Source organism: Lontra canadensis, unplaced genomic scaffold (assembly GCF_010015895.1).
Source record: "Lontra canadensis isolate GAN:19392208 unplaced genomic scaffold, GSC_riverotter_1.0 scaffold98, whole genome shotgun sequence".
NCBI lineage: Eukaryota > Metazoa > Chordata > Mammalia > Carnivora > Mustelidae > Lontra > Lontra canadensis.
In genome coordinates this window covers 2449302-2518258 of record NW_022631092.1, presented here as the reverse complement: position 1 = coordinate 2518258, position 68957 = coordinate 2449302, and the positions used below count along the sequence as shown (strand labels likewise).

Sequence of the window (68957 nt, the reverse complement as noted above, 5' to 3'; positions counted from 1 at the left end):
ACAGAGGAGACGCTGAGCCACTCCCAGGGCGCCCTCTGGTGGCCATTTGGGGCCAAGGCTGAGTGCTCAGAGGACAATTCTGCCTTTTCCTCAGAGCCGAGGGTACGTGTGACAAGAAAAGGTGGGACCCGTGGTCTCCGGGTCAGGATTTTTGTTCTGACTGGACCACTAACTCACCAGTTTGCTTGGGCAACCTCAGCCTCAGTTTCTTCATTTGAGAATAAGGGAATCCGTGAAATGAATGGCGCCCACAAATGGAAATGCTGACCACAGGTGAGTGTGTGATCTGGGGAGCAGGAAGTACTCCTGTGTGTTACCTCGACATCCTCTAAGGATTTGGCAGGTGGGTGCTGCCTGACATGGGAGGAAACGGAAGCCCAGAGAGGGTAAGCAACCTGTCCTTGCTCACTCAGCTGATAAGTGTCAGCAGTGGGACCTGAAGCCAGGTCTGTAACCCCAAAGTGTGTCCCCTCCTCCGACTCCCTGTTGTTTCTCAGGGTCTCCAAGATGCCCCCAACCTCTGCTGTGGTTCAGGGGGCCTGCTGGAGAGAAGCGAGCCATTAAGGTCCCTGCAGATGGCCAAGACTGGAAGGAAAGAGGCAGCTGACTGGGCATCCAGGCCGAGAGTGACCCCATACACAAAATGCAGCCTTTGCAGGGGAAACAATTAGGCCACCACTCAATTAGCCATCACAACAACGTTCTCTGGGCCAACTGCTGAAGCAGGAGCAGGAGGCTGGCCCCAGGGCTCAGCTCTTATCCAGGGCTGCATGCTACCTCAGTTTACCTGATATATCTACCTCTCAGTCTGGCTGAGGTGATGGGGCCTTTGTGGGATGATTTGGACATGTCTGAGAGGCTCATATATGACTCTGTCCCTTGTTCCTTGGGCTGGCACATCTCTGTAGGACTAGTCCTCAGGAAGAAACCAATGAGAAGAGGGAAGGAGACTCCCAACTCAGACAGCTCTGGGTTCAGATCTCAGGTGTGCCGGTTCCTAGCCGAGTGAACCTGGGCAAATCGTCGTGTGACTCAGTTCCCTCCTCTGTGAAACAGGGTCATTCAGAGGAGCCCCATGGGACAGTTGGAGGATTTGGAGAAGAGCCTGGAGCTCCTGTGTGTCTCTCTGCAGCACGTAAGGCCCTGGCCACTACTTACTGGTCTCAGAGAGCAGCAGCACCCCCTGTGGGGTGTTGGGCAGGAGCTCCTAGGAGCTGGCTGGGGCAGGGCCTGGTGGGAGCGGGGAGGGGAGGATGAGGCTATGTCAGATGCTTTCCTGCCCTCCTCCAGGATACTCTCTCTGGGAGTTAGAAGCCTGCCCCTCTCTTGAAGTTTTGTACTCTTTTCTTCTTTTGGACCAGATTTTGGATGTTCCATCCAAGTGAGATGATAATTTGACAGAATTGAAGGGGGAGGGGGAAATAGTGACTCTCCGATGTTCACTTGGGTCCTCCTGGGTTTTATTCATTCAAATTTATTTATTTATTCTTAAAGATTCTATTTATTTCTTTATTTTAGAAAGAGAGCAAGAGTGTGCAAGCAGGGGGGAGGGACAGGGGGAGAGAGAGTGAGAGTCTCCAGCAGACTCTGCACGGAGCATGAAGCCTGCTGCGGGGCTCGATCTCACAACCCTGAGATCATGACCTGAGCTGAAATCAAGAGTTGGATGCTTGGGGCGCCTGGGTGGCTCAGTGGGTTAAAGCCTCTGCCTTTGGCTCAAGTCATGACCCCAGGGTCCTGGGATCGAGCCCCACATCAGGCTCTCAGCTCAGCAGGGAGCCTGCTTCCTTCCTTCTCTCTCTCTGCCTGCCTTTCTGCCTACTTGTGATCTGTCTGTCAAATAAATAAATAAAATTTAAAAAAAAAAAAGAGTTGGATGCTTAACTGACTAAACCATCCAAGTGCCCCTGTTAATTAATATATAAATTAACATTATATGGGCACCTGGGTGGCTCAGTGGGTTAAGCCTCTGCCTGCGGCTCAGGTCATGATCTCAGGGTCCTGGGATCGAGTCCCTAATCGGGCTCTCTGCTCAGCAGGGAGCCTGCTTCCCCCTCTCTCTCTGCCTGCCTCTCTGCCTACTTGTGATCTCTGTCTGTCAAATAAAAAAATAAAATCTTAAAAGAGAATTAACATTATATTCAGGACAAATATCTAGGGCAAATATTGGCAAAACTTTTCTGTGTGTGGGGAGGGGGACAAAGAGCCCAGTTAGGAGGCCCTGAAACCATGCAAGTAAGGTGAGAGATGGTGGGTGATGGGCCCATGGTAGAGCAGGGGAGCTGGGGAGAAGTGGTCGGATTCTGGAGGTCGTTTGCAGGCAGAGTCCGGAGGGTGAGCTGATGAAGGAGGATGAGAGCGGGGTCAGGGATGACTCTGAGGTCTGGCCTGAGCGCCAGGAAGGATAGAGCCACCATTACTTGAGATGGAAAAGCCGTGGGAGGAGCAGACTTGGAGAGAAATCCCAGAGCTCAGTTTGGGACATGAAAGCTGGAGAATCTTGAAGGTCCTTGGAGAAATGGCAAGGGAGCTACCGGGTAGGACCCTGGAGTTGAGGGGAGAGGTCTGGGCTGGAGATTGAAACTGGGAATGATCATGATGGACTAGAAGTTCATGTGATCCATGGGATTTTTTGGGCAGCGGGTGCAGGAGAGGAGAGAAGGGCCCCCCCCACCCCCGATCCCAGAGCTGTGGCCAAGGACCCAACTCCAGCCTTCACTGGACGCATGCTGAGCCCACATCCACTGCCTGGCTTCCTGCTCTGGACAGGATGAGCGGGGACCTGCCCGAAAGCCCACGTCTGATCCTTCTTCCCTGCCTCCTCCACCTACACTTTCCCTCCCTAGAGTCCCCTCACTCCATCTCAGCAGAGCTAGAGCCACATCCCTCATCCTTTAGCCTGTGGAACTGGGGCCCTCCTTCCATCCCCTTTATCATCCAGAACCACTGGTCCTCAATCAGACTCTGATGGGAGCGGTCATTGCCAGCCCCTCACAGACAGACGTCTTTGAACTTGGAACTACATGTGGTCAAGCCTTTAGGTACGACGGGTGTTTCTCTCTCCCCCTCCACCACCCCTTGGTACTTCTTACAGTCTGGTCAGACCCAAGTCTTTCTCCACGGTCCCAGCAAGCCGGCAGAGGAAGTTGAATCGCCCCCGTCTTACAGATGAGAAAAACGAGGTCCAGAGAAGTGAAATTATTTGCCCAGATTAACAGAGGCAGGACCGGAATGCTGTGGCCTGACTCTTAAGATATATTCATTGCCTCTGTTTCCAGGGTCCATGCGTGCTCCAAGGAGTATATACCACGTGCCACGCACTGGAAGGCCGTCCACGGGGGTGATGTTTGATGACCCTGGCCCGTGGAGCTCAGTCTCTCCACTTAGGTGGAGGGGAGGGGGCTGCTGACTTCACTGTGGTAACTCTTCTTACCTGAGCAGGACAATGTGGGGGAGCCTGGGAGCTGCTGATTGTACAGACGTCCCTCTCCCTCGGCAAGACTTTATTCAGAGAATTTTTAAAATGTGTGTTTTGGACTGGATTTGGGCTACAGACCACAGTTGTGATCACAAGTCAGGAAATAAAAAGATGATAAAAGGGAGCCCCCCGTATCTTACTGAACTGGGACAGGTGACCCAGGGAGTGGGTAGAGGGGACACACCAGAAGGGACCATGTGTCCCCTGCCTTCTCTGAGGGGTGCTGTGGTGTAGGCACAGACTGAGTCCAAACCCCTGGTCCTCTACCACCTCGCTCAGTGGTCAAGGGAGAGCTTTTCTACCTTCCCTGGCCTCAGTTTCTTAATCCGTCAAAGGAGAAGGATGACACCCCCCTCAGAAAGTTTTATGTATTCAGTCATTGATTTATTACCAATGAGGAAATGAGATAGCAGATCTAAAGCGCTAGGCATATCATGATATTCAAGGGGACCCTGCCCCATCACCTTTCTCTTATGAAATCCAGGCTTGGGGAGGCGAGGCCTCCTCTCCTCCCTGACGATCCAGCATGTCGTGTATGCAGAGGGACGGCAGTGGCCAGGAGGGCCGAGAAGCATCTGCTGTCCCCAGGACGCTGCGTGACTGGGTATAGGAGCCCCATGGTGGTCCAGAAACCAGCCAGTCATTTTGTTCCCTGTTATGTTTGGTTCCTTCCTCTGTTCAACAGCATTTATTATGTGCCTCCTGCATGCAAAAATCCAAAGGGTATTCAGCCTTTCTTCCTAACTTTATCTGGCCCCTCCCCAAGGCGATGTCTCTCCCCGGTTGTCCTAAACTTCTTACTGCCTCCATTCTCCAAAACTCTCCATTCTCTGGTCTTGGTTCATTGAACTGAGTCCAGGATCTCTGGTCCAGGAAATAGGAGCCCTGAAGGACTTGGAGGAGTCACGTCCTCTTCTAGGACTCTGTTCCCTTGATTAAAATTCCAGGGCTTGGGTTACCAGAACGCTGAACTTTGCACCCTGGCTTTACAGCCTGTGACTGGGAACTGGGTGCAGGCCCCTGGCCATTCTCCATCCATGTCCGTGTCCACGGAAGACATGACTAGCTGATCAGGGCATTCTAACTGTTGAGTCCTGTCAGCGTGGGTGGGAGGGGGGAGGCTCGGAATCTTCCCACCAGGCACCTGCCAGCCATCACCAGTCAAATCCGAGTTGGCAGTTGAGATTAAACGGACTTTTCATTCCGCCTGTGCCCTGGGTGGGGTCAAGAGACACACCAGAGAGGCTCCCGGAGATACAGTCCAGGTGATGGACGCATGGCACGGTAGTGGGGATCAGTGGGAGAGGGTGGTGGTCCCTGGGGGTCGCCCAACAGGGACACAGAGGCACAACTGCCGCATCATTCCTGTCATATCAGCCCCTCTTTATGGGTGAGACGCACCCAGGCTGGGCTGCCCTGGGCGGCTGTGGCCCCGGCGCAGAGGGGACGAGCTGGGGGAAGGGCATCAACTCTGAGCCAGGCTGTACTAGTCTTTGTCACAGACGCTCTCTCTTAATCCTCATGGTCCACTCTGCCAGCAAGACTTCAAGATAGTCACACTGACACTTGTCACTGTGGTTGGGTGCAGGGACTGGCGAGCTGAGCTGTGACTTCTTCAGGAGCATCCTGAGGTCTCCGGCTGCCCTGAGGGTCCCACCGGGCTGGTGCTCAGCCTGGGCAGTGAGGGGAGGTCGCCAGGGCAGCAAGCCCCTGGCCAGGAAGCCCCAAAGGGGCTTATTTCAACCCGATGCCTTCCATTCTGAGACAGTGGAAAGCCTGTCCTGATTATGGTTGACAGCTTCCCTCCGGCCACTCTTTGATAGAAATGCTCCTGTTATGTAAGGGGGTTACATAAATCACCTTGTGATGTCTGTCACACGTCCAGGAGGCGCTGGCCCCACCACTGGGCCTCTGAGGTGGCATTTGTATGTTTTCTGGGTTGAGGGGATCAGACCTAACTCTGCAGGGTCGGGAGGGGCACGTCTGGGTCTCTGGGTTAGCGAAGCCCCTAGGCCATTAGGGAGCCGTACCGTACAACAGTCACCATCAAGCGTCTGGACCTAGATGCCTGCATCCCAGTCCCTGCTCTGCTGTTTACTGACCAGAGGATTTCAGACTAGTCTCCTTATCTCCTGAGCAAGTGGCTTAGTAGTTGTTACCTCCCGTGATGGAGTGGTGAGTGCTGGCTAGGGCTGGGCTCTGACCGGGTGGCGGGCTGCGGGACAGAGCTGCCATCTTCGTCCTGCTCCTACCCAGCTCAGCGGTCTTGGGTGAACAATGTCCCCAGCCTGGGCCTTGTTGAATCTGCTGCCAAAATGAGAAGATGGCCCATCTTCTGGAACCGAGCTCTTCTACCGAGGTGTGGAAAAGTAAAGTTTCCTTTCAAAGTTATTTTTGGCAACTTAAAATACCATATTCTAAACACTGTACTAATAAACACATACTCAAATGAGTTCTAGCTCACAGGCTAACACACGAGGCTGGCGACTGGTAAACCCGGGCAGTTAACCGGTTAATGACGCCTCGGGGGACTAGATGATGAAGTTTCCTGGGTGAGCGGTTTTTGCTGGATGACGATCCTGAGATCGCAAGGTAGACCGAACAAGTTTCCATTCCAGCTGCTTATCTAAGTCAAGATGTCTATGGGTTCTGCAACCAAAGCCAAAGATGGTGGATACCAGACCCGTAAGCCACAACCCCTGATGCCAAAGTCGTAGGTCATTAAAACCTCCTTCTCATCGGAAGCCACTGTTTGCAAAATAAGCAGAAGTATGCATTCCCCGTGTGTGAAATAGATCTGAACTAGCCCATCCGCGTCGCTGTTCTAGGTATTGGGTTTCTCTTCGTAAACGCAGCTTGAGAGCCCACTGCCTCAAATGACGGCCCGGGTCCCCTCCAGGTCAGTACATGTCATTGTCAACTGTCCCCTCTCTCTTTCAGTTACCATCTGCAGCTGTGTTGGCTAAATTCTAGAAGTGGGTTATGTCAGATGACATCCAGACATTCTGGATGGTGGTTCCCAGCCGGTTGAGAAACCAGGGAAAGTTAGGGTGTGCCTCTCACTGATGGGGAGACGGAAGATGGCTGTTGTGTTGTCACAACAGAGTTGATCTCCCCTCCAGGGAGCTTCATTGGGGACAGGAGCAAGCCGCACCCTCTGGTCCCCAAGCACGCAATAGGTGCTGAATGGAGTTGCTCGAAGCTGGGGATCCCTGACCCTGAATCATGTAAATAATCTTGAGGAGGGGTCTGCACAGCCGGGAGGTCAGAGACCGGTAAATATGACAGTAGAGGATCAGGAGGGACTCTCAAGGTCAGCCAGCACCCCTCACTTGACTTTAACGGATACTTGGGAGTCCCTCTCTGGTGCAGGGAGATGCGGTGGTGAACTGAGTCTTCCTGCTTTCAAGTCACCCACAGTCCCAAAGAACACAGAGGATTCGTGGTTAAGTTCAACCACAGCGATCACAAGTGTCTTTGAATGAGTCCTGATCTGTGCCACGGCCATTCTAGTCCATGGACATACAGAGATGGATCAGCTGTTGTGCCCTGCTCTCATGGAGCTCACCCAGGTGGAGGTGGAGGGGTGGAGGTGGGGCAAACAGTAAACAAACAGTTGCAGGAAGCTGTGTTTCCAGTCCGCAGGATAAATTCTATTCAGTGGAATGGGCAAAATATTTAACTCATGAAACATTTAGTGAGAAACTACTCTGTGCCAGGCTCTGTTTGACGGTCAGATTACTGAGTTAAACCAAGATTACCGTGTTAACCAAGGAGGTTAGAATTCATTTTGAATCTATGCACATAGGGATGGGAGAGGGTGTCACTGGTAATGCTAGGAGTTGATGGAAGGCTTCCTGGAGGAGAGGATGTTTGAGCTGGGCCTTGAAGAATGCCGAGAGGACAGGGTTGACTAAGTCAGTCTTGAGCTGGGCAGCTTATCTCTGGGTGTGTCACCAAATGTACACAAGGAAAACAGTCTCTTCCTGTCCAGATGTAGGACCATATGGGAGAAGCATTGTGAAAGGAAGTCTTTCTAGAATAAGGCAGAGTCGGTATTATGGATGTCTCCCACCTGCCAGTATGACCTATGGACAGAAAAACTCAGAGGAGCCTTCTGCAGCCTGGGTGGCAGGCACCCAGAGCTCGGGTCTGGCCAGGTCACTGTAGGGCCATGGATCTGTCTCAGGCCATAGTTCTTCACGGCTGTTGCCTGTCACCCTGACTGATGTCCCCGAGCTGCAGCTTCCATACACCCAAAGAGTCTCATTCTGACAGATGGACGGAAGACATGAAGGACTGACATGAAATCTGGTTTCCTATGCTTTCAAGCCCAAGAGCCCTTCATCAGTGTCTAGTGCTGGGTCGGCGCTCAGGGAAGCAATGCACGGTGGGACCAACCCAGGCTTTGCATGCAGACTGGCCTGGCTTCAAGTTCAGTGTTGCCACTTCCGGACTGTGAGGCCTTGGGAAAGCAGTTCAACCTCACACTCCTCGTGCGTAAGTGGCAGCCACAGTCCCTGTACTGAGCTGTCACGGGGTCCGGTGGGATCTTCCTTGTGTGATCCATGATTGCAGTTCGTGGCATGTATGGGACTTAAGGGCTTCCTACCCTCCCTTCTTCCTTCCTTCCTTCCTTCCTTCCTTAATACATGGGAAGAACATCTGAGAAGAACAGCCCATATCAAGAGCTATGGAATGATTTTTTACAATATGGACTTGGAGCGCACGGAGCTCACCTACCTTTGCCATTGTCTGAGCCGCGAGGGAATGATGTCAGCAGCAAGCAAGGCCCTGTGGCCACAGCGCGTGAGCAGACACAGAGCATGCAGGAGGCTGAGGTGGGAATGGGTGGGGATGAGGCCGGTGCCCCAGCAGAGAATGATGCAGAACAGGGTTGAGTGGGCCGGCGCTGGGTTATGGAGGGATTCGAACCCTGGCCAAGCTGTGCCCCCAGCCCCCCAGGTCGTAGACAGCAGGGAGCCCAAGCCGGTGACCTCGGGTCACAGCCTTGTGTAAAGGCTGGTTTGAAGCAAAAAGGATGTTTCCCAACCCTCCCGGTCAGCTGGGCTAGGTCCCGCCGCAGAGACAACCCCCAGATCTCAGGGGCTGAAAATCACCGTGATTTAGGGGTCCACTGCTCAGCAGATGGGGGTCACTCTCCAGGGCCTGGGATGGCCCTTGGTCCAGGGTGCTCCAGCCTGAGGACACCTCTGTGTCAGCCACGCTCCCCTAGCTCCCTCAATGGAGAATATCGCACTGGATCCTAAGTGCTGCAGCTGAGTTAACAGCTGGTGGGCGCAGGGCCTTCTCCTCCAAACCCTTGTGCCTATAGGGACCCTCAGGCCAGAGAGGGAGGCGACTTGAAGCCCGGCCCGAGGTGTGCCAGGGGCAGTTGCCGCTATTGGCCGGCTGGAGGGGGTGGGACCATCCTCCTGGGTGAGTCCCCGGCGCGCCCCGCCCCCGCTACTGCTCCCTTATGGGCGGGCGACCTGGAGAGGAGTCCTTGGCATTTCAGGTTGTCATGCAAAGGTGTGGTTGGGTATAGGCCACCGGTGGTCAGGAGAAGGTGGCAGAGCAAGTGGGGGCAGGAAGAATGGAAGAGAAAGGAGAGGACCAGAAAGCGGAGGCTGAGCAGAGCATGGGGGGAGAAAGGCAGGAGGTGCGGGCCACCACGGAGGCCGCGCCCATCAGCATTCCCCAGACACCCTCCGTGCACTGCACCGAGGCCTCACCTTCCCTCTGCCAGTCAGTGGGCAGGGCCAGCGGCCGGCTCAGGGCTTCCTTGCTCGATGCGGCCCGCTTGCAACCCCGCCGGCGTTGGCACGGTGACAGTAGCCAAGTGTGCAAACTTGTGCCATTGTCCCCAGGCCAGGGGGAGCCATGGAGACTGGCTAATATGACACAGGAAAATGTTTGCTGATGGCAATTCTATGGGCTTTGTCCACCTCTTTCTCCATCATGACGACTCGATTTAAGTCCCTAACTGTTTGACTACAAATGCGAGGGGACCGTGCAACGCCAGCCTTTTGTCCGGCCTCGCTGAATGGGCAATTCAGGCTTTGTGCAGCTCAATTGAGGAAGCAAACATAAAGACAAGATTCCTGAGAGCTCCGGCTCCCTTCCCATGGATATCCCGGCACCTCGTTACAGAGTCCTTCCCCGGCTACCTTTCCCGGCATAAGTACGCTGCTGGCCCTCCCAGGCTGGCCCGGGCTTGGTGCCTCGGGGCGGGGGGGAGCGGGGGCTGGGAAGAGGGAGAGACAGACAGAGACAGAGAGAGGGGCAGAGAGGGGGAGAGAGAGGGAGAGACACTCAACACTCAAGGACAGAGGGGGAAGCAGCCCACCCCGGCTTACCCCGTCGGATTGTCTGTCCGCACTGGAGCATGGCAGCTGGAGGCTGGAGGCCTGGAGCCTTTGGGGGAGGTATGCAAGCCCATCTCTTCTGGGTCCAGCCCCTCCTCGATCCTGGACTTTTTAAACACACACACACACACACACACACACACACACTCTGCCCCCTCAAGAAACCAGGGAACCGAGGTCAAGGGGAGGAGGGGCTGAAGGGTAGAAATTTACCGGGAAATGATTGCATTTGGGAGCTGTCTTTTTTGTGATGGTCCCCATGGTGACAATTTGTGACGGCAAAGAATGTGGGAACGGGGCGCTGCCGCCTGATTGGGATGCTTTGTATCTGGAGAGGAGCTCCTGATTGGCCTGAGGGGCCCCCCAGCTCCGGAGACTCGTCCTCCATCCAGCCCACTCGAGGGCTGCACGACTGTTTCCAGCCGGACGCACGGAGCTCGCCGGCCACGCTGGGCCTGGCCCAGGTCTGCGGTGGGGAACCTGCCAGGCCACGTCGGCGGCGGGGAGCTGGGCCGGCCCGCACCCTTGGTCAGTGTGGAGGCTCCGGCGGCTCCAGCCGACCGGGTGGGGGCGTGGGGCTGGCCGGGGCCTGGGGGAGGGGCGAGGTGCCTCGGGTGGTGGCCCAGGAGGCATGAAATTGCTGCAGATGCTTCTACGGGGGCGTCCTGCTGCCTGCAGTCTGAGATCAGCCTGCCAGGCAGGCCGAGGCTCGAGTGCCAGACAGGGGTCCTGCGTGAGCGCTGTGGGTGGAGCGTGGGGACCCGGTGAGGGGGGCTGGTGTGAGCCGGGCTGGGGGCGGGGGGTGGGAGTAGGAGGGCACCACCAGGGAGAGAGGGGGCTTGGCCTTGCTTGAAAGTGGAGCAGTTGCCTGAGCTCAGAAAATAAAAACCTTGCTGGCAAGTTTGTACACGTTGGCAGCGTGGTGTGTGGGAGACATGGTGGGCTGGGCCCGTGGAGACTCGCGCTCGGTCCCCAGCAATGCCACCTGTAGCTGGGTCCCCTTGGGCGAGTCGCCCAACCTCTGAGCCTCAGCGGCATGCAGAGGGCCACAGACTTGGGCAGACTGCCTGTTAGCCTGTGCCCTCACCGACACAGAGGAAACCCTCAGTGGCCTGAATGGGTGGCCCACGGACCCAGGACTTTGTTTCCCTTGGAGGGGTCCTGGGGCCTTTGGGGAGGGCTGGGCTCCGGGGCTTGGAGAGACTGCCAACAACCGGCGTGTCCCCTGCACCCTAGGTCAGCTCTGTGCCAGCCCCTGGAGCTGCCGGCCATCAGCAGAGCCCACGCTCTTCATGGAAAGCCCCATGCCGTGGTCCCCTGGTGATGGCATCCGACAGTGACGTGAAGATGCTCCTGAACTTTGTGAACCTGGCGTCCAGTGACATCAAGGCGGCCCTGGACAAGTCCGCGCCGTGCCGCCGCTCCGTGGACCATCGCAAGTACCTGCAGAAGCAGCTCAAACGCTTTTCCCAGAAGTATTCCCGGCTTCCTCGGGGCCTCCCCGGCAGAGGCACCGAGCCTCACCTGAAAAGGGGACCCGAGGACCGGCCTGGGAGGCTGCTCCTCGATCCCGGCCATGATTCCAGTCCTGGCGTTGGGGGGGGCTGCAAGGAGAAGGCTCTGGGGAACCCCTACAGGGAGGAATGTCTCTCTAAGGAGCAGACCTTACAGAGGCAGAATCCAGAAGCTGCCGGGCCTGGCCAGGTGCCCATGAGGAAAAGACAGCTGCCCGCTTCCTTCTGGGAAGAGCCTCGGCCCACCCACAGCTATTCCCTGGGGCTGGAGGGAGAGTTGGGTCCCAGGGAGGGATCTCCCTATGAGGGTAAGAAACACTGTAAAGGCTTGGAGCCCTTGGATCCTGAGATGGCCCCCGTGCCTGCATCCCCAAGGGCACCAGCTGGCAAGGAGCCACTCAAGATGTCTGGGGTCTCCCTGGTGGGCCGTGTCAATGCCTGGGGCTGCTGCCCCTTCCAGTACCATGGACAGCCCATCTACGCTGGCCCCCCAGGGGCCTTGCCTCAGAGCCCTGTCCCCAGCCTGGGCCTGTGGAGGAAAAGCCCAGCGTCCCCTGGGGAGCTGGCCCACTTCTGCAAGGATGTGGACGGGCCGGGGCAAAAAGTGTACAGACCCGTGGTTCTGAAGCCCATCCCTACCAAGCCGGCTGTGCCCCCGCCCATCTTCAATGTTTTTGGCTACCTCTAGCGGGGCTGGGAGGGCCTTGGCTCCCCCCTCTGGCCGGCAGAGATGTTGGGGGCCCCTCCCGAGAGCACTTCTTGTGCAGAGTGAGCTGGGCAGTGGGAGCCTTCCTTTTGTGTATGTCCAGGAGAGGGGGAGGATGGGTTTGGGGCAGGGACCTCGCAGGCAGTCTCCAAGTCAGCTCCTGCAGCCTTGGGAGCTGGAGGGCTGGGCTCAGCCAGCCCCTCTCCAGCCAGACCAGAGACCGACCGATCATCGCACTGTCCTTGGGCCGGTCTTGGGTGGTGGGGCTCTGCCCTGGCCTTCCTGCCACTCTGTTCACGTGCTGCCCACCGTGTAAGCCAATCTCAGTTCTGTTCGTTTTGGTTTTTGTAAATATTAAGAAGGTTAAAAGAATAAAGACATTTCTTTTGCAGTTTCCACATCTTGGAATGTCATGGAGTCATGGATGTCATGGAGTTGAATGGTCCTCAGGCTATGAAATGCTGGCAGGGTCCAGGCAGAGGGCAGCTCACAGAAGCTGTGGGGGAGTCCAGGAGTGGCCCAGAGAGCTCTGTGACATCTGACGATGGACACTGTGAGCCAGCAGCTCAATGCAAAGGAAGGAGGGGCAGGGAGGAGCGGCCAGGGAGAGATGCTCTGCTTGCTCGTGTCCAAGAGCAGAGTGTGGGGGAGGCCTGGATCTCCAGACAGTCCAAAGTGCTCTGGAGAACAGGGAGGCCAGTACCAGGGTGCACCCGTCCCGGTTCTGCAATGGGATGTGGGGCTTGACCCTTCCTCCTGAAGCTTCCTTGTCCCACCTGCAGCTCAAGGGGCAGGGCAAGAATGGTCCCCCTCTGCTGTGCCTTCCATTCTGCCTATGGCCTCAGAGCAGAGGCTGGGCCAAGGCAGTCCCTCCTGAGCCTGGTCAGAGGGAAAATCAGGACAAACTGGATCTTGGCTCCTTGTGGACAAGCCAGGGGGGAAAAATCTGACTAACTCCGATTCCTGGGTGACCTGCTGATGGCCTGATTCTTGGGCCTGGTACAGTGCCTGGCACCCATCAGGGGCCCCATTGATGGAATGATGTGGGCCTCTGTCTGCGACAATGCCCATAGGGGGGTGCTGGTGGCACGGGGTGGCCCTAGGGTTTACCCTCATCCTGCCCAATCGGCCCAGCCATGGGAGAGACATGCACCGCCATAATGACCCCGGATTTGCCTTACTGTGCGCAGATGTGGCTCCGTGGCTGAGAGCGCACTGACCTGCAGGGGGCGCCAAGCTGCTCATTCCGTCAGAGCCCGGTTCTCAAAGTTGCAACGGGTGCAGGGCCAGCCCCGGCTGGTGGCTATGGTGCCCTAATTAGCAGCACTATGTTGGAAAATTAATCTCCCTCTGTGCCTTGGTTCCCCCCTCCATGAAACAGGGACTAGGCCAGCAATGGCAAACAGAGGTGCCCACCAGTTCTTCTTCTAGTCTCCTTTGGGGCCAGATATGCCCTCAGAATCCTTCCTAACCCAAAGCTCCAGGATTAGTGCTTGTTAAGGGTCCTTCTCCTTCCTGCCTGCTTTTCCTCTAGGATTCCTGTAGAGTGGGGCATCTCCATGGGAGGGCAGCTTGCTCACTGGGAAGCCGGTGGATTTCTGCAGTTTATATCTTCCGGTTTGGGGGGACTTGAGAGCTCCGGAAGCCACGTGACACCAGCAGGGTTGTTTGGAGTAATTAGGTAGCACCCAGAATAGGGCCTGAGGACTGACCCTCACGTCAGGCTGCTCTCATCTGCTCTGCATGTGCCTTCTCTCCTCCGGCACATCAGGAAGCCCTTCCAGATCCATTCCAACGAGGCTCAGCCCCTCTGTGCTGTACAGAGGGGTGTTAAAAGCTCCAATCCAGGCTTTGCCCCCTACCAGCTGTGTGATCTTGGGCAAGTTACTCAACCTCTCTGTGACAAAATGTCTTCATCAGAAGAATGTGGTTGAAAATAGAACTTCACAGGTTGTTGTGAGGATGATATGAGTGCCCAGCACTGAGTGCGACACACTCGAGGGAGAGTGCGCCGACCTAAAGTCACCTCTCTAGGTCATCTTGGCCACCTGGATCCCTGGGGGAGCAGAGCTCCCGGGGCATGTTTTCTCCAAGTGCTGCCCCAGCGCACCATGCCAGGGGCCCCATAGCCCCTCTTAGGCTCCTTTCCCAGGGGGACACCTAATGATGCATGAATTCAAACACAAGGAGGCTTCTTCTGGAAGCCGAAACATTTGCTAGGAAGTGGCTGGACAGAAGCCCAGGACACCGTAACTCCCCATGCAGAAACAAGTTGGGGGAAAAACACCTCTAAGAAAGCTGTGGTTTAAGGGGGGCAGGGAAGCAGCCGCAGTAGCAGCAGGTGACCCCCTGACCAACAAATCTGTCATGAGTGGGGCTGGCCCAGAGGGAAACACGGGATCTCACCTCCTAGCCTCGGGTCTCCAGCACTAGCTCACACGTGGTCTTGCCCACGAAATGGAAGCACTTTCAGGATTTTGAATGTTTGGTGATGCTGTTGAGACATCTCTGAGGCCAAAGTCTGGGGGTAGGGAGGGGTTTTCTGCAGAGAGTCCTGTCTCTAAAGTCCTCTGGGGAGCAGTGGTGGTCAAGAAATGTCACCAGCAGCCCAGCCTGAGCACTGACCAATCGAACAGACCCCTGGGAACAGCATCTGCCCCCCTCCCGCTGGCCAGGCATTAACCATTAACCCTGCAGCTTCTGGGTTGGGAAGAAGTGGGGGTCCCCCACCCCCAGGACCTGAGAATGCCCATGTAGGGAAAGATGCGTGGGGAGGAGGGGCCCTGACCAGTGCCTGTGGCCCAGTGTGGACGAGCATCAGTATTTTGAGGATGCAGTGTGGCACCGGTGCTTCCCAGCCCCAGGTACCCGGTATCCCACAGTCGGTGGTGCCAATGCTGACTCCAGAGGCGAAGCACTCCTGCCTCTCCCACCTATCTTCTCAACCTCCCCTCCTCCAGGAGACACCGCCCTCAGATCGGAGTCCCCACCTGGCCTGGTGCCTGCAGTCACTGCCTGTTAGGACTCAGGGTGTACAGGGGACCTGAGAGATGCAGGAGTTTGCCTGATACCCAGCCCCAGCCCAATGAACCCACACATCTTTCTGCTCCGACTCATTAGGGACTGCCGAGCCCCTAGCCAGGATTAAAGGCTTTCCCTCTGGCTGCCCGAAGGGCAAAGGCAATTTTTGGTCAATTTTTGATGATGCACTGAGTCCTCTCTGGCCACTGCCCCTGGACCCCTGAGTGGAACATCTCCAGTGTGAGAGGATGCGGGTTTCCATGGGGATTTTCTTAGGATCCCTTGGAATAAGCCTGCATGACTCTTTTGGGTTAAAACCTCAGGGACTTGCTGTGTGTGCCTGGGCAAGTCCCCTTTCCTCTTTGGTCCTGTTTCCCTATCAGGACCAGGAAGGAATGGGTGAGACGCAGCTGGGTCCCCTCTGGTCTGTGGTTGGAAAGTGTTGCTTGGCAGACTTTTCCTCTGTGGAAAGACACTGGGTCTTACTGGTTCGGTGGAGAACCAGTATGGAGGAGTTGGCAAGGATGCCAGGGACCAGGACGATGGGGACCCTGAGGCCCCAGAGGAACAAGCCAAGGGCTGAGCTGGACCTCTAGCTGTGCTCCCCCACTGGCCAGCTTCTCACTTTGCCAAGGCCAGAAGTGACATCTGACTGCATTTAAGAGGCTTCCAGAATCTGGGCGGGGCAGGTGCGGGCTCCCCACGAGGTCACCTGCTCTGGTGTCCCCACAGACTGGCCTTGACTCCTGTGGCTTTCATCATGCGGCAGGTCGTCCAGCAGGGAATGTTGGTGGGTGCCTGCAGCTTCGTGGAAACAGGGCAAGCTGGTTTCAGTGCCGGAGCCTCAGAGCCCAAGAAGGTGCTATGACCATGCCTGCCTGAACACAGGCTGGCGGCTCCAGAAAATGACTGGGCACACCCCAGAGCCACACAAGGGCCCACGAAGGCAGCGGAGGGGCAGGGTTTCATGGCCCCATGACGGCAGCCACTGCTCCAGTGCCGTGGCTCACGTGGCCAGCATTCACATTTCTTCTCCTCCCAAGTATCTTAACTTCTATAGCAAAACAGGGGCGGGCAGGACGTGAAGACGGAGTGCCAGAAAACAAGTGTGTGTGAGGCAATCCCAGGTGTCAGGAGACTTGTAGACACCAATCCCTGTTTGTGACGGAGCTCCCGTTTCCATGGTGATTGAAGCAGGAGAATGAAACCAACCCCAACTGCTGGGCTCACAGGACAGGAAGCCGCCCCTCTCCTTGGGCCACCAGTTCCACTCAGGCCTCCAGAAGACCAAAGGGAGAACACATCTAGGGGTCTGTGCGCCCTGTCCTCACACCTGCCCCACTCCCACTCCTGTAGGGAGCAGCGCTGAGGACCCCAGGCCCTGGGGTGGGGTGGGGGGGTCTGGTGAGAGGGACTTCGCTGGGCTGGGTGTCATCTGTGCAACATTTATTGTACTGAAGGTGGGCCTCCCACCCCCCCCACCACCAGACCACAGCTCCAGGAAGAAAGCTCAGAAGTCAAGTGGAGAGTTCGGTGGAGCACAGTGGGGAGGGGACAGGGACAGCCCCATAGCGAGGTTGTCTTGGAAAGGCAGACTCATCCCTGAAAGTGCTCCAGCCACAGCCCAGTGTTGGGGCCAGGCTGCCCTCACCCCAAGTTCTGCCCTGCCGCCCTGCCACCCCCCAGCCCCAGGAATGGAGGTTCCGCCATTCCCAATGGCCCAGAGGGTCCGGGGTCTACTCAGCAGTTTTTGAAAATGAAGACGGTTTTTCTCCTACTTGACACATTCTGTTCTCTGGTCTGGGCAAAGCTCTGGCCCAGAGACCTGGCGAGGTCACAGAGGTGGTCCCAGCTGGCCGGGAGACCGCCCACAGCCTCAGTCCATTGCTGGGTCCCTTCCGCCAGGATCCAGGGCCGCCGCCGCCCTGAGGCTTTAGTGAAACGCTCCACGGCCTCGGCTACTGGGTGATCTCGTACTTCAGGTACCTGATCAGCCGGCCAGGGAGCGGCAGGTCATCCAGCAGCTTTATCCGGTGTTTCCCCACCGCCTTCCGCACGCGCAGCCGGCACAGGTGAGCCAGGGGTCTGGGAAGCTCTGGGCCGAGGAGAGAAAAGAGAAATGCTGATGTCAGCAACCAGCAAGGAATTTGCATCTGTGACCGCTGGCAGGTAGGAGACACCGGGTCAATGTGACCGGAGAAGAGGCAGGTGCTGGAAGGGAACCTGGGTGGCTCAGGGGGTTAAGTGTGCGACTTCCCCCCAACAAAGATTATTTATTTATTTATTTTGGGGGGGCAACATGAGCAGAGGATAGCAACAGAGGCAGAGGGAAAAGAAGAAGCTCCCTGTGGAGCAGGGAGCCCGATTCAGGACCCGATCCCAGGACCCCGAGATCAGGACCTGAGCCAAAGGCAGATGCTTAATGACTGAGCCACCCAGGCACTCCAAGAGGCTGACCCTTGATCTCAGCTCAGGTCTCGATCTCAGGATTGTGAGTTCAAGACCCACGCTGGGCTCCACGCTGAGCATGTAGCGTATTTAAAAACCAGAGGCAGTGCTCTATAACCCCAGCTCCTGCCAACTCAAAAGATCTGGCAAAGGAGCTTCCCTCTTGTCACTCCTCATTGATCTGTGTAGCCCAAGGAAGTATATGAGGCAGGTATAAACCCACTTCACAGGTAAGGATGTAGCAAGGACCGCACCTGGAACCGGAGCTGCCATCCCTCTCGCCCTGTGATCCTTCATCTATATACACAGCCCGGACCCCCAACACAGCCTTAGCCATCCCATGAATGGTCACCCAGCAAGCCCCGGGCTCCAGAGGCCGGCTTCCCCGACAAGCACCGCTCCCTGTGTGTGGTTTGCGGGCCAGCAGCATGGGCCGTATCTGGGAGCATGCTGAAATGCACTCTCAGGCCCTGCCCCAAGCCTGCTGAGTCAAGAGTCTGTATTTTTAACAAAATGCCCAGGTGCTTTGTACGCACTTTGCAGTTTGAACTGTCCAAGACCACCATCTCTCCTCTACCCTGCCACACTACCTCTCAGTGACCCACAAACATGGGCAACATACTCCAAAAGTCCCCATAACCCTCAGCAAGCTGAAACCAGTTAAAACATCCTGGAAAGATTTGGAGGAGAGACTCAGGTTGGCCAAACCTATGTCTGAATCCCTGCTCTGCCACTAACTAGCCATGAGACCTTAGCTCAGGTGACATCACCTCTCAGAGGGTCCATCTTCTCCTTTATAGGAGAGAGTCACAGAGACACCGAATGCGACATGTGGCACAGAGCTCTGCCCCCAGTAGGTGCTCATCAAATGTTAGAAGCAGTCCCATCCCCCGAGTCCTAGGCCTGAATCAGACAGGGTGGCCGGCCAGTAGCCGCAGCGACAGCCCCTACCTGCCTTCTCCTTGATGACGGCCCAGTCCTCGAAGCTCTCGATGTGTTCCTTCAGCCGTGAGCAGAGCTGCACGTTGCCTACGTAATCCAGGAGGATGTCGATGATGGGCCCTGCCCAGCGGCTCACCTCTGGGGCAGACAGGATCTCACAGAACTGAAAGAGATCACGCACTGGGGCTCAGGCTCCCAGGACCAGAAGCGGTGCATCAGTGAGAATGTCTATCAGGGAAGCCAGGGCTGGGAAGGGCAGGGCAGGGATCCGAGGACGGACACTGGGCGCACTCGTGGCATGATCTACTTGAACAGATCCCCTCCCCCCTCATCAACACAGCCTCTGCTCCCAAAAGTGGGAGGGGGGGCAGCTTGGCCATCACCTCTCTAAGCCTCAACTTCCTGATCTAGAAAATGGGAATATGACAACTGGAGGGTTTTTTTTTTTTTTAATGAGAATTAAGGTAATATATGAATAAAAACTTCTTGGCACACAGCAGGTGGCCATAAATGATTCCCATTAGCCATTAGAGTTGTCACTTGTGAAGCCAAAACCGCGGTCAGGTCCTGCCTCTGGGCTACCCTGCTCTTCATCTTACCTTAGCTTCACATCCATCCCCACCCTGATCATGCGACATCATATTCCGGGTTTGCTGCCAGTGACGGACCCTTCAGTTTTACACACTCCCCAGCAATCCCCTGCTCCCTTGTCGTTCCTTACACTCTCCCAAGAACGAGGAGCAAAAAAAAAAAAAAAGATGTAACGGTTCCCGTGAACCGAGTTCTGCAGCCTCTAAGGCAGGCTCGCCGCGGGCTTCCACGGCCTCCAGAGTGCGCCCCCTACGAGGCCGCTCGGCCGCCGGGGAAGGGGCGGGCATCCACCACGGGTCCACACCCGTGCGCCCTGGGCGCGCGAACCGGCCCGCCCGCCAGGCGCGCCCCCGCCCACCTGGACCACGGCGGGCTCCTTGTCGCTGGCGGACGTGTCGCTGAACCGGCTGGAGCGCGACGGGGCGGGCGGGTGCGGGCCGTTGCCGTACTGGCACGAGAAGCAGGGCTCGCCGTCGCAGCCGAGGTCCATGAGGAACTTGAGCAGCGACAGGTACTTCATGGCGAACATGATGGTGGCGGGGAAGGCGGTGGGGTGCGTGGCGATGTAGGCGTTGATGTCGGCGCCGTGGTCCAGCAGCAGCTGCATGGTGCGCAGGCAGCCCTGGCGGATGGCCACGAGCAGGGGGCTGATGAGGTCGCGGTTGGGGTCGGCGCCGGCCAGCAGCAGCAGCTCGGTGGCGTGCACGTTGTTGTTGACCACCGCGAAGTAGAGCGCGGAGCTGCGGCGGTCCTCGTAGAGGCGCGCGCGCTCGGGCGCCAGCGGCGCGTTCACGTCGAAGCGCGCGCCCAGCAGCGCCTCGAGCACCCGGTCGTGGTTGCGCTCGGCGGCCAGGTGCAGCGGGCTGATGCCGCTACGGCGCACGCGCGTGCGGCTGGTCACGGGCAGCAGCATCTGCACGATCCTGCGGGCGGGGCAGGCAAGCGAGGGTCAGGGGGCGGCCCCGCCGGCAGAGGGCGCTAAGGGCCCCGGGCCCCGGGCGCTCAGGACTGCCGTGTGGGGTGGCACGTGCCCACCAGCAGGGGTCGCGGGGGAGCCAGCCTGCTCACCATGACCCCTTTGGGGAGGATGGGTCGCTGCTATCCCCCATTTTACAGATCAGGAAAACTGAGGCTCATAGATCTTCAACCACCTTTCCAAAGTTACACAGCGATTAAGGGATGGAGCTGGGCTTCAGACCCAGAACCCGTGGCCATCCGAGTCCTAATTCCTCAAAACCTCAGCGGGACAGGACTGTGGTTTCAAGACATCCCTGCAGACTTATATCAGCCTAAGGAGTGTTCCCCTTTCCCAGCTCAGTGATCTGAGGGAATTTACTGGAAAGCCCACAAACCTAACTCAGGAGGCAGTGGAACCCGGGTGATGTTTGGAGCCAGAAGTTTGGCACCTGCCCTGCCTAGGTGGGGTAGGGGTTGGGGGGGGCAGTGAAAGTTGTATCTGAGAGTTCACGATATGCCAGGAGACATCTAAAGGATTTACAAACACATTCTGGTTTAACCTTTTCAACAACCGATCAAGTATGTCTCGCCATCCCCATTTTGCAGATGAGAAAGATCAAGGCTCAGAGAGGTGGAGGGACTTGTCTAGGCCGTGTATCGGGACAGGCAAACCAAGAAATGTACCCTGCTCCTACCCCAGGACTGAGCTGTTTTACATCTCTATGGAGCAGCCAAGTCCTGGGGGATAGGAGGGGGCGAATGTATCCAGGCCCAGCCACTCCTGCTCTAGGCCCCTGTCAGCCCTTGGTGACCACGAGTTCCCCTGCCTCTCCTGTGAGTCTCACTGCCTCTTTCCCTGAAGGCTGACCCGAGCCTCCCCCAGGCCCTCTGCCTTGCCTGAGGCCTGGAGAGGGTTGATCAGCCTCTGCGGAGGCTGGAGATCCTGGGAACCCCGGATCTGGTCTCTCCTGCTGAATCAGGCACTGCTCTCGGGACTTAATCTACATCCATCTATTATATCCTCCCAGTAGCCCTAGGACTTATACTGTCCGCTTTTCCAGATGAGAAAACATGAAGTCCAGAGACAGTATGCAACTTGCGCGAGGACACACAGGCGGTAAGTGATGGGGCCAGGGTTTGAACCTCGGGAGACTGATGGCCCAGGCCACGCTCTCGGTCATTGCCCTGTGTCTTGTGTAGCAGGCAGGGTTTTGCATGACAGCCCCATTTTACCTTCACCGCAGCCCTGGGGGATAGCCGGAGTAGCTCTGTGGCCTTCCTTTTAACAGACCTGACTCAGAGAGAGGCAGCAACTCATCAAAGGTCGTAAGCAATTTTGGGGGCTCATTTCCAGGGGCTCTTGACCCCTTCTTGTCTTTGCTCTCTTCTCCTAGACCCCTCCCATGAGCAAGAAGGAGCTCCTGCCACTGACATGATTCCACACCCTAATCCTTCCAATCCTTGCTGGTGGGTGACCTCGCGGCCCCATGCAGGCTCCAAGGAGGTGGCCACGGTGGGGCAAGCAGGTGCCACCAGGCCTGTTCCCACGCCTCTCTGGCATGCTGGCTTCACGGCTTCCTGGAAATCTCATGCCAGTGGCCTCCTGCTAGGATCTCAGTGGGAAGTCTTATTATTGTTAGTGACGCTCTGTTTGCCTAAAATCTGCCTCTAAAACCTCAAAAGGAAATTCACACACCCAGGGGGGCTAATTGCCTCCTAATTTCTATTTGTGTAGGCATAGGAGGCCTGACCTTACTCCGTAGAGGTGCTGGTCAAAGGCAGGGCTGTGGCCTCGCCCTGGACCATAGCCATCGCCAACAAATGCTCCCTAACAGCCGTGGCAAGCTCGAGCTCAGGAAGGAACAGCAAGAGCGACTGCCCAAGGGCTGCCGGCCAGATGGGGGTGGTAGCCCTGGCAGGTCACAGCTGGCCTCCAGCGACCCGCAGCCCAACCAGGGGAAAGTGGCCGGAATGTGGGAACACGGATGGAAGCCACCTATGGTCCAGAAATCATCCTGTTACTAACGCGGGAAAATCATCTCATTTGTGCGCCTCTGTGGGACTCTGCCAATCTGAAAGTAAATGCGCCCTGTGGGACAGCCCTCCCATTTTATGGGACATGAAACTGAGGCCTGGGCACGGGGTGGAGAAGACAGTGAGGTCGGATTGGAGGTGGATGGCAAAGCCAGAGCAGGGTGTAGGTGTCTGGAAGGCCCAGGGCTAGGCCTTTCGGTGCTGCCCCACTCAGGACCCCATGAGAAGGGCTGGAGCCTTCCTCCTCCTCCCACAGGCAGGTCTTGGGCCCACAGGGCTCAAAGTGTACCTCATGAAGAGGAACAAAGGTGCCCACTGCCCAGTAGAACCTTTGGTGTTTGCGAGACCAGGTTCCCTGTTCCCCCTTCTCCCTTCCCCAGGGCAAGGGTCACACCTACCACCCCAAGCCCAGACCACAGCAGACCCAGCTCAGGGCTGTTCCAGGGAGGCCCTCCCCAAACAAGTGTGAAGGGGGTTGCAAAGGTAATATAAATTAGAAGTAGAAGAGAAAGAATAGTTAAAAACGAGGGCATCATATGTGAGGCCCAAAAGGCCAGTCTCTGTTATGTCAGCCACAAAATAGACCCTAAGATCCTGATTCTCTACAGGGTCAAACAGCAAAATCATCTGGGCACCTTCTAGAAACCCCCAAGTCCCCCGCCCCAGCCCAGACTGCTTCCATCAGAATCTCTGAGGACGAGTGAGGCCTGGACATCTGGGACTTTAGAGCCCTCCAGAGCCAGCGTGCAGCCAAGGCTGAGAACCCCAGTCTTGGTGCTCTCCTAAACTTAGGTTAAAGGATGCGCGGGCCATCTGGTCTAATGCAACACCAACCATTTCTTAACAAGTCTACATTAGTGTTGAGTTTTAATCTCATCAGGTGTCTTTGCTAAACTGGAAATGAAGGACGAGGTAAAGCGTGCTTTGTCCTGTGGGCTCCTTTCTCAGCCATGCCCGAATGTCACACGCTCTGGTTAAAGGTAATGTAGAGATGGCACCCTCTGGCGAACACAGAGCGCTGCTTTCCATGCTGGGTAGATGTGCCTGGGGTTTTGGCAGGTGGCCATGCGTGGAATGCCTATAGGATGTCCCATCAAATCCCCGAGCAGCTGTGGGAGGTCGGCGTGGAGAGGGCCATTAATGCCCCATGCCTGGGGAGTGAAGGGCCCAGGGCTTGCCTGGCCATGGGCCCTGCCAGGTGGCAGAAGCTGCTGGGAACCCGGCTTTAATCCTTTGTTGGGCAGCCCTCAAGAGTGGCCTGGCCCCTCTCGGTCTTGAAGAGCAGAGGGAAACCGGGCCTGGGAATGAGGGGAGGATGACCAGGGAAATCGCTTTGAGAGTCATGAGCCCAAAGCAGATTTGGGAGAACACAAGCTGTTCACATAGATGGTTCCAGAGGGGACTGGCCTTGCTCCCTGGTCATCCTTAGGCACAGCCAATTCTCCTTCCACTGCCCCTCCAGCTGGGGTCAGACTGCCAACATCGGGGTCCATTTGAGACATCCGGGGCTGATGGAAGGATGCCAAAAGAAATTGCCAGCCAGCTCGGCCACTCTGTGGCAAGCTGCTTCCCATTTCTCTCTGCAAAATCAGGCCTGGTATTAGATCAGTGATTCTTCCAAGGGTGTGATGGGCCATATCTGGTTGGCTCGGGAGATTTTCAAAGGTAGAGGCTTAGATGTCCTACCCCAGAATGTTCTGGATGTTCTGGTTTAGTGGTTCTGGGATGTGTCATTTAACAAATAGCCCGGAGAGACGGTGCTGTGCCGAGAGGTGTGGAGAGCCAGGGGGCCTGGAGACTTCCAAGTGCCGTCTCCTTCATTCTTTGGATCTGTCCCTCTGGGTCACATCTGAGATAAACCATGTTTGTTGACTGAGGCTGGTTCTTTCTGGGGCTGAAGAGAAAGCATCCATCTTGCCCGTCGCCACTGCCTGCCTTGGTGCTTTCTTCCCTTTACCCACTGAACTGAAAAATGACAGAACGTGCTCTTCCCACCTAGGAGAGCATGAATGCTGACCTGCGGGGTACCCATGCCCTGCACTCCGTGGCGTGCTTTACTTCCGTTCTGTAGCTGGTAGATGTAGATGATGCTGGTGTTTAATGAGCACTTACTATGTGCGAAGCATGCTGCGTGACAGGGGCTCTCTCTTTGAATCCACAAATAATAAGATGGTGTCTATCCACCTTATTAGTCCTAACAACAACGCCATAAAGCAGGTGTAACTGTCCCCCATTTTACAGAAGAGGCAACTGAGGCTCAGAAGGATTAAGCAACATGACCAAGAGCTTCAGCAGGAAGGCAAACCCAAGTCTGTGTGCCTTGCACCCCGCTCTGGGGTTCAGGGGAGGCGGGGTCTCCTCCACGTATATATTGCGGGCGGTGGGGGGCATCTTTGATTGGCCATATGTACAGACAGCCTGCAGAGTAGAGCCTGGAGCTCTGGGGGTCTGTCTCATTGTCTCCATTCCTCTCCCCCTGGATGCCACTCTCATCCCCATTTCCTTCTGCTTTTGCAAACACAGCCAACACCCCCCAACGTGCACGACGTGTTCTTCCCTCTTCTCTCTGCCCAATGGCAGGCGGTGTTGCCCAAAGTGTGTCCTCCGGGGTGCACTCGATGGGATTTTATGTGAAATGTGTTCTTTATTAATTGCAAATTGGCAATTTCAGCGATTTAATAATGTGATGAAGGTTTCCTTTTGAAAACAAGTTCATTTTAAGCAAACATGTCTTCAAAAGAAAATCTATTCCGTAATCAGAGTACAGGTGCCTATAATCAGGAAGGCGGTCTGTGAATGGTCCAAGTTTGGAAAACACGGGTCGGGTGGATATCACGGAACCCCGTCCTCCTTCAAGAGCGGCTGGGGGTTCTGCCTGCTTGGGCAGTCTTCCCTGAGCCCACCAGCCAGAGGTGGTGCTGAGGCACGTTTAACCACCGGCTCCTTGGGGGCACAGGGGGCCCTGAAATTTGCATTCACCCATTTCCGTGGTGTAAATTTCAGGCTGCCCTTGTGAAGAATCAACCCCCGTGAGCTGGTACGAGCTAATTGTAGGGCACCCCTGCTTCCAGCCCAGGCTGGTCTCTCTTCTCCAGGACTGCCGTGGAGCTCAGCCTTCATGCTCTTTCATTATGTTGCTCTTTCATTATGTTATGTATTTGTGTGTGTGTGCGTGTGTGCGTGTGTGTGTGTGTGTCCTGCCCACCAGATCCCTCCTCAAGAACCTAGGCTTCTCTTGTCTTGCTCAAAGTGCCCGGCACATAGCAAGTGCTCAGGAAAGGCTAGCTATTACCCTGGGCACTCTTTGTGATCCTGTTTCACTGGTACTACTGTATTTGTCTGCGCATCCTCTGAAGGCTTCCTAATTGCCTGAGAGGTTATCTTTGCATCCCCAACAGAAATAGCCAGACTCCTATCCTGTCCCTGTAGATGGGACATTTGTTGCAGCTGGGTTCTGACCATCTGTGAGATGTGTGACCTTGGGCAAGTCACTCAACCTCTCTGTGCTAAGCTTCCTCACTTGAGGAAATGAAGATAATTGTATCTACCTCCAGAGATTTGATAAAAGGGTTGTTAACCACAGAACCATCAGGAGGGGGAAGTAAGTTGATAACGGAACGGGCTCTAGTTTGCCAACTGCGGGATGACCTCCTCCTTTCTACCTGGAAGGTACCCTCCACCCCGAGCCCTCCTGGGCATCCTGAGTCCCAGGTGGGACACTTGAGCCCCCGCTCCAGCAGTGGAGAGCCACAGAGCACGGGGGGCAGGGCCCGAGCTGACCTGTAGTTGCCCTTCTTGGAGGCGATGTGCAGCGGGAGCATGCCGTCCTTGTTGGCCTTGTTGGCATCGGCGCCTTGCGAGAGCAGAAACTCCACCACATCCTCGTGCTCGTTCTTGCAAGCCTCGTAGAGGGCTGACGCGTTGTCACTGGCCTGCGTATTGATGTCGGCGCCTGGCCAAGGAGAAGCAGATCGAGGCATGAGCTGGGCAGTCACCGTCATACACTGTGCCAACCACGGTGACACAGCGGGTCACTTAACAACACCTGCCTGCAACAGTGAGACCCAGGGGGCCTCTTAGAATCGAAAAGCTGCCTTGATGATGCTGGTGTTTAATGAGCACTTACTATGTGCCAAGCACGCTGCGTGACGGGGGCTCTCTCTTTGAATCCACAACACAGCTCATGCCATTGGTCAAGCTCTCATCTGCAAGTGGCAGACAAGGACACGGAGGCACAGAGGACCGACACCACTTGCCCCAGACCACCCAGCTCCTAAATGCAGAGACAAAACTTGATGGTCTGACGGCAGAGACCCCGACAGATGGTCTAACAGCAGAGGCCATGCTCTTCACCCCCACTCCCTGTGAAAATGATCCAGGCCCTGTCCCGAGGAAACACCTTGGCGTGCAGAGCCCCCTGATAAGGAAAGGCCCCAAGAACTCTATTAATTGGGATTTGTTCTTCTGTGCCTTCTGTGGCAAAGAGTAAGAGAAGGATTGCTTCTCGTCTCCTCTGCGGAGGGCACAAGAGCACGTTGGGAAGTGAGGAATAAAGCCAAGGACAGACTCCATCAGCCTCATCTCCTACATCTTCTCCATCTCCTGCTGGTAAAGGAGAGACCCATGGGCTTCTCTGCAAAAAGAAGTACAGTCCTTTCACCAGTCCCTCCTTGTTCTGGGAGGAGACAGAGCTGAGACCACGGTGATGTGTCATAAGGACTGAAATCAGAAGCATCCGATAGCCCCAGTTCCTCCCACCTGAGCATTCTGCTTATCTCAGGCTTTCTGGTAATTTTCAATTTTGATAACTGACTTCTGTCTAGGGGAAAGAGCACAGGCTTTTGTGGGAAACAAGAATCAGCAGAAGTTTCTGTTTTGTGGCTTGCAAAGGCCTGGGGCCTCGGGTAGCCTTCAGGGGCCTCGGTTTTCCCCTCTGTTGACTGGGAATAATAGTGCCTACTAATCAGGGGGACTTCCAGGAGTAGATAAGATAAAATAAGTAAATATCTGCTGTGGGCTGGTTGGTTGTGTCCCCTCAAAATGCATATGTTGAAACCTAATCCCCAGTGCCATGGTGTTTGGGGGTGGGGCCTTTGGGGGGTGCGAAGGTGATGAGGGCGGAGTTGTGCTCCTGACGGGATTCCCGCCCTTCCCAGAGAGACACCCCCGCCCCTGGTCCCTGCCTGGCCGCTTCCACCATGTAAAGACCCAGTGAGAAGACCCAGCCTGACTTCTCATGTGGGGAGAGCCTGTCTCCAGTCTTCAGACAACAAACCTGCCAGCACCTTGATCTTGGACTTTTCAGGCTTTGGAACTGTGAGAAATAACCATCTGCGCTCCGGAAGTCCCCAGTCCACGGCGCTCTCTTATAGCAGCCCAGACAGAGAAGGTGCTTTGCAAAGGCCAGTCCTCCAGGATGGAGGGACTGGGGCCCAGGGGTTGTTCCCACTCTCCACCCTGCAGGAAGTCACCCAACAGGTCCAGGCTCTTGAAGTCGGGCTCCCTGGGAGCTGGACCCCACCAGCAAAGCTGCCCGTTCTCACCAGAAAAATATTTGGATTTGAAAGTGGACGCAGCCCACACAGGGAGCAGCCCCTGACTCAGACTGTCGGCGGGGAAGCTGGACAGATGTTTGGAGTCAACCCGTTACCCCCGCCGGCTGAGCACCCTGCCCTCCGCCCAGCCTCCTTGCCTGGGCCCCCAGGACCCCGCCTGGGCCCCTTTGTTCTCAAGCGGATCAGTCAAGATTTGTCCCCGGCCTCAAGGACGTGCCCCAGGTTTGTTTTCCCAACTGCTTTGGCACGTGCTGGGGAAGCGGGGGTTTATCCAAGCAGAGTCCCATGCTGGTAACTCTCGAGGCCCACGAGGGCATGGCAGCGCCCAAGAGGCGTGCTTTCAGAATCCAGGCTCTGATCACGACTGGTTCTCTAACCTCTCTAAGCCTCAGTCTCCTCATCTGCCGAATGGGAGGAGGACAGGGCCCATCTCATCCCAGCTGTGGAGAAGCCCGCTGGCCTGATCGGTTTCTTGTTCAACAGTGTCTAGCACACAGCACGTCCTCAACAAATCACTTCAACTAAGCCCGGGGGTGTGTCTGGCTTTACTCCTGGTCCCTCGGTTGCTAGAGAGGGAGTCTCACCCTCCGTGGAGAAAGAGAAAAGAAATCAAAGGTGTTCTCGGGGAAGAACAAAATGATGATGCTCTTTGGCCGGAAGAATGTCTGCCATCATCTCGGGGTGTCTTCTGTTCCTAATGCGGGCCATGGTGTTTTATTTTCTCCCAGTGAGTGACTAAGATTTTCCCCAGGCAAAGAGTGCCGAGACCCGAATTCAAATCCCACCTCTTCTACAACTCTGCAGTGTGACCTTGGACCAATCACTTTCCCATCCTGTGCCCTGTGCATCAGCAAATAGTAGTGCTACGAGGATCACTATTATAACTCAGGTCCCTGGTTTCATCACCTATAACATGAGGAGGTGACCTAAATGTCATCCGAGGCTCCTTGTGGCCTTGAAGTGTGACATGGTGGAGACAGAAATGGTTGAGGGTCAGGAGCTCCAGAGTCTGGCTCCTTCCACCACTAATTCACGAAGCGACTGTAAATAAGTCACTTCCCCTTTCTGGGCCTCAGATTCCTCATTTGTAAAATGAGGATGTTGGGCTAGATTAGAGATGACAAACAGGTGGCACGTGGGCCACTCCCCACTCCACCCCGGGTTTGTGCCTAATTGCAGGCGTCACCGGTGGCTCGGTTCACGTCTCCCAGCGAGCCCAGACCCAGCCCCTGAGTCCTTCTCGACCAGCGCTCCTTCTCCGACACTAGCACTCGATCAGAGCATGTCCATAGGGTGACACCTAAACTCGCCTTCCCCTGGACACCTCAGGTCCCTCCCCGCCGCGCCCCTTCCAGACGTGCTGTGTGAACCAGGGGCCCCGAGCACTCACCGTACTTGGCCAGGAACCTCAGGGCCTCCAGCTGCCCACTCTGGGCCGCCACGAACAAGGGGGTGATGCCGTAGGCATTCTTGGACTCCACCTTGGCGCCTCTGCTCACCAGGATCTCCATGACCTCCAGGTCGTTGCGAGAAACAGACTCGTGCAGGGCCGTCCAGCCTCGGTTGCAGCGGTGGTTGGTGTCTGCGTGGTACTGCACCAGGACCCTCACTGCCTCCACGTTCTTGCGCTCACAGGCTGCGCCCAGGGAGAAGCCAGAGGGTCAGCAGGGTCCTGGCAGGACCTGGCCGGCCGAGACTTCACTCATTTATTTGTCCATTCACCCATTCATTCACCAGCTGCTCATTCAACAAATACCCACCGGGCCTATACTGGGGTCCAGTCCCTCCCTGCGTCTTACCCAGGAAATACACCTAAAATAATAGTGATCCTCGTAGCACTACTATTTGCTGATGCACAGGGCAATGATTATGGGCCAGGCCCTCTGTTCCAAGCACCTTACACGACCAACTAATAGGATTCTCCCAGTCATCCTTAAAGGATGTCGTGTTATTATTCCTTTTCACAGAGGAGGAAGACGAGGCACAGAGAAGTTAAGTAACTTGCCCACGGTCACACAGATAAGTGGCAGAACAGGGATTCAAGCTCAGGCAGTCAGGTCCAGAGTCTCTGTCCCTTGGGAGGTTCCAGGGTGTCCCTAACTTGTTTCCCTCTACGATGTCACCTGCTCTAGTCCTGCACATTGCCAAGGTCAGAAAAGGGGGAGGAGTGCAGTCCTACTCCTGCTCGAAACCCTCCCTCAAGGCTGTTCACATAAAGATTGTTTATTCATTTATTTAACAGAGAGAGAGAGAGAGAGAGAGAGTGCACAAGTAGGGGGAGCGGCAGGCAGAGGGAGAAGGGGAAGCAGGCTCCCCACTAGAAAGGAGCCAGATGCGGGATTCGATCCCAGGACCCAAGGATCATGACCTGAGCCAAAGGCAGCTTCTTAACCTACTGAGCCACCCAGGCACCTAAACTGAAGTAAAATAGGACTTCTGAGTACAGCTCTTCAAGTCTACTCGACCTGCTCAAACCTCCTTGTTCAGCCTCATTGCTTTCTAGAACCTAAATGCACCACCGGCTCTGGCCCAGGGTTATCACCAGGGAGGCTGGGCTCTCGTCCAAATAAACCACTTCTTCGAGTCGATCAGGGGTGAGCGTAAGAAGGGACCCCAGGCAAAGCTCCCCACCTCTCAAAGCCTTGGTTTCCTCGCCTGTAAACCAGAGATCACAAAACCTTCCTGAGAGGACCCTGTGGGAGCCCTGGGTGAGGGGGTGCATGGAATGCTCTAGAACAGTGTGTGGCCTATGGGAGGACTGCACGCATTCCCGGGGCCTCAGCCATAGCTGAGAACTGCAGTGTTCGGGAGTTCCCTCTGGGACCTCTGCGTCTCCAGGCCATGGCTCTGGTGTCCAGTTAGATGTGGCTTCTGAGACACACTTGCCCCATGGGTGCACAAGGGACCCAGTTACCAGCTACCCAGTTCCTGTTTCCCATGGAATGTTCCAGGTACTGGATATCAGACATGTGGGAAAATCAGGGATTTCTGTAGTGTTTCAAAGTTAAAGGTCCTATCATATTTGTAAGCCCTGAGGCCGATTGCTTAAGTGTGCAGGCATGAGCTGAAGGCTTCAAAATGTCATAGCTCAGCGTGTAGTGCTGGCAGCTAGCTCCGTGAGTTTAAATCCCAGGTCTGGCCTCGTTCCACGTCTCTATGCCATGGGTCCTTATCTGTAAAATGGGGATACTGCCCGTGTAGGGCTGGTCTCATATGTAGATAGATATTAGGGTTAAGTGGGAGAACAGCTCCTGGCACATAGTAAACACTCAGTAAATGCCTGCCATTATGATCATTCAGATTTTGACTCCGGGCACATGCTAGAGACGCCGAAGTCCTTGGATGGTATATTGAGTGAGTTAGGAGTTTCTAGGGTTTTTTAAAACATCCCGGAGGTACACATTTTCTTTCATGCCTCTTTGCCTCTGCCTCTGCTGTCCCCTCTGTTTGTCCAGCTGGTAACTCCCTCCTTTTCCAACTCGGCACAAACACCCCCTTTTGTGGGGGCTTCCCCCCCGCTCCCCCTGCCGGCCTTAGGGCCCTCCCCCAAGCTCCCAGGAGCATCAGGCTGAGCTCTGTGAGGCCATTAGCTGGCTGTTACATTGTCTGTGTGTTGATGCTCACTGGGCTGGGAGAGCGCATGGGCACGGATCATATCGTTTCATTTCTGGGCCCTCGGCGCTCCTCAGTGAGCCTCACCCAAGGGAGGACTTGGGACGTTGGACCCGAATAGGTGCATGAATGAATGACCCAATTATACAAGTCCTACACCTGAATGAGACTGTCCTTTCAAAGGACCCCTGGCTGCGGTGGGGGAAGCGAGAGGGTGATGAACTTTGGGACCAGTGCAGCCGATTGCCCACCTACTCTCCGGAGCCTTCCCCGGGGAAGCCCACCCTGGGGGCTCACCTTTGTAGAGCGGTGTCTCTCGGGCCTTGTTGGAAATGTCAGGCTCGGCCCCAGCCTGGAGCAGAGACTGGAGGCAGTCCAGGTGTCCCCTGCACGTGGCCAGGTAAAGGGCCGTTTCCTCCTGCAAGGTGCGCTGGTCGATGACGGCCGGGTATGCTGGGGAGAACAGATGGGAAGTTCACTAAGGGGAAAGATACCCCCTCCTCGCCAGCACAAAGATAACCCCAATTTCCACCCAATTCCCACGACAGATGTGTGTGACCTCCACCTAAATTTATCATCCATCCTCTTGGCCCTGGACTTGGCTGCTTTCACAGGGCTGTTTCAGCTTCCCAGCCATATTAACTCAGCTCAGATGCCGCCTCCTCTGGGAAGCCTTCCCTGGTTGAGCCCCCTCCCTCTCTGAATGACCCTGTCCTTCCCTTATACTCCCACCAGCCAAGGCCAGAAGCTCTGTCTCAGACAGCTGTTTCTGCCCTAGCATATGGTGGTGGGCTGGTCTAGGGTTCCTGCTGCTTCAGGACAGAGCTGAGTCCTGTCTGCAGGTGTTACCGATCCGCATCTGGCTTGGGGAAGCCGAGGCTCAGAGAGGAGGCATGATTTGCCCAGGTTCCCACAGCTGTGGGGGATGGCCTTGGCCGGGCCTAGGCACAGCTGTGGTATTTTCCACATTAGATCAGCCCCTGGAACATTCTGGAACAAGCTGGCAGTGGCTCTCCCCAAAAGTCAGCCCTCCCTCCTTCCTTTTCTAGGAATTAGGCTCTCCTGTCCCAAGAGGCCTGCAGAGGTGGCAGCTGGGTGGGTGGGTGGGGGACAAGCCACTTCTCTCTCCCAGCCTGGTGATTTTGGCTCTGCAGTGGGAGTGATGACCCTGCCTGGCTCCACCAGCCCTGCCAAGAGCGGTGGAGCAAAGAACACGAAGCTCCAGAAGGAAGGACTCTCTGCCCTGGAGTCCTGCTCCCACCGCCGGCTGTGCCCAGAGCTGCCGCCTCACCCTGCTGCAGAGCCTTCAGGCAGCGGAGCTGGCCGTAGTAGGCCGCCTCGTGCAGCGGCAGCCAGCCCTCCTTGTTGGGCTCTGCGAGATTCTTCCCCGCCTTGATCATGGCCTTCAAGGCCTCTTCGTCCCCTTCCTTGATGGCCTTCAGCACGGGGTCCACAGGCCTGTGACAGGAAGGAGAGGGTTATTCCTCAGGACCGAGGCAGGGCAGAAGCGGGGCGGGGCAGCCTCTCTCCCAGAGGAGAAGCAGGACGACCGGCGGCCGGGGGCAGTGCTGGCCGTGAGACCACTCGGTTCTGCTTGCCCCTGCCGGTCTGGAACAGGTGCTCAGGCCCCTGGCAGCCAGTATCCTCCTTAATAAGGAGAATAATCCTTCCTAACCCACATGGGTGTGCCCTGGAACTCAGCCCCGACCTTGACCCTGACCTTGGACCCTCCAGCTTATCCGTCCATCCGCTCTCCATCACAACTTCCTCAGGCCTGTCAGTCTCAGCCTGGGGGCCCAGGTCAGCGTCTCTCCCTGCCTCCGGTCATGAGCCCTCATGTAATCGTTGGCCTTGACAAGTCTTTGAATGGTTGTTTGACTACTGTCTGTCTCCCCACTGGACTGAGTTCCAAGAAGACAGGAACAGGGTCTTTATTTCTTTCATCTCTCATGATTTCACTCTCAGGGCCCAGCTCAGTGTCTGGTTCGTAATAGGTGCTCAGTAAATATTTGCTGGAAGAAGGAAAGAAAGAGAGAGAAAGAAATAAGGGAAGGAAGGAAGAGAGGGAGAAAGTGGAAAAAGGAAGGACGGAGGAATGAAGGAAGGAAGGGGGGATGGGAGGGAGGGAAAAATTAAGAATTTAGGAACCCCAATAATTATTTCACTCCTTCATTCCTTTTATTTAAAAAAAAAAAAATGGCCTCTCCCTTCTTAGCATTTCACTTGTTTCTTTGGGAATTTTTAAAATACCTTGCTCAGGAGTGCCTGGGTGGCTCAGCTGATTAAGTGTCTGCTTTCAGCTCAGGTCATCCCAGGGTCCTAGGATGAAGTCCTGCATTGGACTCGCTACTGGAGGGGGGCTGCTTCTCCCTCTATCCCTCCCCCCAACTCATGATTTCTCTCTCTCTCTCATTCTTTCTCAAACAAATAAATAAATTCTTTGAAGAAAATAAAATATCTTGCTCAAAACATTCTTTGCAGTTGCCTCCTTGGAGCGTTTGGAGGACATACTGTCCTGTAAAAGTGACTGTGGGGGCTCTGATCAAGCATCACCTGTGTTTGGCCCCCCATGAGCATCCCTGCATCTGGGGGCACTTCCATGCCCTTGGCCCCGAGCAGGTACCCTGCAGGGAAAGTCTACAAAAAATGGGCCAAAACCTGGCAAGTTCATTCACTTCCACAGATGGAAACCGGGGGTCTCTGTTAGACGGAGCTCCTTGGTGGCCAAAAGAGAATTAGGGAACCCCTCTGTCCCTGCGGCCTCCAGGGCTGCCTCAAAGGTCACACCAAGACCATTTCTACAAGGATGCAGGCACACACTGGCAGCGGCCAAAGGGATGGAGAGCTGACCCCGCGGCAGGGTCCAGCCCAGCGCTCCAGCGTTTACCAAGAACCTTGGCCGGTTTACTCTTTAAGCAGCTCTGAGACCAGAGCCCCTCCGAGGGGGGCTCTTTTCAGCGAGCATCTTTCCAACCCCTCCTTTGCTCCTCACCCCCAGAACCTTCAGCGGCTGAAAGACTTATATACTTGGAGGATTAATAAATCTGAAACCTTTGCAGTGTAAAACTTCCGAATATCGGGAAGATTTCAGGGCTAATGTGAATGAAAACTTCTTTGCGACTTCATTCATTCATTCATTCATTCACTGAGCTCCCCTCCCTCCATCCTGGAATGCTGTGATTCCCAGATCTAATCCCAGGGACTGTTTGGCCTAAGTGGTCCATTTTCTAGATGGAGAAGGTGAGACTGGAGGCCGGACTTATTCCCAAGGTCCTCACCCACGTCAAGGGCCAGGATAAGCCTGGAGGGTCTACAGAGCCCGCCCCTTTACCCTCCCAGCTGCTTCCTCCTTGGCCCCAGGCACTTCCTCCTGACTCTCAGCCTCTCTGGTTATTAATATCGTCAGAGCACAGATGCTGGTTAAGGGACAGACCCGCGAGCACGACGGGTAACCGACCAGATAAGCCCCAAAGTCCCCATCAACGCCGTCACTACCACCTTGCTGGGTTCTTCTTACGAGCAGCCAGAGCAGCCCCTGCTGGTGTCAGGAGAAGCCCCAGTGGGGTATGTATCCTGTTTCCCATGGGAGGTCTCCTGTGGGGCCCCAGCTGAAGTGGAAGAGAGGAGGGCTGGCTGGTCTTATGGCCTGGGGGGTGTGCAGTGCATGAGAACACTCCTGGACCTGCCGCCCAGCTTGGGGCACGGACCCGGGGCTCTGTGAGTTCAGCCCAAGCCCCGCCCCGAGGGTGGGGGAGGCCGCAGGGGAGTCAGACCGGCAGAGACTAAGGAGCTGGACTGGCCCGGGAGGCCACTCTGCAACCTCCTACCTTGTCTCGCAGAGACGGGAGATTTAGAGAGGGACGGTGACTCCCAGGCAGCCACACAGAAGGGGGCAGCAGTGCTGAGAGCAGAGCCCGGGTCCCCATCTCCCAGATGGTTAGAATTCCCCCCACGGCACCAAGAAAGTAGGGACAGCAGGGTTTGGAAAGAGCTGGAAGAGACACAGAACACTGGCCAATTGCCTCCTCTCCTCTGCAACATTAACTGGAGCGAGGAAATAAGGCTTCCTACGATGGGGCCCCTCTTTTGCTTTTAACTGCTTCTGGGGGCAATATGGGGGAGCAGAAAAGGGGGACACACATAGCCCGGCACCCTGGGGCCAGGCGCACAGAACCCCTCCTACAGCTCGGGTTAATTCTGGATTTTACCACCTGCCATGGAGCAAATAGAGGCAAGGAAGCAAAACAAAACTCATGGGTATGAGCCTTGTGGATGTGCTCCCATATCTGCGCAGTGACGCGTGGGGGAGACTGGGCGGACTAGAAGGCAGGGCCAACTCATGAGCTTCCACTCTGAGCTCCTCTGGGTCTCCAGGATCCCAGGGCTGTCCCCCAGGGGGGCTGCTCCTTCCCCCGGGGCCCACCCTGGGGGCATGGAGGCGTTTTTAATCACAGGCACGGCAAGGCTGACAGTCCCTTGAGGAGCTGAGTCTGTGAGCACGAAGCCCAGCTCAGCAGCGGCAGCTGGGGCTCAGGGGGGCACACCTGGGAGGGGCATGCCCGGGTGGTCCCTCCGGAACGCCCCCCTTCCTTCGGCCTGCAGGCCTGCTCCCCGCCCTCCACTAACCCTAGTTGGAAGGGTGAACTTGGCCGCTCTCGGGGGCCGGGGGTCACTTACGCCAGCTGGGAGTTCTTGTACTTCTGCATGACCCCTTGGAACAGGCCCTTTGGGGCCGAGGCGGGCGGGTTCTCGGGAGGCACAGTCGACCTGGAGGGCGCAGGGCAGGAATGAAAGAGGGAAAAATATTCTGCATATGAGAAGCGGGTCATGGCCGGAGGCAGGAGCGGGGATGGAGGGCTAGCGAGGGGAGAGACTGACGGACAGACACAGAGCTCTGAACCAAAGCAGATGGCCGGTCCTCTTTCGTGTGCTGGACACAGCTGCTGTGTCTCTGGATTATTTTTGGCCCTTGGAGGAAGCCCTGGGAGATTTAAATGACCATATAAGACAACAATGAGGTTAACCTCATCCCCACCCCCAGGCCCCCTCCCCAGCCAACCACGCGGGAGGCAGATAGGAAGCAAGGTGACATTCTTCACCCGGGAGGATGCGAGAAGGGGTCAGCAGCAGGTCCCTGGATGAAAGGGGCTCCATCTCGCGCCGGCCAGGCTTGGTCCCAGTGGGGATAGGCAAGAGGTTCTTGGAGGGGCGGGGGACAGGGGAAGCAGAGCTGGGAAGCCAGACCAGGTACTCGCACCTCCACGTGGCTGGGTCCTTGTTAGAGGGTCCTGCCGTCCTGGGGGCAGGAGCTAACAGTAGGGAAGTTAGTGCAAAAGGCCATCACGGCCAGGGCATGGAGTCAGACTGACACGGGTTCAGATCTAGGCTCTGGCACATCCTGGCCGTGGGACATTAGGTTGAACTTTTCTGGGCTTTATTCCCTGCAGAGCCCAGTGTGGGAAGACGGAGGAGACTGGAGCCAGTGAGCCCAGCTGGCGTCCGGGCACAGGGGTGCTTGGCATGCATCCATCCTTAACTGACTCATTCTTTTGCTTCTTTGAGCCTCAGTTTCCCACCCCCTTGGACTGTGGTGAGGATGAGGGGGTGAAAGGAGGCCTGGTGGACACTCCACATATGTGACTGATGAGGGTGACCGTGAGGACAGGGCATGTGGCCCATGCCGACCGCACCTGTGACAGCTCGGGTCCTGGGGCCACGGACACCGCAGCAGGCCTGGCCTGGTGTCCTGCGCCCCACAGGGGTGCCCCATGGGATCGAGGGGGACACTGCTGGTGGTGTTTGGAGGTACTGGAATCTTGACCTTGACAAGGACCCACGTTCTTTCAAGATGGAGCAGAACCTACAGATTTTGTGGACACCCTCGGCAAGGCAAGGACGCAGGGGAAGGAGTGAGTGAGCAGAGAAGGAAGGAAAACCTGTGCCTATGCTTCAGCCACCTGGGGGCGGGGGGCCCACCAGGCTGGCCGCCTTCACCGTCCTCGTGGTGTCCTTTCCCCCTCTCCGTCCCCCTCTCTGTCTCCTGCCAGCAGCCACTCCTTCTGAGCACCACAAGCTTGAGTACTGTGCCCGCAAGTGCTCACTCGTTCGTCCTCTAGAGTGGGTGCCAACGTCCCCGCCCTTCAGAGACGGGGAAACTGAGGCCCCGAGAGGTGGCTCATGGCTGCAGCGGGGAAGTGAGGCGAGCCGAGGCCGACTCACGTCTGTGTGCAGAGCTCCCCAGAGCTGGGGTCTTCTTGCCTCTTCAGTCTCCCCTACCCCACTGCTAGAAGGCCTCCATTCGGACAGGCCTGCGACTTTGCACAAGGCCCTGTATAGCCCTGTGCCTTGGTTTCCCCATTTGCCAGGTGCGCGGGCAGGACCAGAGCGGGGTTTTCCTTGCCGCTGTGGCTCACATGGGAACTGCATGTCAGACAGATCTAAGAGACCACATCCTGGGACAGGGGTGCAAAGCCGGGGCCCCCCGCCGAGGCCCCCTCTCCACCCCACCCCCCAGGGAAGGAGTGCACGCTGCGGTTGGTTGCAGGCAGCCAGGGGCCAGGCCCAGCTCGCAGTCCCCCAGCCTGTGGTCTGGACAGAGCCCTGGGTCTCAGTCCGCACAGGATCCCAGGGTCCCGGCCGCCCGCACCGGGGCCCGTGTGTGTGGCCTCCTGTCACTTACTGTTCTTAGGATGTTTCTAGCAAGGTGATAAGTGCTGATAAAAACCCACCACACCACCCTAAAGCCAGGGCCATCTCTGATGGTAAAATGACAGCAGCAAGATGGGGCCAGCGAGCTGGCGGGGGTGACAGTGATGGCGTCGGGGGTGTTCCTCTGGACTATGCAGGCCAGGGCCTCGCTTCCAGCCTCCCCACCAGCTGGATGCAGGCTGGGGCTGTGTTGTTCTCATTTCATGGAAGAGGAAGCAGGCAGACTGAGTACCCTGTAGCAAGAGTTCCCCAGTCCCTCCTCGGTCCATCCCAAGCCTCGTGCCAGCGCCTGAGATGCCAGTCAGTAGGACACTTTTGTGCACCCCCACAATGTCTAGAGGCCAGTGGGGTGGGAAACAAGGACCTAGACAGCCACAGGCCACTGGGGAGGGGGGAAAGAGAGCAGGAGCTCCCCTGGGAGCCCCGTAGAGGGTCGTTAACTTGGCTTTAGGGACGGGCATGCTGGAGGGGGAGCGAGGCCCCGTCCCATCCAGGCTGCTGGCTCCCCTTCCCCTCGGCCCTGAGCAGGGGAATTCCCAGCAGAGAAAACCACAGGGGCTGAGTCATCAGAGGTGAGAGGAACCTGGCGGGATGTGGGTGCAGGTCATGCCCTAGAAGAGGTCCAGGTAGGGCCCCGGGCCTTCATGTGGGTGGGCAAGTCGGGGCAGGGGCGAGGGGCTCAGGAGTGCATCACTGTCACCCAGCTCCCAACAGCCCTGTCCTGGAGTCCAGCTGGCCCGTAACTTCAGACACAGGTCAGGCTCGGTGCAGCTACAGAGCAAGGCTGCAAGGACAGCTTCTGCCCCCTAACTTCTCAGTGAGCCGCCAGCCCCAGGAAGGGCATGGGATTGGACTGGACCTGACTGAACAGAGACAAGCAGGCCTCTTCGAGGGGGAGACAGCTACAGAGTACAAGAGTCTGCCCTAAGCCCACTGCCCTCTATTTGTCCTCTCCTCCAGTCCTCACGCTAAGCCTTCAGCAATACAGGGGTCAGGTACAGTGCCTGACACATACCAGGTGCTTGATACATTTAAATAAATGAAACAAAACAAAAGTCTTCAAAGGGGTAATATCCCAAATGGCAATCTTGGTTTTGTGTGGTGCCATGGCAGGACCTCAAGTTCCCAGAGAAGCAGCCCCCAGCCCTCCAGGGTAAGGAGAATAAGAGCTCACGTGGTCAAGCCACCTCTACCCCCCTTCCCTTGGGTCTCTGGAATCAGCCTCCCACCTGCTGGCCAAGCCATTCTTTCTGGGTCAACCAGAGAGGAGTCCCATATAGAGGAAAATGTGAATTCCAAAGGGCGGCAACTTTTGCTTCCCGTCCGTACCTGAGATTTGTTGAGTGCTCGCCTCATGCCTTGCCTTGTGACAGAGACACGTGGCACAAAGCATCTCCTTTCATCCTCTGGTCCATTTTGTGAAGGAGGCATAATTGGCTCTCTTTTGCAGAAGAGGAAACTGAGGCTCAGCTGTCTGCTTCCTCTAGCCTGCTTAGCGAACTCCTGTTCATCCTGCAAAGCCCACCTGCTTGACTGAGTGAACGACCCACTCTGTGTCCCTTTGAAACTGAGGCAAACCTCTTTGCTGCACCCTTCCTGATGGGTCATTATGTACATTTGGGACCCTTGTTAGATGGCAAACATGGGGAGGGGAGGGGTGAGGCCTGATTCACATCCAGGTGCCAGGAAGGCAACTTGTTCACTATAAGAACATGGTAGGTGTGGGTGGCTCAACTTGAATTATTTGCAGCTGTGCATACATCAGCCCAAACAAGTTCCTACTTCATGCTTTCTTCCTTTGTCTTCTTAGAAATGTAACCTTAAAAAAATTCAGAAGTTTAAAGACTGGGAAGACCCAGCTTCCTAGGCCCACTCTGGCTGGTCCATCATTGTAACCTTGGGCTCCCTCCCAATTTCTGACTGCATGAAACCCTACTTCTCTATGGGATGGGAAGTTGGGTCTGCCTTTCAGGGAGCGATCAGTGGGCCAAGGCTTGGCCAATGGTCCCTATGCATGTTTCTGACTTCATTCCTTACACTGCGATGGGAGAGAAGCAAGTTGGAAAAAATGGCTTTAGAAGGGCACCTGGGTGGCTCAGTGGGCTGAGTGTTTGCCTTCAGCTCAGGTTATGATCCCAGGGTTCTGGGATCGAGTCCTGCATCAGGCTCCCTGCTCTGCAGGGAGTCTGCTTCTCCCTATCCCTCTGCTGCTCCCACCTCCAACTCGTGTTCTCTCTCTCTCTCCCTGAAATAAATGAATAAAATCTTTTAAAAAAAATGGTTTTAGAAGGGCACCTTATATTTCCTCCGAGATGCTGATCTTGCTTTCGTGTTTAGGATCCCCATGGCTCAGTTGACCTTTATGTCTACAGCTGCCATTTTGGTCACAAGATGATAACAATAAAGTCTATTTGTAAAGCATTTTATTGGTTTCAAAATGCATTTATTTGCCTAAAAATATTTCTGGGGCACCTACAGTGACCTAGGGGCTCTTTGCCAAGCACTAGGGATATAAAAGTGAGCAATATCTGTTCCCTGTCCCCAAAGAGGTCTTAGAATATAGTTGGGGACACTCTCAGGAGGCGAGATAATGCCTTCCTAGAGAGACACAGAAGCTTGTCCAGGAAACAGAGGCAGCCATGACATGAGCACTCCAGGTTGTCAAGGAGGAGCTGCGGGAGGTCGATTCAAGCTGTGGGGTGTGAGGAAGGTGCCAGTATTTCACTTGCTTTGTGTAAGAACACTGCAAGTTGGGCGAGGCTAGGTTTTGTTGTCACCATTTTATAAGGAGAAGCCCGTTGGGGCTCAGAACGATTAAGTAAGTTGCCTGAGGCCACACAGCCAGTAAGTGACAGAGGAGGAATTCAAACCTCCAAGCCCACTTCTCTTTCCACTCTGCTCTGCTGTCTCTTCACTCACATTCTTTTCTGCACTCATTATTCGCTCACAGAGAGCTGTTTGGTGTTTGCCTCGGGCCACGCGCTGTGCGCCAGACAGGAGGCTTCTCAGGAAGGAAGATGGGTGAGGCCCCTGCCCTCAAGGCCAAAACAAATACATAGAAACTGTAAGTCGGGGTGATGAAGGAAACCGGCCCGCCAAGAGAGCGAGTGAGGGGGTGACCTCCTTGACCTGGGAGGTGGGCTTTGCTGAGGAGGCGACATGAAATCTGAGACAGCCCCCAGGACGCCTGTGATGTCCTGTTCCCAAAGATGCTCTGGGTCTTCGGATGGAAACTGTGATATTTGGGGATAAAAGGGACACAGGACTCCATTGGGTCCTGTACTTTCTGAAATCACGTCTGGGAATGTGCGCACGAGCTCGGTGTCTCTTGTCGCTGGAGACCCTGAATCTCTGTAGGTGCGAGATGGCTGTAATGAGACCCAAAGCCCACCTCAAAGTGGAGGGGGGACAGGAACAGAAAGAGGCCATTGCAGTTTGGGCAGAGCTGGTTAGTGTCTGAACTTCCTAGCAGGGCAAACTTCGCTTCCGCTTCCGGCCCTGCGGTGCACGTGTGCGCAAACCGGGCACAGAAATGGCGCTTTTGCATGGCTTCCGGAAGGATGAACTGAGTGGCTGTGTGCTGGGCACATGGGAAGCCCTCAGTGTGCATCTGGGGTTGGAGGGCTCAGCTCCCCCAGCAGGATCCATCTTCTCCCAGAGACGGAAGGGCAGAACCGATTCTGGAGGTTTCAACTCACATCCAGAGTGAGAAGATGCTCATTGAACCTTGTCCCCTAAGTTACTTGTGCCTGGAATTTAGGTGAGGGGTGCATGACCCTGGGTAAGTCACTTCCCTTCTCTGTGAGAGCCTTTTTCTCGGGAGGCTGGTAAGAGTTTGCGTCCCATGGTGGGTCTCTACTTCCTCACGCACCACAGGAAGGAAGAGGTCAGGACCTGGGCCTCATGAGCCCACTCGGTGCTAATGTTTCTAAGTGTCCCCAGGCCTCCCTGGGAGGCTCCCACACTGGAGAGAAGGTTGCAGATGCGCCGGGGCAGGTCGGGGGGGGGGGGGGTGCTCTTGTCTCTATCTGATCCCCTCCTGAGAAAGAGGAACTTGTGGTCTGACTTAGGCTGAGCCAGCCGGAAGAGGAACCAGGGCCTCCCCGAACACCGGTCATGGGGAGTCCTTGGCTCTGGGTCCTCGCTTCTGTTTCTCAGGCTGGGTTTCAGAATGAGACCCTCTCAGGGGGAAACTCAGGAACCTGGAGCCTTCCTACTTCCTCCAGCTGCCCAAGGAGACTACCTATCCTCCTTCGCCTTTAAAGAAGTGGCTTCTCTGCATCCCAGGCCTTTGCCCCATCTGTCTGGCAGAGGAGGTCCAGCCTCAGCAAGAGCCAAGGTCACATGGGGAACACCTGGTGGTTATCCTTAGGGGACAGGACATTGGAAATTGTCTCTGTCTGTTGCCAAGAGGGCTTAAGGGACTTGCCCAGGGCCACCTAGCAAGTCAGCTGGTGGCTGGAGACAATGAGATTTGAGGCCCATGTCCTAAGACCACACTATGCAATCATCCAGCAATCCCCCTCCCTCAGTCTCCCACCCCCTAATACATACTTGACTTGGACTCAGTGATGAACAAAAGCATTTTTAATTTTATGTATTTCCTTTCTAAAAGCATTTTAAGATCCAATGCTTAATTACCTCTCTCTTTGGGCTCCCTGCTCCTACGAAGAAGGTACGCTGTCTAGAACGGTAGCCACTGCCCACGTGGGGCTAGTGAGCCATTGAGACACGTGTAGGCTGAATCAAGGTGTTCTGTGAGTGCAAAATACACTGGATTCCAAAGACTAGATATGGATGACACGTGGAGATGATATGATTTTTGAGACCTAAATTAGTTTCATCTGTTCGTCTTTACTTTTTAGTGTGGCTATTAGGATATTCAAAATTGCATATGTTACTGCAGATGTGGCTCATGTCCTATTTCTACGGGCACAACACAGGGCTGCCCAGTGGTGTGGTCCTGCCACTGGGATGTTGACGTCATGCTGGGGAGGGGGAGCCAGAACGAGGAGGTAGGGTGGCTTTGCTGGGCAGATGTCACCTGCTTCTCAGACATGTTTTTTCCCAGGGATGTTGCATAGATGGGTTTGGGAGCTCTGCCTGGACTCAGAACACCAGCTCCGTGGCATTCAAACATAAAGCCAGTGGTACCAAGCCAAGCCATGTGCTTTGCAACCCGATCCCTCTAGTCTCTGCAACGCCATGACCAGCTGTGTACTTGGGGACTAGTTACTGCCCCTGAGCTTCAGTTTCTTCGTCTGTAAAATGGGAATATAGCATAGAGCCTTCTGGAAGGTCCCCAAGAGGGTTAAACGAGGTGAAGTGAGTAGACTACCTACCACAGTGCTTGGCACCACCGAAGATCAGAAGGGTTTAGACAACAAATGTGAAGTCATTAAGGTGTAAAAATGCACCTTACAGACCAGGAGACTTTGGTCTTGGATTAACAGTGTTTGGGATCAGCCCCTTACCGTTGCCCTAGCTGCCCTCGCCTTGCTCACCTGGTCCATGGGTAGAAATGGGCAGGTTGGCAGTTGACGCGCGTAGACGCGGTGGCCTCAGCAGTGGTTGGGCCCCGAGTCTTGTCAGCCAGGCTCTGCTCAATGGCCATCTGGACCAGCTCATCCTCGCTCAGGCTGCTATACAGACTGTACTCCTCATGCCCGATGGCGCGCTGTCTGCCCCGAGCGCTGATCTCCGTGGCCATCCTCTCCTGCCTCTCACCTCGGCCACCAGAAGAGAGGCTCTCCGTGGGGAGGAGGAAGCAGCAAATCAGAAAGCCCTGTGAGGAGACCAAAACCATCCTGGTCACTAACAGTTTTGCAAGAGAGTAATGTACACCAACAGCAAAGGCTGTGGTTTCCTCTGGCAAACTCACAATCATTTTCTATCCATTCATGTCCTTTGAACCACCCAGACACCCTTTCATCTGTACATCTATCCATCCTCTTATCTACTCACCCGTCCACCCACCTTTCTCACCGTCCATCCATCCATTCACCCATCTGTCCCGTTTATTCATTCTCCCATGTGTCCTTCTCTCTCCCGTCTACTCATTTACCCATCCACACCTGTCCATTTACCCAGTGACCTGATCATCGGTTCATCCAACCATTATCCAACCCCTGATCTAGCTCACCTGTCCATTTATCCATCCACCGTCCCATCCATCCATCCATCCATCCATCCATCCATCCATCCACTCATACCTCTATCTCTATCTACCCAACGAACTCTCCACTCACCCACCATTCATTTTTCCATTCCAGACAGCTTATCCACACATTAACCGAGAGATTACTCGGTGAGCACCTACTTTGTGTCAGGCACTCCTCTAAGCACTGGTGATACAGCAATGACGCCAACGGACAAAAATGCCTGCCTTCAGGGAGCTCACACAACAGGGCTTGCATCCCTTCCTTCCAGTTATCTGACAACATCCCGTGCCGGCATTTCTCCTCATCTCTGTGCTGTGCTAGGGCTGAGGATGTTGGAGACAGATCAGACATGGGCCTGCTGCTTCAGCGTGTATGATCTAGTTAAAATCAATCACGACAGTAATTTGCCATGTGAATTCCAAGGACTCCCTTCCTTACAAAAAATTGCCTCAGGGAGAAGTGAACTTTGGTTGAATCAGCTGATTTTAGGAAATGAAGTAAACTCACTAAGCCTGCTTTTTGTTTTGACTGGCTGACATGCAATGTGACTGTAGGTCAATGGTTCTTAGCCCTAGCAGGACACGAGAACCACATGAGGCCATTTAAAAAATATCCAAAATACCAGTGTTATAATTTGGTTTGTTTGGCAAATACTCAATCCCCTCTCCTCCGCGGCAGGGCATCCCCCCTCCCTTCTCCACTGAGGGTGGGCTTGGCCATGTGACTTCTTCTGGCCAATGAATGTTGGGGGCACGATAAAGCAGCCCCTTGACAGGTGCTTGGGCCTGGGGCTTGCTCTCTTCTGCATCCCCAGGAGAAGAGCTCCCCCTAGAGCCACTGCCTGTTCGCTGGGCCCCAGAGTGACCCGACCAACTTGGGGCTGCCTGAGCCCGACCTGCACAGGGGGGCCCCTACCCAGCAGACCCAGCACCCTACAGCCTACGTCAGCCCCTCTGCAGCAACCAGCAGACCCAGATCATGAGAATCGATGCTTATTTGGAGTGCTTTGCTACCCAGCATTCTTGTGGCTCTATGAACTGACCCCCAAAAGACTAGGCCAGGCACATCCCAAAGAAGATATGCAAGTGGCCAAAAACCAAATGTAAGGCTGTTTGATTTTCTGAGCATTTGGAAGGACACTCAAATTAAGATCCTAATGCAGTACTACCGTCCACCCAACAGCGTGGCTCAAGCGGGGGGGGGGGCGCCGGGGGTTAAGCTTCCAACTCCCAATTTTGGCTCAGGTCATGACTGCGGGATCATGAAATCAAGGCCCGCATTGAGGTCCTGGCTGGCGTGGTGCTTGCCTGAGATTCTCTCTCACTCTCTGTCCCCTCCCTTGCATGCTCTCTCTTTCTCTAAAAAAAGAATTAAAAAAAAGAATGGCTCAAGTGGAAAAGATGACCACTGCCAAGTGTTGGGGAGGACATGGGGCATCGGGAACACTCACCACCACTGGAAGGAGTGTTGAATGGTCAAACCACTTTGGAAAATCAATGGTGTTTGCTAAACCTGAGCCAACGCATCCCGTGACCCCAAAATTCCACTTGTATCTCCATGGCCAAGAGAACTGTGTCCATGTATTCACCATAAGACACGTTCAAAAATATTCATCGCAGCACAAATCATAACAAAACCGAGTGGAACTACCCAAACGTCTGTCAGCATTTGAACGGACTGGTGCTGTGGGCTATCTCCGTGATAGACAGCGTGCACCCGTGAGACAGACAGATCACCACTGCTCACAAGAGGGTGATGTTCACACAGCCACAGCGAGCAAAAATGAACATAGATCCATGATTCAACTTCTGTAAAGTTCCAGGCAGACTAAGCTATGGGGATGGGAGTCAGACCGTTGCTGGTTACTAACTGGGGAGGAGACATGAGGGAGGCTTCTGGGGAGCCAGTCGCACTCTATTTCTTGACCTAAATGGTTACGGGATCAGTCAGCTCCCTTCGTAAGGAATCTGTTCAAGTGTGATCTGTACGCTCCTCTGTAACCACATTATTCTGCAATGACACTTCTACTTAAAGGATAGGGGCACCCAGCTGGCTCAGTCGGTAGAGCGAGCGACTCTTGATCTCGGGGTTGTGAGTTAAGGCCCCACGTTGGGTGCGGAGCCTACATAAAAAGAAGGGGAATTTTAAAAAGAAAAACATTAATTAAAATGTATGTATTTGTATATACTTTTACAAGTATATAAAAAGGTTCTAAAGGGCGTTGGTGCTTGGGCCCCGTCTCAGACCAATTAAGTCAGAATCTCTGGGAGTGGGACCCAGCTATCACCTCTTTGAAAACCTCCGCAGGTTCGGGGGGGCGGGGGGCACCGCTTTGGGGAAGGATCAATCATAAAGCAGGAATAGAGGTGGGGGTACTCCCGTTGTGTGGGGGAGGGGCAAGGGGCGGGAACTGCCACTTGGCTAAGTGCTTGATAGAGACTCTTCTAATTCTTGTAACAGCCCTAGGACCAGCAACTCTTGTGCTATGAGACACCAGCAAAGTTATTATTAAGCAGATCGGGGCTTTGGGGCTTTCGGAACACAACTAGAGGAGGCTGCCGGTGTGAAGACAGCAGAGTAGCTGCCCGAGGGCGTCTGGGACAGAAGATTCTGTGCCACAGTCCGGCTGGTTATCTGTCGCGGCTCTCTGTCTGCTGCTCTGCACCCATTCCGCCTGGCTCAGGCCTGGACTTCCTCCTGCCTGCCTCAGTGGTGGCTTCGTGATGTTGTCCTAGACCCACCCACCCACCTACCATCCTCTCTGAGCCCCCCACCGCAGACGTCCCCAAGTCCCCTCTCTGCCTGCACCTGGGGCCCGGGCTTCGAATCTAGTTCTCGCTGTCCCTTCCCCCTCTACCTCCGCACACCTACTCTGCCAGGTAAGACGAAGACACACCTTTCCCCCAACCCACCTGCGCCCTCCCACCCCAGTGCCCTTGCTTGTTCTGTGTCAACCTGTCTCCTGCCCTTCTGTACTCTCAGAATCCCTTCTCACTCCTCAAGACCCAGAGCAAGTGCCTCCATCTTCCAAGAAGTGTTCTGTTACCACAACTTCTCCCTCTGGGCTGTGGTCAGTAGTTCCTGTGTGGACTTGACCCTGGGTCCTCTTCCTAAGGCCGTGGGAGGAAAAGGCCCCGTTAAGTTTAATGCACCCCCTTGACTGCCCACTCAACAGCTGGTTCCCCCATCTTCTCTGACAGCAGAATGTGGCTTTGTTCTGGCAAGTGTGTGCCCTCTCATGAGGAGCAATCATGTTTGCTCCAAGCCCATTGGAACCATCTCACCCCTTTGGCCAGTGACTAGTTTAGGGTGGATGTAAGCCTCGCTTTGTCCAAAGACACATAAAGAAAACCCTGCTGGGGCCTCCTAGAAACAACTGTCCTTTTCCTAATAAAAAAGAGAACAGTGAAGACAATAACTCCTTGCCCACATCCCAGCTTTGAACTTGGAGGAGTTGATGGTTGGTGCAGGGGCAGGCATCTTGTCACCATGAGGGCAACAGTGCTGGTACAATGAGTTTGACAGAGTGAATAACAGTCCTTCTTGAGTCTTTCATTATATTGTCAATCTGCTAAACGACTGGGGTCCACCCACCTTGGCCTGCATGTTAGGTAGAGACTGAAGATCTTTCTGGTTTAAGCCAGAGTTGGTTGGGTTTTCTGTCATATGCCGTCAGAATCGTCTTAATGCTGAGTCTCAGGTCTGGTCAAGAATCTTGAGAGGCCCAGATCTCACCGCAGAGAGATGGACTCAAAGCCTCTGGGCTTCCCTGGAGTTCAGGGCTTTCCTGACAATTGTAGTGGGTCGCCAGGGCTGAGAACCCTTTTTTAGATCAACAGGTCAGGTGGCCATGCTAGTTTTCCACACTAGGGGAGTGGAAGGGGCACCGTAACCTCAAAGTCATCTTGTGCCTGACTGGGGTGTTACTTGTTTCTGCAGGGACTTCTGCATTAGTTTTGTTTATTGTAAAAAGAGACACAGACTGGGAATCGGGAGACTTTGGTTCGCAGACCAGCTCACCGTGAGCACCTTTCTAACTCTCCCAGGCCTTTGATTTTTCCATCCGTTAAATGTCAGCATGGCCTAGAGCACGCCTTCTGACCTTCCCGCCCCACAGGGGCCCAGCTGGCCCAGGCCCCCTTCCTGTGCCTGAGGTCTGGTTGGACCCAGGTCAGCCTTCAGGAGGATGGGGAGTAGGCTCTGCCCCATGAGAGGTGACCCCCTCAGCTTCCCCAGGGCCCCCATTGTGGTGCCCCCATCTGAGGGCATCTGCTTCAGGCCAGGAGGCAAGGGGAACCCTAGAGAGAGACAGAGACCTTGGTTATATTCTCCATGTTGATACTAGAGTGCTGTGTGACCTTGGTCAAGTCCCTACCCTTCTCTGGGCCTCAGTTGTTTCCAAGTGCTCTCTAGTTCTTTAGCTTCTATAACTCTGTGAGACATCTGGTTTATCTTCGTGCTATAAAACCCTAAACTCTCTGTCCCTGAGGGTCCCCTCTGGCCACCTTAATAGGTCTACCCTATGCAAAGAGCATTAGTTGTGGGGGAATAAGGAACCGTGTACGCAGAAGGACCTCAGATCCAGATGTCAAGAACCCATGGTCTGGTTTCAATTTGCAACTTAAAAGCTGCGTGACCTTGGTTAAATCACTTCCCCTTGCTGGGTCTTAGTTCCTTTATCAGTAAAGATGGGAGTGAGACAACCCACTTCACCACACTGTAGAGGCCATCCGTGCGCTGGGGTGGTGGCTCCATAAAGCAGTAAAGCAGCATTTGACAGGAACCCTCCCGCCCCTCCCCTCCAGGAGGCCGCGGGCCCTGCAGGCTGGCATGGGCTGATCAGAGGCACACGGGCAGAGCCCGCCCGGCTGCCTTGCCCCTCGCCCGACCAGACGCCTGGGGGAGGGGCCAGATAACAGTCCGTTGGAACTGCCAGTCTCCTACAGCCAGTTCCAGGCTCACCAGGCCGTCCCCTGCAGGTCGGGCGGCATCCAGAGACTTTCCTGCCTCTCAGTCATTTCATGGCAGGGCCCTGACAGCAGCTTGAGAAGGTAGGAACGTTGTTCCACTGAACTGATGTTAATTCTTCTATACCTCCACTCCTTCTGAAAGGACCTGATGGCCTGGCGTCATTGCTCCCCATTTTACAGATGAGACAATTAAGTTTCAAGGAGGGGGAAAGGGAAGGTCTGCACAAGACAGATAGCTGGAAAGCTGGGATTTGGAGCCCTAGCCCTTCTTCTGGGGATTCCAGGAGCACGATCCAAGTAACTGGCTCGCCCCTGGGCTCTGAGCAGGCAGGGCTGCCATTGCCATCCTCAACCAGCCGGGCCACCTGACCTGCGCCTGTGCTCGGAGCCCACATCAGAGTCTTGGCCGGCCCAGAGGAAGGTGCACGCAGGCAGGTAAGGGGCGGGGGGATGACCTTGAAGAGACCCTGACAGAGTATGTCTCCGCCTTGGAGAGGGCGAACTCCCCCGGCCTGCTGCAAACCAGACTTCTCTTGTTTTTCCCACTGAGGTCCTCAGCCATCGGGGGTCCTTGGGGGAAGTCCTGTATCTTTAGTTCCCTCATGTGCAAAATGCAGACACTAGTAAGTACTGGGGAAGGGTTGGTGCGAGAATCAGGGCTCAGGCATGCCTGCCAGAGACACGGAGGCCCCGGGGTGGGGGGTGGGGGAATGCCGCTGGGGCTGCTCTGTCTCAGCCTGAGGGGCAGTTATAAAGCAGCCGGTGGGCTCAGACCAGGTTCGAGCCACAGCTTTGCCAGTTATTGTCTGTGTGGTCTCTTTGAATCTCATATTGTCCATCTGTTAAATGGACGTGGTAAGATCACCTGTGTCACGTCAGAGGGAGGGTGGTGATCCTGCGGGAGGCCCTGTCCTTCTTTTGGCCTCAGTTTCCCACCTCTTTACGCTGCCTAGCATGCACGCTCTGAGGCCCCTGCCTAGGGCTGGGCCACCTTCTAGGTCTGAGTCCTGAAGAGAGACCAGCAGTCCCGAGGGACGTTTTGGGAGGCTGATTGGGATTAAAAAAAAAATAGCCCTTTCCCAGGAAAAGCAGGAGGCTGGTAGCTTTGCCCAGGCAAGTGAGGGGCCTGCAGGGGGCGTAGAGTTCAAGGGCGGCCAGTCCACGGCCAGCTTGGAACCGGGAGACCAGGGCCACCACAGGGGCCTCCAGGGTCTCCTCCCTTACCCCCTTTGCAGCGCTGCAAACATTATTTCCAGTGAAACCCCCTCCCCAAGGGCATCTGTAAAATGGGACAACAGTGGCTTCATGATCATTCCTTGAGTTAGCACATCCAAAGCACTCAGAGCAGTACTCCATCCATCTGTCGTCAGTGCTCCTCTAAGCTGGGCCTCAGTTTCTATATCTGTGAAATGGGTATAGAAACATGGCCCTTTCAGGGCTGTGCCAAGGCTTAGCATTAGAAAAGTGGTCCTTCTCCCCCCTTTCCCCTCCCCTCCCCTCCAACCCTGTTCCTTCCCTTCCCCCAAGTCCCGGCTGGCTGGTCTGTCTGGGAAATGGCAGTGGGGCCTGGGCTCTGGTGCATGGGATGGGATCTCTGGACTGTTTGGGGGCTACAATGGAAAGAGTGGCTCCTGGAATGTCTAATCGGAAGACTGATGGTGGGGGCATGGCTGGGAGGGCAAGGGGCAAGGAGGAAAACTGACAGCCATCCTCCGGCAGGCCAGGCTCCCCGTCAGCCAGGGACCTGGGTCAGGAGTGTGAGCTTGGACAGGCTCCTTCCTGGCCTCAGGCTGTTTGTAGATGGAGCCCTACTCATCTGCCTTCCCGTCCCTCTGGTCTGTCTCCTGGCTCGTCATCCTTCCAGATACAGTTCAAGGGTCTTCTCCACCAGGAAGCCTCCCTGATCTGATGTCTGTCTGAGGCATCCTGAGCTTCCTCCATTGCCCTAATGGCCTGCTCTGGACCTATCCTCCCATTGAGTCTAGAAACTTCTAAATTGCAGGACTGTGTCGAATTCGTATCATGACCCCCAAGGACATAACCCAAGGCCAGAGACACAGCAGGTGTGTATGGCATGCTGGATGCAGAATGAAAGAGTCAAACCTTGGAAGCACAGCTCTGTTTGAGAAGATTCCTGTGCCTGGCCGGTGGGGCAGCCGTGGGTCTCCCACTGCCAGGGTTGACCCTGGCTCTGCCCCTTACGGGCTAGGCGATGGGGAGCTGGTTATTCCCATCCCCGGTGCCTCACTTGGCCCATCCGTAAAATGGGGCTGGGAAGACCATACAGCCAGGGGAAGTCGTCAGCTGAATGATATAACATAGACACACGTGGAGAATAGCGCTTGGCACACAGCCAGAGGCCCATGAAAATCAGCTAATGTCATTCAGTGGCTCTCAAGATGCTGGGATTCTCTGCTCTGACTTACTCCTGCTGGATGCTATACCTTGGACCTGGTTCCCTGCTGGAAGCACCAGGGAGGCTCCTTCGGAAGGGTTTGGACAGTCTCCTCCATCTAAAAACAGCGACAGCAACAGTGAACTGGCCTTTCTCGTTGGTCAGGAGGTGAGGCTGGCTGTGCCCCCCACCCTGGGACCCTTGCAGAGCCCCTCTGAGTGGGCCCAGGGGTCAGTAATGGGGCCAGCACCGGGGAGGGAGGGAGGTCTCCAGGCGCTCCCCAAAGCAGCAGGGTGCAGGATGGATGCTGCCCGCTAATACCACATCCTCCGCTCCCCAGGGCCCCTCCTGCCCCCTCCTCCCTTCCTGCTCACACCACCTGCTGTCCTCCAGGCTCTGGAAGGAGTTACAACCCGTCCACTCCCCTCTCAATCCCAGGCTTGAGTTATGTATGAGGGGGCTGCCTGCCAGTGACCCATGTGGGTGTTCAGTGAGCACTTAGCTCAGTCACCAGCACCGGCCACGCGGTAGGTCCCACGCGGGTATGCCAGTTAGGGTCCACATGTGTCTCTCGGGTGTTAGAAGGGAACGTGGATCATTCAGCTTAGCTCCTGCACGATGAGCTGTCGTTCTGACCCGTCCGTCAGCACAGATCACAATGGGGGTTTGCCGAACACCGTACGGCCTCCCCTTGTGGTTCATTTATGGTCTCACGTGTGTTCTTGGTTTGAGCCACAGGATAAATCTGTGATAAGACTACTGGTCCCATTCTACAGATGAGGAAACCGAGGCGCACCAGGGAAAAGCTGACAAGGAAGAGACCAGAGGCTGCCGTGTCTGACTTGACCCTTGTCCTCACCCTGTGTAACCTAACAGCAGGGGCCGGGGTTTCTGTGGGTTTGAGGAAAGGCCCGAGTCCCGCTGAAGACGGCGGGTGTGTGTTCAGAAGCACTGGGAGTGCATGAGCAGATGGGGTACAGGCATATCCACCTTACATACGCGTATATGCAATTCGCGCTCCACCCCTCAGCCAACTGCAAACGTTTAGGGTCTCTCCTCGGCCCCAGGTGATCTCGACAGCAAATGGGAACTTGCCCCCCAGGGTCCTTGACCCTATCACCCCTTGCAGGGCTCAATATCTTCTGTCAAAACTTCTCTCTGGTCTGCCATTCCCCCCAGGCTGCAGAGGGGCCCCAGAAAAGCCATGGCAACACTTCTGGCTTGAGGGTTCATGGCCATGAACCATTAAAATATTCTCTTCCCTTCCTGGGTCCTACTGCTTTAAAATCCCAGTCATGGGCACCTGGGGGGCTCAGTCAGTTGACCACCTGCCTATGGCTCAGGTTATGATCCCAGGGTCCTAGGTTCGAGTCCCACCTTGGGCTCCTTGCCCAGCAAGTAGTCTGCTTCTCCCTCTGCCTCTGTCCCGTTGGTGCTCTCTCTCTCTCTCAAATGAATAAATAAAATTTTAAATAAATAAATAAAAAGTAAATAACTAAAAATCACAATCATAAAAACAGCTGGTGCTGGAGGTCTTTTTCATGCACAACTTTCCGGTCCCTGGTGGGGGCAGCGTAAGGATCTTCCCATTGCACAGATGGGAAGACTGAGTTACAGCCAGCACAGTAGGTTGAGAACAGGCCTGCCTGCCCCTCTTTCCCCCGGATCCTCCAGCAATGAGTATTCAGGGCAGCGCCCAGAGGTCACTCACTCCGGAAGTTTCTGCTCTGGAGAAGAGGTGAGCAGGCTTGGGGAGGGGGAAGTGGAATCCAGGCCACCTTGCTTGGCCCCCTCCCCAGGAGGGGTGCAGGTCAAAGCCCCAGGGTGGGTTTTTACCGGTGGGCAGTGCTGATGGCCTCACAGCTACTGGGAGTTGGGGTCTTTTGTTCAGACTCTAAAGATTCTAAGAAGTCCCTCCCAGCTCTGCTAATCCCAAGCCCTTTTTTTTAAAAATTTTATTTTATTTTATTTTTTCATTTTTTACTTGGGAAGTAAGGATTCATTAAGAACATCAGGGTCCAGGGCTTTCCCCCACCTCATATATCTTTTTTTTTTTTTTCTGTGTAACAGAATTCATTGTTTTTGCACCACACCCAGTGCTCCATGCAACCTGTGCCCTCCCTAATACCCACCACCTGGTTCCCCCAACCTCCCACCCCCCGCCCCTTCAAAACCCTCAGATTGTTTTTCAGAGTCCATAGTCTCTCATGGTTCACCTCCCCTTCCAATTTCCCTCAACTCCCTTCTCCTCTCCATCTCCCCATGTCCTCCATGTTATTTGTTCTGCTCCCCAAATAAGTGAAACCATGCTGCTGGTTTCCCTCAGGCCAGGACTTTCCTGCTTCCAGGATTGGGCCGGGCTGGAAGTTACTAGAGCTCCCAGCAGCGGACCCAGCAGCGGACCCCAGCCAACCCCCACCCCCCAACACGGACACTGTCCCTCATTGTATGGAGGGGAGGCTGAGGCCCTGGGAGGGGAGAGGAGAGCGGTCAGGACCAGCCATGGTCACCCAGGTGGGAGGTGGACCAGAGATTTGAACCTGCCCGAAGCTGGCTCTGTCCCACTCCACCTTACCCTGGACTCTGCCCAATGGATGGGTTGTGGGGGGACGGGGGCCCCACCTGAAGGGGAGGTGAATGTGCCTTGCTGACCTGAATCTGCGGTCCCAGGACCCTGGCAGCAAGCCTTTGCCTCAGCCTCCCAAATGGAGGGCTCTTCTCTTCCCTCCTGCCCAGCTCGCCCCTCCACACCCCTCCTGGTCCACCTCCCTGTCCTTCTCCTACTGCAGCCAGGCCCATCATCAGGACTTGGCCACATATAGGTCTGGGTGCAGATTCCAGGCCTCAATCCAGTTTCTGCCTGGAGCTCAGCCAATGAGGGCCTCTGCACTTCTGCGGGCAGCCTGGGGTAGGGGTGAGGAGGGGCGGGGCTTCTGGGGCGGCTCTGTCCCTCTGCAGCCCAAGCGCCACCTTGCCAGCCCTGTCCTGGGCTCCAGGAAAGCAGGGGCCCTCAGTTGGCCCTTGGGGAGCAGGGGCTTCTGGAAGGTTGGGGTGGGGTACGGGACAGGAGGGCCCTCCCAGCCCTGCTCGTCTCACATCTCACCGGGGCCCAACCCCGGGAATGGCTGGAAATCTTTTGAATTAGGATCCCACCAAAATCTTTCTCCTTTTGTTTTTCCCTCCCACTCTCCGGCCTTCATTTCATTCTTCTCCTCTCAGCTTGCCCTATGTTTCCTCTGTCTACCCCTCTCCTTTGTGTCCCTTTCTTTAAAAAAATCTGGCAAATTAGGAGTCCCTTACTCTGACATCACTACCCCTCTCCAAAACCTCTCCCCCGGCTGCAAAGCTTTTAAGGGTTTCCTTGATATTCCTGGGCACTAATTAGTCCAAAAGATGGTGCTACGGATAAAAAAGATACAAACCAGCCCCATGACAACCAACCTCTTCTGGGCAGCCTGACCCTCTGCAGCTCCAAAATGGAAGGACATTGGGCGGGTCCAGAGATATTTTTGTGCCTCCTTCGGGAAAACTCTCTTGGATCTAGCCTGTCCACAATATACGGTGACCTTATGATACCCTGACTGTGCCAGGGACGGGTCTGTTTACTGCTGTGCTGGGCCCCAGGGAGGCCATGGCGTTGAATGTGGACGCTGGAGGCCAAGAGGCCAGGATCGGCTTTCCAACTCCAACGCATCCTGGCTCTCTGGCTCCAGGCAAGACCCTGAACCTCTCAGAAGCTCAGTTTTCCCATCTGGGAAATGGGAGTAACGATCACCTCTAACGCAGGATGCCCTTGAGAAGAGTCAAGGAGAGAAGTCACCCGAAGCCCTGGGCCAGGGTCTGGCTCACAGTCAGCGCTCCACGGACGTCCGCGGACATGGATGGCCGTGTTGTTTGTTGTAAGGTCGCTGGTGGCAGAGGATCACAGGCAGTCAGAGCCCGGTCTGTTTGTGCAAAGAATGGATGATGCAAAGGAGAACAGTGCCAGGTGGGGGCTGCTGTCAGCTCCTAGAGGAGGCCAAGCTGTAAACAGGCCTGCCACCAGCTGTCGGGACCCATCCAACTGTTTTGGAAGGGACAGGATCGTCTGCCACTGGCTGCCTTGCCGTGCTCTGCCCCCGGCCTTCGCTGCAGAGGGCCCCGACTGTGGCTGCTAGGCTGGTCCCAGCTGCCTCTGCCTGGGCCCTGGAGCCATCTCCACCCTGGCCTCATGCCCCTTATGTGAGGAGACCCCCGCCATCCTTCCTGTGCAAGGAGGAGGGGGGTGGACTGGCCTCTGCTCTGATTCATGTTTCTGTCATTTATCTGGCCTCCCTACTTGGCACTGCTCTCCACCACCACCCCCAATTCCAGGCCATTCCCCCCGCTACCGGGAAGCTCCCTGCAGTCACATCCCACCTACACCCTCTTTGGTCCAAAACAACCCGAAAATGTTGCATCCTCTTGCTTAGCCTGGTGGGATCCACATCTCGCTCTGGCTTCCCTCCCCTCCCTACCAGTTTTGTCCCTACTTCTCCCCTTCATGACCCTTTGCTGTAGCCACTCTGCATTCCCGCTGACACCCCAGACCCCCTGTGGCGTGTCTGCCTTTGCCGGAGCTGCACCTCTGCCTGGAGGTCTCTCTCCCTGTCCCTCTGCCTGGTGACATCCACCCAGCTTTTCGAAAGCTATCCCGTCCCTGGATATGTCCTCATGCTCACACACTCACACACACACACACGCGCGCGCGCGCACAGCAGTCACGCGCACACGAGGTACTCTGCATTTCTCCAATCCCACAGCGCTCTGTTAAATCTCACCAAACATGTCATTCATTACATTGTGTCATAGTTTCTGCAGATCAGACATCCCTTCATTGAGCCCCAAGCCGTTGCATGTACAACTCCTGGCACCTGGCGGCTGTCTCCCCCCGAAACTGCACAACTGCACACAGAGACCCTCCCTCAGCACCATGGACATTGATGCCCATGTGCATAAACATAGCTATCTACCCACCTGACCTCAAAGCCTTTCTGAAGGTCATTTGTCCCCCACAGATCCTGCCAAAGGTCCAGGGCACCCACAAGAGCACCGTGGGTAACCCTGTTCCATTTCCATGTTTAGAAGTGCGCAGAGGAGGGATATTCTGTGCGAGCGTCCCGTGGAGAAGGCACCAGTGCATGCATACAGCTGGTTCTCTCTCCCCCACATCCAAAGCCAGAGTCCCCAGCATGCTTTGTAACACAAGAGACAGGAGAGCGAGACGCAGACAGGAGTCGACGACAAGGAGTCACCAGCAAGTAGCTCGGTGGTCAAGTCCCAGCCAAACAATCTTTCTCGAAGTCAGCGTAAGAAAGTTGAAAGCATGCATTACCTGTTAGGCTCTGAGACAGGGGGACACGATTCAGGGGGACTAAAGAAGGTTTTCTTGAGAGTGTCTTAATTCAGAACATTCTCCCTGAGTTTTCCTTCTGCCCTGGCCCCGAGCTCCTGGCTGCTCTGCCAGGCCGTTCTGAAACACTCTCCTTTGAAGCACGGAGTTTATTTCGGGCCCACCGCATGACCAGTGGTGGCCGGCCAAACTATAAGACGTTGTGCATCTCGGATGTCCTGTTTGAAGATCGCACGGAGGAGGCTGCCCTCCTGCCTTCCGTCCCTGCACCGTGCGTCAATTACGGACCTCGAGGCAGAGAGCATCTCAGAGCGCTGGCCCTCACGTGACGTCGTCATTTGTGATCCTTGACATGGAGGCCATATATGGGTATGTTTCTGGAATTCCCCAGGAGGCAGCGAGAGAGAGGAGAGAGACAGGGAGGGCGAGAGACAGAGAGAGAGGGAAAGAGGGTGGGGAGCTGGAGCTGGGAGATTAGGAGACAGAGCAGAGCGGGGGACACTAGGGGACAGGAGAGGGGAGGGAAGTGCATGCAAAAAGGTGATGGAGAGGAAGAAGGAAAGGACAAGGAGCAGGAGGAGAGGGGATAAGGCATCCATGAAAGGAGAAAGAAGAGATAATTGGGGGAAACAGGGAAGCAAGGGAGAGGGACCCTGAGATTAATCCGGGGGTGAAAAGGGGCGTGTGGAAGACAGAAAAAGTAGAAGGGAGAGAGCGGTGGGGGAAGCACGGACTGAAGGGGGAGGGCACAGGGAAGGTGGGGGAGGCAGGGAGGCTGGGAAGAGGGCAGGGAGGAAGAAGGGAGCACAGAGGGAAGGCGGGGAGGCAGAAGACGAACTAGGAAATGGAGTGGGAGCAGAGCAGAGCTGGAGGGAAGGGTACTTGGGTTTGGGATAAGCAGCTTTGGCTGCAGAGTCCGCTGAGCATGCCCCAGGGGCAGCGCCTGCCTTGGAGGTTCAGGAATCCAGCCGAGGCTGTCTTTGGGTTGGGCTGGGCTGCAAAAGGCAGGATAACAAGCAAACAAACAAACTAGCGTGTGCACCAGCCTTGGCAGCGGCACACAGCAGACGGAAGACTTCCTCCAGCACACAGCCGGGGAAGAAAGCCGCTGTTTCTGGAACACTCAGCCCAAGCCCCACCCTCAACTCAGCCACACACACTGAGCCTCCAGGATGCTCCTGGCACACTGCCAAACACTTACATCCCCACTGGCTGGAGTGAGGGACGGGGCTGGAAATGTCACGTGGTCTATTTTTCTAAATGGAAGAAAATGTCAATTTCAAAGGCCTGTTCCCCTTGGAAGATACTGGAGTTACAATCTCCTAGGACACTTTCTTATGGAGTCAAATGCAAGAGAACCTCAGGATGCCTTTACAGGCTCTTGGAATGTTCCACCTGGAAATAAATCTCAGGGAATGCAGGGTACCCTGGGTTCTGGTTGAGGTTCTGGACGTCTGATTTGGTGCAGGGGACTAGTCCCTGCACGGTCAGTCCCAGGCTGTGTCCCAGCTACTCAGCTCTGACACCTGCCAAATCATGTTTCACCCCAGGTGGGGCTGCCCTGTCCCCCAGGCTACTGCAGTTGATGGCCCCACAAGGTTAGCTCACGCTCAGCCCCTCCCAGACCCCTGTGACATGGTGGGGGGTGAGAGAAGGGCAGTGAGGGGCCATCCAGTTCTCTTTCCGTTTGGGGACTGTCCTCGGCAGGAGAAGTTCTAGCAGAGCCCATGGAGGGCATCCCTGGGGTCCTGCTGCTTCCATGGGCTCCTCGGGGGTGGGGCACGGGCCCCTCTGCTCCCTAACCCTTCTCAAGCGTCCCTTTTCTAGTGGCCTTCCGCCTTACCTCTCACTCCCAATCCAAACCTCTCGCAGTGGAGCAGGCTGGAGAAACTCACTCTTCCAGTCCTGTTGCCTCGTGCCTTTGCTTTGCTTTTGAGAACCCAGAGCCTCAATTGTGGGTAAAGAGCCACGGGGAACAGAGAGTGGTCTGGGGGTGGCCTGCAGGGGGAGGGGCTGGTCAGGCACCAGTCAGCTAACAAATGGCATCACCGGTTCGGTGGAGGGCTGGGGTAACTGGGTGAAGGGCATTAAAGAGGGCACGGGATGGAACTAGCCCTGCGTGTTGCATGCAACCGACGAATCCCCGAACTCTGCCTCTGAAACTAATGATACACTATATGTTCACGAATTAGATTTAAGTAAAATAAAATAAAAAAAATAATAAATGGCATCGTCCTGCTGTCCTCACACCACCTTCCTGGCAGGTGCTGTCATCACCCCTACTTGACAGATGAGGAAACTGAGGCTCAGGGGGCTGGGGAACTGTATAAGGGATGGTTTAGATCCGAACAACTGCCTGACATAAAAAGCAGCGCTTTTGGCCACAGCTCTGCCCGCCGTCTCCTGCCCCTCCCCCATGTGGCAGGGAATCCAAACGTTGGGGCAGAACAAGGAACCCTACAAAGTTATGAAAGTCAGTTAGTGAATGTTTGCTTTTCCCCTGGTCCTTACTCATCCCAGTTGGGAGGCTTGACCCTGCAGTCAAGCCCACATCCAAGACTTGTCTATTGACATCATGAGCTGCTCCCTCCAGACCTGGCAGTGAAATCCTATTAAACCTATCTATGCCCGACACTACCCAGAGATTCTTTATTGTTATTATTATTATTATTTAGAGAGGAGAGAGAGAGAGAGTGAAGGGGGAGGAACAGAAGCAGATCGAGAAAGAGAATCTTAAGCAGACTCCACACCCAGCATGGAGCCCGATGTGGGGCTCGATCTCACGACCCTGAGGTCATGACCTGAGCCGAACCCAAGAGTCTGACGCTTAATGAACTGAGCCACCCAAGTGTGACTCTACCCCAGACATCCTTATGAATTCATCTGAGTTGAAGCCTGAACAGCCCCGATTTCTCACAAGTTTTTATTAAAGCATCGTACACATGAAAAGTGCACATACGTGTACAGCTCAATGGAATTTCACGGATGGAAGACACCCAGTCTTTGCACCAAAGGGAGGATATTAGCAGCACCCCAGAAGACATCCCAGTTTTGCACCCCTCCTCTGCCCTGCCTCGACAACCACCACCCATCTCCTCCTGCCATAGGTGGGTGACCACTCCCCTGACCTTTAACGGTAAAGGTTGTTTTCAGTGTCATACGAATGGCATCACACCTGTGTCTACTTTCATTCCATGGTGCATGGCAAGATTCCTTCTCAGAGCCATGTGGTTTTTCCACCAGACTATGCCACAGCTAATCCGTTCTACTATGGGTGGCCGCGTGGGCCATTGCGACAGTGAGGAATGCAGAGCCATGGACATTCCAGCACATGTCCTTTGGTGCATGCATGTCCCATGTCTGTTGGGGACGCACCTCAGATGGGAGTCGCTGGGTCCTGGGATGGGCGTGTGTTCAACTTTAGTAAAACTATCCGTTTTCCAAAGTTGTACCAATTTGCACTTCCATCAGCATGTATAAGAGTTCCAGTTGCTCTGACTTTTTTAATATTATCTGTTCTGGTGGGCTTTGGAGGCATCTCGTTGCAGCTTTAATGTGCATGTCCCTGATGACAAACGACACTGAGCACCGGAGAGTCCCTGGCCTCTGAGACCTCCAGAGCCCTCCCAGGGTCACCAACTTTGTACAAGACCCCAGAGGTAGGCCCCTGGAACAGCCCTCCAGGGAGTGTTTTTATGGGGACAAAAAGGGGTGAAAGAGAGATGGGTCCCTGCTGGGGCCACAAGCAAACAACTGGTCAACCTGCAGGGAGCAGCAAGGATACGACCCGCAAGACAAAGCCCCCTGGGCCCACACATGGTGCCAGGAAGCTTCTACGTTCTGATCCTAAACAGAACCCACCCTCCCTCCCTCTTTAGTCTCCTAACCTGCTTTCTTTTTCTCTATAACCCTTATACCTCCCTTTCTTATTAGAGATTTATGTCATTGGTTTATTGCCTATCTCTCCCATCTAAAATAGTCTTTCTGGGGCGCCTGGGTGGCTCAGTGGGTTAAACCACTGCCTTCGGCTCAGGTCATGATCTCAGGGTCCTGGGATCGAGTCCCGCATTGGGCTCTCTGCTCGGCGGGGAGCCTGCTTCCCTTCCTCTCTCTCTGCCTGCCTCTCTGCCTACTTGTGATCTCTCTCTGTCAAATAAATAAATAGAATCTTTAAAAAAAATAAAATAAAATAGTCTTTCTGTTCACTGCTGGCTGTCAGTGCCTATAACAGTGCCTGGCATGTAGTAAGGGCTCGCCACATGTTGAATGTCTGTGCTAACATTCAAGCCACACAGCTTCTAGGTCTGAACGGGGGAGGCTTGCAGACCTGCCTGCCAGTTTCAGCCTGAGTCTTGGCCACACACACACACACACACACACACACACCTCTAGCCTATCACTTTCAGGCTTCCCTCCTCATTTACTTTAATCTGAATTCCCATAAATAGAGGCATGTGTGTGTGTGTGTGTGCACACGCGTGTGCATGTGATAGGGAGGCAGTTCATAGAGCCCTACTCCCAGCAGGACCCGGAGAGGATGCCGACACCTGCATATTTTCCTATGACAATGACACCTCTTCCAGGAACCAGGAATGAGGGAAAGAGAGAGCGGGGAGACGAAGCACCAGCTAAGCAGGGAGGAGGGAGCTGAGATGTGGGTCAGTGCCAGGTCCGGGGACGACTCTGACCCGGCCATGGAATGTCAACCACCAAAATAAGCACTCCTGTGGCCTTGGCATCCTGGCCCCCAGCCCTGGCTGCCTCTTGATATTAGTTTATTTTGGTTTCAAGAGATGAAGCACGGACAAGAGTCCAGTCCTCACCCTGGACAGCCTCCTGGATGGGGGAGGGGGTTAGACAGAGCACAGATGGCAGGGGGAGGAGGGGTGCCCACAAAGGCTGAGTTCTGGGAGGGAGGAAGGTGCATCTATGGAAAGGGAAAGCAGGGATCAAGGAGAAGGCGGAGACAAATCCCAGCCTCTCTTCCTTTTTTTTTTTTTTTTAAGATTTTATGTATTTATTTCACAGAGAAGTAGAGAGAGAGCACAAGCAGGAAAAGCAGCAGGCAGAGTAAGAGGGAGAAGCAGGCCCTCCATCCAGCAGGGAGCCCAACACAGGGCTTGATTCCAGGACCCTGGGATCATGACTTGAGCCAAATGCAGATGCTTAACCGACAGCTCCCCGGGAGCCCCTTCTCTGCCTTTCTTTAAAGTGGGCACTATGTCTTCTGCTGTGCGGCCAACAACGCTTTCTTCTGGAACAATCCGGACCCCCTCAACCTCCCAGCTCAGGGGGCCAAGGGAGAAAAGACAGACGATCTTTCCCATTTCTAGAGAGCAGAGTGGGGGCACGGCGCTCAGCCCTCAGACGGGAGAAAGGCACAGGCCGGCCTCATGCCCTGCCAACAGCCTACATGTGCGGATGACACCTACTAGGAGGAGGAGCCCTAGGGACTGGCAAGAGGCCACTGTCCCGCTCTGTTCTCTCCAATGCCCCATGTGCATGTGAGGGGAGGAATGGTGGGATCTTAAAAGGGTTACCACCCAAATGAGCAGATCTGAGGTAGAAACCCAATCCTGGGACGTGGGGCTCTTGGAGCCAGCTGGGGCCTTCCTGAGCCATAACTGACCCCAGACAAGAGCAGCCTGGACAGAGCCACAGGACAAAAAGACATGGCAGGGCCCTGGGATCAGCCAGGCTCATGGCTCCCTGCTCTAAACCCCTCATACATCCCACCAACCATCCTTGGCTGGCAGCGCTGAGCGACCCCTCCCCAGAGGCACAGAGTGAGGTTATCTGGCACCGCTCCTTGCTCTCGAGCCCTGGGGAGAGGCCCATCTCCAGCAGAAACCCTGGAGTCCGGGACCATCTTGTGTGAGAGTTCTGACTCCCACCGGTGGCTGTCTCACTCCTGGAGGGTGTTCTGGGCCTGGCAGGGACATGGCTGGGACACGCTTGGCTTACACTGTGCAGACAGTATCGTCGTTTTTGGGAGACGCTGCCCGCATGCAATCCCAGGGAGCGCCACACCATCCCGATTCCCTCACGGCCACCGGGGTCCGATAATCCCTGCCTGTTCGCCCCTTGCTGCTGGGCCCTGGCCACCGCCCCACACCTTGCCAAATCTGTTTCATCTTTGGAGAAAAATGGGAGTGACCACCCTCTGTCCAACAGCTCGTAGGGGGTTTGATAAGATCCCAGGGCTCAGAGAGCCCGACTCAGGGTACACTCATCCTCGGGATTTCTTTCTTTGCACCTGCCACCCGCAGGGGGTTGTGGAGGAGGGAAGGGCGTCTCCCATGGGTCGGGTGAGCTCAGGCAGTGGGTGGGCCTGAGGCTGACCCATCCTGGAGGTTGCTGGCCCTATCCATGGGTCAGGTCCCTTGGCCCCCTCCAGGAGGGCCTGATCTCACTGTGCCTGAGTCACCCCTGGGAACTGAGAAACAAAGTTCAACCCAAGTTAACTGCTGGGAACGGGTTTTCTAGGAACACAGATGTGTCCACGGTGGGACCTGGAGCTTCCTACTACCCTTTGGCAGGAGAGAAAGGACCCTTGCATGCAGACCTCATACCCAGCCTCCTTCCCAGGAAGGAGCCACGGGCCGGGTCGGACACTGTAGGGCCATGGGGATGTAGCAGCTCCCAGCTCGCCCCTCCCTGTCCGGCCGGAGCCAGTGCCAGTCGTGGACCTATTAGCTCTGGAATTGCTGTGAACGGGGGAAAGCAGATGCCTCTCGAACGCAGGCCCTGGGTCCGCTGCTCTGGAGGCAGAGCTCACTCCAGACACGCAGCTGTCTCAGAATTGGCACCTCAGGCCAGTGGACCGCTCCCAGGCTTAACTTTCACCCCAGCCCTGCTCCTGGGGCATCCAAAGTGGCCAGCGATGTGACCTCGCAGAGGTGTCAGCCAGAGCTGCCACTCTGGGGAGGGTCCTGGGGTTGCTTTGATGAGGACGACCTGGGTCCTGGATGTGATGGGTCAGGGGGGTAGACCGGGGGTCCTGCGGCATGGCTGCCCCCGACAGGAGAGTCAGCACCCCACTATTATAGGTGGAGGCCCCGGGGCCCGCCTGGGACTTACCTGCCCTCGGTGACAGTGACACATCTGCCCACCAGCCTCTCTCCCACACAGAACTGTAAGAGCCGAAGAGCAAAGAATGTGGGAACGGGGAGGTTGTAAGATCCAGCAGCCTTTCTCGGAGGCCAGGAAGCCAGAGCCGGAGAGCAAGAGGAGCCGGCCAGTCTCTGTGGAGGCCTCGGCTTCTAGAAACCCACTCTTGCCTTCTCCGCAGCTCCCTCCCAGGCTAACAGTGCACCCTTAGCGATGGACAGTCACAGTGTGCTGTGGAGCCTATCTTCCCCCTGTTGGGCAGATGGGCAGGAAGCCCACCACAGCAGAGGAAGACGAGCCCAGAAAGCAGGGCTGGACCTCCTCATGAGTGCATTCAAGAGGCGTCCTACCCCCTGGTGAATCCCAGAGATGCTTGGGTGGGGAGGATGAGGTTTACAATAGACGGCAAGCCCTAGTGTGTGGCCGGAGGCTTCACAGGCAGTTTGGGGGTCAATGTCATTGTGCCTCATTGTTTCCACTCCAAGAGGTCAAACTGGGGCCACTCCCAGCATAGGACCACTTGGGAGGTGACTGTCCCTGATCTCCCTGCGGAGCCCAGTGGCCAAGGATCCAGACTCTGCAGTCATCCACCAGCCCTGCCCCTTGCTTGCTGTGTGACCTTGGACCACCTCCTTACCCTCTCTGAGCCTTGGCTTCCTGGTATATAAAATGAAGGAAGAATGACAGTACCCAGATCTTATAAGAAAGTATCCATATCTTCCTTAGAATAAAGACTTATAAATGTTAGTAGTGGTTATTAGCTTAAACTTCCTTGTAGAGACAGAGGAGATGGGGGTTGGCAGAGAAAAAACTACTTCCCTGGGACATTCCTCCCAGTGGACATTTGACAATTCCTAGAGACATGTTTGATAGCCACAACTGAAGGGGCGTTGCTCCTGGCATCTAGTGGCTAGAGGCCGGGGATGTTCTAAACATCCTACAAAGGATAAACACACAAACAAACACGCTACAAAGCAGAGAACCACCTCCCCAGGATAGAATTAGCACAGAGTTAACTGTTGGAATTAACAGCCCAGATGACCTCAGTGCTGTGGGGGAGAAGCCTGGCTTGCCATGGGAGAAAGGCTGGTGGGAAGAAAATGAGGTCTGCCCTGAGCCGATGAGGGAAGGTGCAAGGCTCTCCCCTTTGCTCCTGGGCTGACTTCGGACTTCAGGAAAAGCTGCCATCAATGGGGCCCAGGTGTCTGGATTTCAAATGTCTTTGACTGTTATAGGAATGGCTCCTTGAACGGGGCTCGTAAACCAGCCCTGAAGGTCACAGGCGGAGGGAAATGCAGTCACAGTTTGAGCAAAGCAAAAGGAATAGCTTTGGTGATCATTGTGAAGGTTGGGGTTTCTCCATTTAGCAGGAAAGGGCGGCCCCCAGGTAGGTCTCAGCTCTGCCGGGCCAGGCTCCTGCTGGTGGCTGGTGCACTCAGACATGGGCATGCAGGGGCACACCACACGCCCAGAGCTCACACTCTTTAAGTGAAGAAAAGAGGTGTGTTTAACCCACCGGTTGGCGCTCCAGGTGGTGAATGGGCTATTCTGGGTTATTCTGAGAACTCTGAGTGTCTGTGAGACGGGAATGAGCAGCTACAGGTCGGCGCTCACACGTATCTTTCTCCTCTGAGATCAGGACTCCTACTCGTCAGCGGGAATTCCAATCGAGCCTACCCTACATATTTTCAAAACAGAAACAAAAAATGGATAAGAATGATTTTGGAAGAGTCCCTGAATCCTGGGCTCCAACCTCTCATCCTATGTAATTTCCAAATACTGGCTATTGGCCACAATTTAGTTAATGTGCTTGCCGCTGATCTTTATGCGCGAAGACACTCTCACACCCATGCACGCTTGCCGCGTTGCACGTGACCCAGGGAGGCTGCACCCCCTCCCCTAAGCCCGCCAGGCCTCAGGGAACCCTGGCTTGAGTGGACACTGGGAAGGAGGGTGGGATGTGTCTCACACCCTGCGGAGTGTGGCAGGGGGATGTGACCCCCCCATCTTACTAAGCAGATGGAGGCTCAGAGACTTTAAGGTGCATTTCCAAGTTCACTCAGTTATTACGGGGTTCAGATCTTTAAAATTCCTTTCTCTCTCTGTGCATTCCCTTTGTCCTTCACTTTCAAGTTTTCCTGGGGCCACTGATACCAGCCAGTATCGGCTCCAAACTGCACTGTCATAGCTCCTGGCCTGGCTGTTGGAAAGCGTGTGACCCGGGCACAACACCCCCCCCCCCCAGCCACTGCCGCCTGCAGCGGCCAGGGCTCTGCTCAGGTTGGGGCTGCTGCCAGCCGCGGGGCTCCTGGGATGGGAGCTGACTTTTCTGTCTGTGCAGGGCCTGTTCTGTGGCCCCTCAGTCCTCGCCCTTCCCGCCGGGGCCCCGGGCCTATATTTACCAGCAGTGCTGGCCCCTACAGGAGCGGGTGTCTGCTGTGCGGCAGGGCCTGGGAGAGAGTCCTCAGTGGGCTGCCGTGCCCAGGGACTGGCTTCGTGGCCCGGGCAGTCCAGGGCCCGTCCGGCTGAGGGCTGCCGCCTCCCCCAGGGGAAAGCAGATCCTGGGAGAATGTACACAGGCCCAGGGTCATGCCTGTTGCTTAGTCGTCTTGATGGGTCTCCGAGGTCCCCCCGTGACCAGCCCCACACACCTTCCTCGGTCTCTCTTTTCACTCGATGCCCCATCCTCCCTCCACCTGTCTGCATGCTCAGGCTCTTGGACCCTCTTGGACTCGAATGCAGCTGATTTCCCCGGCTAGGAGCAGACCCTTCTCACCTGTCTGTCTGAGTCACAACTAGCACCTTCCTCATGGGGCTGGTATAGGGCTGACCTGAGTAACGCACCCAGAAAGTCTAGGGCAGCGGCTGCCTGAGGCGAGTGCTCAGTAACTGTGACTCCTATTTCCATCCTCAAAGCACAAATTAAAGGCCATGAGCCCTGCAAAGAGCCAGAAGCAGTGTCAGCTGCTGGGATGTACGAGCCCTACCTGTCGGGAGGCACAGCCTCAAACCAGAATGGGGGGCAGCAGAGAGGAGGGGTGGGAGGAGGGATAGGATCAGGGAAGAGGGGTGAAAGTGGGGACAGGGAGGAGGGGTGGGAGGAGGAATGGGTCAGGGAGGAAGGGTGGGGCAGGGCGGAGGGAGTAGGGGAGGCCTTCCAACAAAGGGGATTATGGTCACCCTGAGTCTTGGCAGAGGAAGAGTGTGTAGGTGCACAGGTGGGTGCTGGGTAGCCCAGGCAGGGGGCACAGCAGGAGCCAAGGTCCACAGCACTGAGGCTGGTGGCCAGCTTGGCAACCATGGGCGATGGGAGTGGCCAGAGGGCAAACGTGGGCCTGAGCAGGTGGCAGGGTTGGATCGGGAGAGCTTTGTGAGTCATGTTAAGGGCTTATACTGTATGGGGGTGCAAAGGAGAGAAAAGGGGGTGTGGTGGTTTGGGGTTTGGTTTTGGGGTATTTTTGGCCTACAAAAGGCAGACATTTCTCACTGGCTCATGTGTCAGCCCAAGGTCAGCCCACCAGAGTGGCAGGGAGCTCTGCTTCTCAGTCGGTGAACTGGGTTCCCAAATTGCCAGCCATTCCTTAAAGCCTGTGGCCGTCCGTCTGTCCATCCGTCCGCATGTTTAGTGGTGTGGTTGCCACAGCTGCAGAGTTTTGCCGGCTGGGAAGACCAGCCCCACGTGTATGCGGGCCCCCACCCCTAGCTTGTAGATGGCTGCCTTCTCGGCTTACCCTTCCTCGACAAAAGCAGCACAGGGAAGTTTTTTAGCAGTTCAGAATTAGTCTCTTTTCTTTCATTTCTACAGCCTAGTGCAAGGTCTAGGGGCTGGGGGTGGGGTCTGAGGAAGGAGGGAGGAAGAGAGGGAGAGAGATGGGGGAGCGGGGAAGGGAGGAGGGAGCCAGGTGTCTGTGTTGGGAAATACTTGGATGAAAGTGTGGGGTGGATGTGACTCCCATCGCATTCTGGGTCTTCAGAGGAGGGGGAGGACCTCTGCAGGACAGAGCGAAGAGTGTGAAAAGGAGGGCAGCGGGAACAGGTGGTGTGGAGGGCCAGCCCTGCGCAGGTGACTGCCCGCCTGCCTGCACTTCCCAGGGAGGCCAGCTGGGCTGCTGGACGGTGGCTGCTGAAGACAGCGGCCAGTGTGCTGGGGGCAGGGTCCGGTCAGGGTGGAGACAGCAGGGGGCTTGGATGGCGGGAGAGCACAGGCCCCACCATCAGAAGAAATCTTAGGGGAAGGTTTGGGCGCAAGGGTCCCGGGACCTGAGGAGCTTGGAGCCGATCACGGCAATGCCACGCAGGTGAGAGACCCCATGGACATCAGGTTCCAGCGCTCCGCCTCTGCTCTGTGCCTTTTGATGGACTCCTAACAGAGTCTCTTAATGGAGGATTGGGGGCCCCTGAGGGGTATCTGCGACTCCGTCCCTGTCCCTACCCATCTTTGCAACGAGTTTCTTCGGTACACATGATCAAAGGGACAGAGCCTGAGGGAGATTAAGAAACCCCGGTTTCCTTTTCTAGACTGAGCTGGCCCCCTCCTTTGCTGTCACGTTCTCCCAGCCCTTCTGTGCGCAGAGCTTTGCCCCAGACTCTGGCTTTTGACTGAGTCCAGCCAATGGGAGGCCAGGTGGGCGGGACCAGGGCAAGGGGGCAAGGGGTTTACTTCTCCAGCTCCTCCCCTGCTTGGCACTCGGGTTCTGATGGGGACTCCGTCCGCCATGGCCGCAGCACCTGTCCGACTGGACTCCGGATGCCCTGCTCAGTCTCGGTGCCCTTGACCCTGCCCACACCTCTACCAGTTCATTGCTTCTCTTTATTTACCTGACGCGTGTGCCTGCGGTGTTTTGCGATTGGGGTCGTCAGATAACATATAGGATGCCCGGTTCCTTTTGAATTTCAGATAAGCAACAAGCACTTTCGGTGTAAGTATATCCTCAGTATGGCATGGGACATACTTACACTCTGATTCCTTGCTGTTGATCTGAAATTCATATCCAACTGTATATCCTGTCTTTTTCT

The 68957-nt window shown here is 55.5% G+C and overlaps 2 protein-coding genes across 5 annotated transcripts; one reads left to right on the top strand and one right to left on the bottom strand.

The window, feature by feature from the left end:
* Nucleotides 1–4605: 4605 nt before the first annotated feature.
* On the top strand, nt 4606–12464 carry FAM181A (family with sequence similarity 181 member A). Of its 3 annotated transcripts, none has more exons than XM_032837439.1 (2): nt 4606–4743; nt 11083–12464. In XM_032837439.1, the coding sequence occupies exon 2, from the start codon at nt 11170–11172 to the stop codon at nt 12046–12048; it is 879 nt and encodes a 292-aa protein (XP_032693330.1). In that variant the 5' UTR covers nt 4606–4743; nt 11083–11169; the 3' UTR covers nt 12049–12464. The 3 variants fall into 3 exon arrangements, with proteins under 3 accessions (XP_032693330.1, XP_032693329.1, XP_032693327.1); XM_032837438.1 differs by lacking the exon at nt 4606–4743 and adding an exon at nt 9470–9906; XM_032837436.1 differs by lacking the exon at nt 4606–4743 and adding an exon at nt 10465–10588.
* Nucleotides 12465–16511: 4047 nt separating this feature from the next.
* ASB2 (ankyrin repeat and SOCS box containing 2) lies at nt 16512–57115 on the bottom strand. Of its 2 annotated transcripts, none has more exons than XM_032837335.1 (10): nt 56814–57115; nt 43439–43719; nt 35904–35993; nt 32518–32684; nt 31524–31679; nt 29005–29250; nt 25840–26011; nt 19427–19991; nt 18487–18640; nt 16512–17182 (listed from the first exon to the last, which is right to left on the bottom strand). In XM_032837335.1, the coding sequence occupies exons 2-10, from the start codon at nt 43642–43644 to the stop codon at nt 17046–17048; spliced, it is 1893 nt and encodes a 630-aa protein (XP_032693226.1). In that variant the 5' UTR covers nt 43645–43719; nt 56814–57115; the 3' UTR covers nt 16512–17045. The 2 variants fall into 2 exon arrangements, with proteins under 2 accessions (XP_032693226.1, XP_032693227.1); XM_032837336.1 differs by having other exon boundaries at nt 43439–43683.
* Between the last annotated feature and the right edge of the window lie 11842 nt (nt 57116–68957).

Excerpts from the sequence above, each read along its gene's own strand:
- FAM181A (XM_032837436.1), top strand. The coding sequence starts at position 10,478 with ATGAAATTGCTGCAGATGCTTCTACGGGGGCGTCCTGCTGCCTGCAGT. Across the intron at positions 10,589-11,082 it reads AGGGGTCCTGCGTGAGCGCT|GTCAGCTCTGTGCCAGCCCC; the intron begins GTGGGTGGAGCG and ends CCTGCACCCTAG.
- ASB2 (XM_032837335.1), bottom strand. The coding sequence starts at position 43,644 with ATGGCCACGGAGATCAGCGCTCGGGGCAGACAGCGCGCCATCGGGCAT. Across the intron at positions 35,994-43,438 it reads CATTTCTACCCATGGACCAG|GTCGACTGTGCCTCCCGAGA; the intron begins GTGAGCAAGGCG and ends TGCGCCCTCCAG. Across the intron at positions 17,183-18,486 it reads CGTCATCAAGGAGAAGGCAG|AGCTTCCCAGACCCCTGGCT; the intron begins GTAGGGGCTGTC and ends TCCTCGGCCCAG.